Here is a 60,948-nt window from a genome sequence, read left to right as displayed (position 1 = left end):
TTTTTTTTCCTCGATTTCTAAGTCGTTTCCCCACTGCTTAAAATTCAAGTGTCTTTTCAGGCATATATGGGAAAGGTCCTTCCAGCAGAGCACAGTCCTATCTAATCAGGACAGGACAAACAAATGTAATGAAAAAAGTCTCTCCACTCAGAAGGTGGCAATGTTTTTAGTCTTTTGATTTTGTAGCAGAGAAAGAATTGATTTTTTGGGGGGGAAACACCTTGTATTCATGCCTTAAAATCTTCAAAGTATCTCTCATGTTTGGTCTTTATACTTCATAGCAAGACTTCCGATGTTTCTTCATCTTCAGATAATAAGCTCGGTTGGCTTCTGGATAGGTGACTTTGGAGAGCGGTAGCTTGTAGATGGCAGAGTTATTCGTGGTTATTAACAGAAAGGTCAGCGCAGACAAGCAAAAAGACCATGTTCCTGATGGCACCCCAAACTGCAAGTGAAAACATAAACCACTTATTTAATGTGTATCTTTCTTTCATTCATTTGACCCTTTAACCCTTAAACAAAACTTAGAGCCAGGCGACTTGGAATAAGCTTTGTCAAGGAAGTCTTGACTACATTTTGCATGGAGTGTCTCTTTGGGGAGGCAGTATTTATGTGATCTTGACATTGTGCATTAACCTGCAACATTTACCATCTGTGGTGAGAAGGCTGCCTTCTCTTTGTGCATCTGCAGTAGTCTTGGATGGAGATGAGACAGGAGTGGATGCCAAAAACATTCGGTTTTATCCTAGGCTGCTGTACTGATTGTCTTTTGGCACTTGGGGAAAGCAGCTAAAGCAAATTTGAGGTTTCTTTACACACGTGGAGGGTCCTTAAATCAATTGCTTCTAGCACTAAGTATAGAGATATAATTCTCTCAGACGTGATGAGGGCTTAACCATGGAAATTGAGGCAAGCTCTGAGTGTGAAAAGTGGGTGTGACCGAAAGTGGCCTGTTTCAGTGAGAACCACACCAAACCCCATGGCAGATAGTGTCCTCTCTCCTGGATCAGCTCTGCCTTTGGCTGAATTGTTCTCCAAGTCTTGCTGTGTTGCCTGACAAGCCAGGAAAACACAGGGTGTGCAAATCTGCTGCTGGAAACAAGACCTCAGCTGATAAGGTACTTACCACGGACAACATGTTGCTCACTGTTGCTCCCAGGTAGGCACTGAAGAGGGCTGTGAAAAGAAAGGTAGTTGCTGGTGAGTTCAGTTGCTCGTGGAGGAGAACGGCAAGGATAAACATCTCATATTGCCTTGGGTATTTCAGCCAATGTTTATGACCACACCTGGACAGCCCCTCTGAAAGCTTTTTCCTTTGCACTGTGTCCCCTCCAACCTGGAACTCATGGAAAGGTCAAAACAAAAAAGAACTGGAGTGATGAAAAATGTGACTGTGGAAAGGGGTTTTGAAAAATGGACTGATGTGGAAAGTATGTAGCATGATGGATGGGGTTAAAGAGGAAAATAACCCTTCCACCCCCATCTTTCATGCCTCTAAGGCTAGAAGGTGGGTCAATGAGATACAAAGTTAAATCTTTTTTATATGAGCACTGAATGAGCAATAGTCTCACTCCCAGCTCGCAGTGATATTGAAATTTCATATGGAATTGCCTTATAAATAATTCTTCAATCATTTTGTGTTGCCTAGCTCCTGCCTTTGGTTTCCATTTCAACAAACTGGAGAAATTCTATTGTCTAACTGCAGGTATGGACTGATCTGGACCTCCAGTTTTCTCAAAGTTTAGATATGTGCTTCTCCAAAAAAAGGCATTTGAGATTCTATCTATGACTGGAAAAAAAACAACACGATGCATCTAGCAACACTGAACGAACACAATTAATGACTCAGAATTAAGTATCTAATTTCAAAGACCTCAGTTAATCAGCACCCACTGATCACACCTTTTGTTTTGAAAGCAGCCTTGGCTGAAAACAAAAGCGCTGCTTTTATTTTGTCAGGGTACATTAGAGTGATGGCTCCAACATCCAGCTCCATCATTCTTCAATCTCACTTAAGTCCATCTGTTCTGTTTAGAGGTGGCCGTCTGGATTCAGCCCACCCCCAGGACAAATACGTCTTATCTCACTTCAGAAGGAAACATGGCAGTAGTGAAAAACCCATAGGGTACGTACCACAGGCAATTGCCAGCAAATGTGTCTGCCAGGTGAACGCGTAGAACATGCCTCCAATCGCCACACATGAGAGGGAACTGTTGTAGCCCCACAACCCAGAGTAGATTTTGCTGAAAGGTGTTGCTAAGCTCAGGGCTGCAAAATAAATCAAAGATTTGTCATTCCTTTGCCAAAGGGATCAGAGGATCTAGAAATGGCATGAATTCAACCTTCTTAGGGCTCCAGCCTGCATATGTACGCTGACTTCCTATCTGTAGTTGTGTTGCTAAGGTTTAAGACTAAAGGCACTTTAATCTAATGCAGTCATGGCAGAATTTCCCTGGTGCTGCTGAGCTGAATTTGTCCATATTATTTCAGCAGAAGATATATAAGTGAAAGAGCATACATGTGAGCTCTAAATGCATCCCTGAGGCCTGTGCATTCAGACTGATGGCTGCGGTTTTTATTAAGCTGCTCCTAAAACCATCAGAAGGTATTCAGAAATGAAGTATTTCATGATAAAAATTCATTTCAGCCAAAAATAGTCTTATTTCTTCTGAAGATTTCCACCATCATAAAATGAGGTAAGAGAATAGGGAAGTCAATCAAAAGAATTCTTAAAACAGAAGTATATACATCATTTTTTTTTTCAAGCAGTCATTCTCCAATGGGAGAAACATTTGTGACTGTAAATGTTCCACTCATTGTGGTTCCTCTTTTATTCTCCTTGCTTTTATATAGATATGTGACAAAAGTCAAATCCATACCTGCCAGCATCCCCACTGCTGATCCAATTGCTGCATGCAGACAAACGAGCGGAGAAGAGATGAATAAAGCAATTAGGAAGATTCCCCCAGTCCAAGGGTTATCACAGCCATAAACCTGACCCACCCCAACTGGAATGGATTGTAGGAGCTGCAGAAATTTAAAAGAAAAAAAAAAGGGCAAAAAAGAAAGTAATTTTGTTATCAGCTCTGTAATTTTTTTTTATTTTTATTTTTTTATTTTTATTTTATTTTTTATTTATTTTTATTTTTCTTCTTAACCAGGTTCATCTTTGGCATTTGTTGTGTGCAGTCTCTCTTTCTAGACTGTAACTGGAAAGTTTGAATACATCAGGACATTTCCACAGGGTTTTTCCTTTGATGAAAATTAGTCCTGCCTAGTTCCCTAGCCATGAGCTCCTCTGCCAGATTTTTGCTCTAATATCAAAGGTAAATGCCTTTTGTGAAAAGGCACGTGCTGCTGGCTTGGCCATTTTTGCATTCTGTTATGATACATGACTGTGAATCTAGGGAATGGAAGTAGATGATGCCTTTGAGAAGGTATTCAGCTCTGAGTGGGCCTATATGAGGATGATGTGGCCAATAATATAATATAATATAATTACAAGACTTCACTCAGGTAAGTCTGTATCTCTGGTGTGTTTGTACACCTAAAACTCCCTTGGGATTCACCAGGAATATCAATGAGATATCAAAGAGATGGTTGGTAGAACAGAGCCCAAAGCGGTTACAGCTTAGAGATGGTTTTAGGACACTGTTGTGGTTTAACACAGGCAGCAAAACATCATGCACAGCCGTCTGCTCATTCCACCCCCCTCTATTGGGATGGAGGAGAGCATCAGAAAAAAAAGGTAAACCTTATGGGTTAAGAAGAAGAGAGTTTAATAGGACAGAAGGGAAAGAATAATAACAATAATAACAATAGTAAAAAATGAGTGATGCACAATGCAATTGCTCACCACCCAGTGACTGATGTTCAACCTGTCCCTGAGCAGCAGTTCCACCAGCCGGCTTCCTCCGGTATATACACAGACCATGACATTATATGGTATGGAATATCCCTTTCACCAGTTTGCGTCAGCTGTCCTGGCTATGCCCCCTCCCAGCTTTTTGTACTCCTGGTACAATGTGGGAAGCTGAGAAGTAATTGACTAAGCAACAACTAAAACATCAGTGTATTATCAACATTATTCTCATTTTAAATCCAAAACGCAGCACTATACCAGGTACTAGGAAGAAAATTAACTCTTTCCCAGATGAAACCAGGACAGACACTTTTTGTCAAAATGTTGTGCTCCTCCACATGGAACAGTCCATTTATGGTCCTCATAAAATTATGCACATTGGTAATCATTACTTTAGAAATGTCACTTGTGTGGATTGCCATTCAGTGTCAATTAACTTCCTTAATCACTCCCTGGGAACCCCTCAAAATAGTCCACTGAACCTTAGGGGAAAGCTATTACTCTAGTATCTATGTTGTTTACCACACTATGCAGGAGAATAATTTTCTTCTTTGAAAGGTGCCCCTTGGATATTAACTAAAAATATGTGAATATGTGCCTGCAACCAAGTTTGTAAGCATTCTTCCATAGTAATACCTGCTTGCTCCTTTCTAATCAGAAGGATGCAATTTTATAAGCACAGCACACTCTACATGGAAAATGAAAATTAACCTGTGAGTTAACTGGTAGTCTCAGCATAGCCTCACCTACGGGGCGCTGATCAGTACTTGTATGGTAATGGGTATTTAGATTCTAAAGGCTCTTCGGGGATTATAATTTAGATCCAACTGTAAATGGAACATACCAGATACCAAAAAGATTCTTATTTTCAAGCTATCAAAAATGTCAATTTCTAGAGTAAACCTTTACATTTTGGATAATGGAGATCTTATAAATAGAATTTTGTATTGACAGGCCATAATGCAGAAACATAAAGGAAGAAAATATGATTCTATAGTGGTTTTACTTGTAAAATCCTACCATTGGCATTTCAGCATCTGTCCAGGTGATGTTTGGTGTTACTGTTGCAGGCTGGATGATGGTTGTAGGGAAGAAGAGGTTATGTGGTCCTGATGCAGCCAGGTAGAGGGTCAAGGCCAAGTTGAAAGGCAAAGTGAAAACAGGTAGATCCCACTTACAGAAGACTGAGCCTAGAGCGCTGGTGAAAACAGGGCTGCAAGAAGAACAAAATTGTGTCAGCAAAAGCTTGTCAGCTAGGAAAAAAAACCAAACCAAACCAAACCAAACCAAACCAAACCAAACCAAACCAAACCAAACCAAACCAAACCAAAGCACCAACCCCAGGATGATGATGATTAATATTATTATTATTTTATTTTTTTTTAAAGCTGTTTAATTTCCTCAGTCTTTCTGATAAAATCAGAGGTATGCTAGGGTCATTTGGTAACACTTGGTAAATTTCCTACTCTTCCCTGGGCAGTTAGCAATGTATAGGTTCCTGTCACATTATGCAATATATGGGGTGAGTTTGATGGCCGTGAATGAGCAAAGATCCCTGACTTGTGTGGAGGATCCAGCGATTTAACAGAGTTTTCCTCACAGATCAGTCTCAGTATTTCATCTTTTTTTTTAACAGTTGAAGTGGACTGAATTTAGGACACCCGTGCCAGGTCTGCATGAACTGTGAAGTTGGCTCTGTGTCCTTTTTCAAGCTTATGGATCAGAAGTAAAGGCTGACATCAAAGCTGTGTTTATTAAAGAGAGTGTAACACTACATGAGCTTCAGGTAGATGGATGATATGCGTGGTTTAGCAACCTCCAACTAGACATTTGGGGGCAAAAGACCAGCTTTCAAAATTTTTGCTGTCCAAGTACCTTGCAGGTTATGGTGTCATAAATATGAATAAAATATATTAGTTTGTTTTCATTAGCCATCATGTCTTGAGACCACTGATCAGCTTCCATGCCTGAAGAGGTAAATTTTCATGACATTTTTATGTGGTGGCTTAAATAGATTAAATGCTTGTGGTTGATGGTGGCAGGGAATAGTTAAAATAATGTTCCACTTGAGAGAAAGATGCGTTGACGTATAGCAGCAATATGGCTAATATTGAGGGCACTGAATTAGATCTGATCAGCTATTGATTTTTCTTTTGCCCATTTGGTTTATTTGTGATTATGTGGGTATTTTATTTGTTTCATGATTACACTTGAGTTTAAAAGTGCAAATAATGACACAGATGTAGGAGCACATATGTGCCAGTTGTATTTATTTTTCATTGTAGTCTGCATAAAAATACAAAAACTGAGTCTCAGTGTGGGGGCAGTGGGGCTGGAATAAGAAGCAGAGGAGCCATCCAACTTACCATGTCATGGACACCAGTGCTACTGGCAGGAGAAGCCACCAATGGTAGTCTCCCTTAGCAGAGAAGACGGCCATAAGCAATCCCACCAAGACGCCGTTATAGCCATACAGACCTGCTGCAATGGCTGATCTGTGTGAGAGAAACAACTGTAGAATCAGAGAATCGTTGAATACCAGGCTGGATGGGAGTGCAAAGATCATCTGGTCCAACCTTTCTTGGCAAAAACTGGGTCTAGACAAGATGGCCCAGCACGGTATCCAGCTCATTCTTAAAAGTGTCCATTGTTAGGTGATCCACGACTTCCCTGGGTAGATTATTCCAATGGCTCATCTCATGGTGAAAAATTTCCCTCTTGTCTCCAATCTGAATCTTCCCAGAAGTAAATTGTACCCATGGCCCCTCATCTTTTCCATGTCACTCCTTGTAAAAAGGGAGTCTTCACCCTCCTTGTAGCCACCTTTAAGTAGTGGAACATGGAGATGACAACAATTGACAACGGGTAATGGGTTCAAACTGGAACACAAGATGTTCCACTTAAATTTGAGAAGAAACTTCTTCCTAGTGAGGGTGTTAGAGCCTGGCCCAGGCTGCCCAGGAAGGTTGTGGAGTCTCCTTCTCTGCAGACATTCCAACCCGCCTGGACACCTTCCTGTGTGACCTCATCTGGGTGTTCCTGCTCCATGGGGGGATTGCACTGGATGAGCTTTCCAGGTCCCTTCCAACCCCTGACATTCTGGGATTCTGTGATGAGATCTGCCCTGAGCCTTCTTTTCTCAAGGCTGAATAAGCCTAGTTCTCTCAGGCTTTCCTCATATGGTGGTTGCCCAGTCCTTTCTTGAAATCTTCTCCCTTGCAGGTGCTTTGCTCAAATCACCCCCTCCCCATGCAGCCATGACTCTGTGATGATGACCTGCCAAGACTTTGGCACCGACCTTCAGTTTCCCAAGTCCTATGTCCTCTCAGCCCCAGCTGTCCCTTCCACAGTTATGTTCAGTGTCCCTTTGCATCAGATGCAGCTGGTGGGAAGATCTGTCTGGTCCTGCCAGACCAGATACATAGCCAGTGAAGGTTAAATGCATGTTTTTCACCTGTGTTTCTTCTTTAACACATTAAGTCAGCATTGAGCTATAGTCTAGGTTTGAAGGGGAAAAGGATGAACTCACCTGTCCTGACCCAGAATAAGTGCTGTTAATGTTGAGACAACTGTTCCTAAGCAACCTGTGAGCGTCCACCACGAGTTCTGCACCAGGAAGCCAACAACCATGATAATCCCACTGAGGGGATTGTTGACAAACATCACCTGGGATATCCCACGCAGCACCCAGTCAATGAACTGGATCGCGAGAGGTTTATCTGGAAGAGATAAAATTAAATAACTATTAAAAAAATATATGTAGATGATACTGGTTTGGGATGTTTGTTTTCAAACTCAGAAAGAGTTTTGGCAGTGGGACTTGGCAGCATGACTGAAGTGATGGATCAACAAGACTGTAAAACCTGACTGGGATTTAATATGGTCTATAGTGAAGTCTCGCAGCTGGAAAGCTGAGATGAACAGTATATTTGCCAGAGTCCCCTGTTATAAAGTACCTTGGCCTGATTTCATACGAACAGGCTAATTTATGATGTCTGTGCCTCAGATGGCAAATTGTGTGTGTATCCCGCTACTGATTTATTACAGGGACAAAACACACCTACCTATGAGTAATTTAACTTCACAATGGTAGTGGGCTTGACAGAAACTGTTCTGCTGATAGGACAGGGAGCATTATGAAGAATGGCAGAGCACAAAATAACCATCCTGGGCTATGTTCTGTGGGACTAAATTCGCTTTGTACATGGCATGTTGGGAGGTAAATGCCATCTCAGTCATCCTCAAGATTTAAGCAGTATGTGGATCTCTGCACAAAGCTGGTTTTTTCCCCTCCAAAATGGAAATAAATCACGGCAGGGAGAATTTCTGTACTATTCCGACTTGAATCATGTTACCAAGAAGTTAGTTATTACTCCTTTGATGTAATTTTTCTTTGGAATCCCCTTATTAGTCATGATGAAGTAGATTTACCTTTTAGCCAGGCTCCAAATTCCTTCATGTCTCCAGTGATGTACCCAACAGCTCTGCAAACTCTCTTCCCAGCTTTGCTTAGTGGATTCTGCTTTATTGGATTTCTTTCCCCCTTGGTTTCTATCTTGACATCAACACTGTTTTCCATGGTCCCTTTGGTAAAATTCAAGGGAAAAAAAAAACCCCACAGTTCATTTAAATGCCTCTTACGGATCCGTGTTTATTGGCTCTACCACATACTGTTGCTCACTATGTGTTATTTTGGAGCCAGAAAGAGGAAAATCCTTACTCTGAACACCTGATTCTCATATTTGCATGAGCACATTTTCTCTTCTTGTGCTCTTGGGACCCGGTGCTGTCCTTCCAGACTTTCATACAATCATAGATGTGAACACCAAAAAGAACCAATGAGGCTCGTGTCATAGTGGTATTTCACCTTTTTTCGACATCCTGCTTAGTGACACCATATTTTCTAGAAATCAAGCAGCTCTTGATGCAAAGGGTGACATTAGGTGACTTTAGGAGACACTGGCCTCACAGAAGTTAAAGCTTAACTCAGTATTCAACTTGGAAGAAGCTGAATGCAGAAGCTGGTAGAAGTTGAACCAGAATCCAGAAAGATGATTCAATAACTAAATTTTTCCTGCTGCTCACCCTTTATTTCCAGTTTGAATTAATCCACCAGCCATCAATAATAGGCACCTAAAGTTAGGTTTATAGGTCTCTGTACTGTCACTTGTTGGGATCAGTTCAACCTTTCTCATGAGCATGTGCTTAGCTTGAGGGTTGTTTATGGTGCCTTACTCCATTACTCACGTGAATACATACACTATTTTTTTCTTTATTGTACTTTCAGCTGTCCCACCTTCAGAAGTACCCAGCACTGATTTGAGAGATTAAAGTTCAAATTCAGATGATTGCTTTCCCTTCTGCCTTAGTCACGTTGCCTTCTTCTCTCAGTAGGGTATTAGATGGTCTGCACTTGTCTTTGCTCTTTAGCATAAGACAAGATAGGTGACCACCTTTTAGGACCCGTAGTGTGAAACCCTCAGGGACTAATGAGAAGACTCAACTTTAGCAGGCAGTATATCAAGATGTATAAGATAGGGTAACATTATAGGCCAAACAGAAATGTTTAGGCCTAAATTAAGGTGTTTGGAGCATCCATGCAGGACTGACAGAGATGGGTTCCATACAGTAGGCATGCCAGGAGCTGCTGGAACACCCTTTAGCGCCTCACATGGCTTTAGACAGCTTCACTCAGGCATATGGATCAGAGACCTACATCTAACTGCAAACACCGGATTTTAAAAATGATGTCTTATATGGAATTCATTTTTTGTTTAAGGGCCAATTCTTAGTATTAAGTCAACAAATTAAAAAACAGCCAAACATTTCTCTGGAGTGTACTCAGTTTCCTGAAGAGCAGGACTAATTCCTGGTAATTGTCAGGACAAAGAAAATGCAAGGTACATTGTTGAATGAATACAGACCCAGAGGTGCTTCAGATCTCACTGGTCAGTAACAGCTTGTGCAAGAAGTGAAGTATTTAAGTCATGACTTAATAGTCTAAATAAGATGTTACAAGCAATAGTTTGAGCTAGCTCTTGACTCGCTTGCAACTTCAGTAAAAGCCTTCTTGGCATCTGGGGAAGAGAATTCATAGTTCAGAAATACACGTGCTGAGTACTTGAGCTGAGGCAGCCTCCCCCTGGGCATTACACTTAAACATATGGTCAAGCAGCTCCGAGTCTGTGCAGAGAAATGGCTGGGTAATGTACATCCTGGCCAGTTTCTTACTGTATGTCATTGGAAGGCTGATGGTGTCATTTCAGGGAGTAGTAAATACTTGCAGAAATAACAAATAGGTATTTTCTGCATTCTGGCATGGCCCAGTGAAGGCAGGAATAGGTGTCATATGAAAGAGGCTGAAGACAGGACCAGTAAGTAGAAGGATGTTGGATTTGACTTTGTGTAGAACACAAAGGCAAGGAGCTTAACTAGGAGGAAGAAAAGAAAAGGATGAGACTGTTGCTAGGGATGGTGTCTCAGTGCTGGAAGGCTTTTTCTTGGCTCAGTTATAATTCATTACCTTGATTCATTAACCTTCGCTTTTCTCATATTTTATTCTGAAATAATAGAATAAGTGAATTGGCTGCACTTTCAGTTAAATCAAAATTTCCAGCCAAGATAAATGTTCTTCATTTGGTGAAAGTGCATTTACATTTTCAATTTAAAGAATCTTCCTCTTTGTGTGGATTAGGCTCTCTCTGTTGCTAATCCATAAAGTCAAGGGCTGTTGCATTTGCATTTGCAGAGTGATGTTGTGTGTCCCATGCTAGCATGCCCAGCATGTTTCCATGCATGCTGAGTGAGGAGCTGTCGGCACCGCAGAAGTTTGCAGTGTGGGGTGTAATGTGCATGTGAAGAGGTGTTGGAGTCACTGTCTGTTCTCCTTACACAGTGGAGGATAAAAGGGGTCAAGTTGCAGGCCCTAATTCATCAAAACCTGATTAATTTCTTTGCCACAGGAAGGCACTTAATCACAGACTTAAGGCGGTCCTGCACGGTGCAAGCCTGAGACTGCAGAATTCCTCTGCTCTGGGTTTCTATGGGCAGAAATAAAGTCAGGTCAATGCACCTGGCACAGCAAAAAGACGAGGTGACCAGGTGAGTCATTTCCACTGACCTGACTTGAATTTCACCCCAACAAAGCCTGAGTCAAAGCTCTATGTACTTGTTCTTCCAGAGTATTCAAAATAGTAGATTTGGGGGTGTGATCATAGGTACCCTCTGGCCATCAGTGCTGGTCAAACTTATGTTCATTCTATCCCTGGCTATCAATGATATGTCTGTCTAGAGAAGGATCACATGAACTTTGGTTCCTCTTTTCCATAAGTTTGTATATACTAAAGGGGGGGAAATAATCACGAAACACCCTCATCACTTGCAGAGCACCCTGGTCTCTAATAGGCAGGATAAGAGCACTCTTGGTTTCAGGTGGGGTCTTTGTGAACCTGTAAAGACCAAGATTCAGTCCCACTAACTTCACCATCACCCCAAATCACATCCCAGGTGCCATGAGGAAGCTGCCTCCTGTATGTGTTGGTTTGGCCGTCACCACAGCTGTGAGGTTCACCCCACCTGTCAAGAAGGAGAACTTGCACTACTTCTACTTAGTTGTCCAAAGAAAGTACAAAGGAGTCACCAACCTACTTAAAAATGGCATCAGCATAGAATATTTGGGGCAATTTTAATAATTTATGATGTTATAAGTAGCAGTAGCTGCCATAGATGCTCTGATTAAGGATCTGCCAAAACATCACCTTGTTTTAGGGAGCAGGCAATAGCAGCTATTTGAGAAAGGGCAGAAGAGAAATAGTGCCTCATTACACAATAATGGAGATGCTCAGAGAGTTCTAAGACAGTGATGTCTGAATTTTAATTCAACCTGACGTGGGTGTGTGTTCTGATGGTGATTCCATGAAGGTCAGTTACATTAACATGTGGTTTCCAGTCAAGTTTTGTGTATTTTTGTTTAATTTTGTTTTGTTTTGTTTTGTTTGTTTGTTTGTTTGTTTTTGTTTTGTTTCCTAGTGCGTGGAGGAAGGAAATGGAAATATATTGTGAAAGGGCCATTCTGCTGGAAACTACTGTTTGGCTTCTGCAGGGGGCAGGTGGGTTTTTTATTTCTTACTTCTCTCAGTCTGGAAAAATGTTTTTTGATCTCATATTCTTAACTAAGGCTTGTATAAGCCCACTCTTGGATGCAGAGGTTGAAGTGCACTGCCTGGTCTCACGTGTGCTCTGGAGAGGTGCTCCAGACACACATTTGGTAGCAAATGCAATGTGGGGTCCTGATGCTGGTGTGTAAGAGCAGCAACAGCACCAAGGCAGAGCAAGTCTAAATGTGATTTTCATCTCTTATGGGCTGTGCTCTGCTTGTGCTCCGACTTGTGCTCTGCTGTGCATTCAGAGGAACTGTTTGAAACTATTTTACCATGGAAAGTGAGAGCTACATTTGGGGCACTGGTGGTTTTTCCCAGTGATTCCAGATGTTTGTTGCTCATTCTTGCCTAGATATCTCCATGCTGCTGTATAATGTCTCACTGCCACCCTCATTAGGGGCTGCTCATGTAAGTGAGAGGGAAAGTTTTGCAGCTAAAAGTATCTAAATACCTTTTGTATCAGCTATGAAATGGAACCCTTGAGAATAGAAAACAAATCCAAACCAAACTAACAGATGTTTCTCTTGCATGAAAATCAAATCATCACAGGGTCCAGAAGCTAATCTATTTTTTTTAATTATCTTTTCAGAGTTAATAAATGTCTCATAACAAACCACCGATGTTACGCAATTTCTTGTCTCTCTAAATCAATTTCTCTTCCACTTGTATACACTTTCTGCACGTCACACCGTACCCACGGCATCTCAGCAGTGACTCCTTATAGCTGCAGCAAAGCAGACTCCGTGCTGCTGCTGCACTCCTGCAACATCTGGCCTGCAAACACTTTGTTGTTCGCATGCTGAAGATGAGACAAACCCTGTCACACATGCATTGTGTGTTATGCCTGTTAAGAGCGGTGCTGTGTTGCAGCTGGGAGAGAAGCAGAGGCTTTTATTTGGCCAATTTTTTAATACTACCAGGCAGTGGTTATTTCCAGGCTGGTGCCTGTATTGCTAGGCATTGGGCTTTTACCTCTGAAAATGCAGCAAAGTTACCTAACACTTTCTTTTCTTCCTGGAATTTTCCTTTCTCCCTGATGAAATTCAAGTAGCTCTGTAAATCTGAAAGATTTGAATTACTGTACGGTATTTGTTTGTCCAAGGAACTGCTGCCACACAATGACAGTCATTGTATCTTGCATTCTCCGAATTGTTGTTGTGAAGTGTGCGGGCAGCCAGCTCTGTGTGCAGCATGTTTTTAGAGGAATTCCTGCATCCAAGTACAATAGTAGGAAAGGGCCAGATTCTCAGCAACTCTGATTCCAGCACAGCCTGTGTAATGCCACCAGTTTAGTAAAGCTGGAGAAGTATAGTGCTGTGTTATGTATAGGAACACACGTGTACACAAGCACACTTCCCAAAACAATGAGATTATAATGCACTTGACCCTCACTGAAGAAAATAGCCCAGGTTTTCCCATAGAAGATATATTTCCAAAGCATTAGTTCAAAGGAAAGCTTATCTCTCAGATTCAAATATTCATTAAGCTCATTCGCAATTCAATTTTCAGAGATCTGTCTCTCAGGGTCAGAGAAATCCAGAGATGCTATCACATTAACTGTATATTACTACTGTCTCGGCATTTTTCATTTTGCAGAATGGAAAGGCAGTAAAAAGGACATGATAAAGAGTTTCAGCTTTTATTTTTTTTTTCTTTTTATCAAAGGTTCAGCCAACTGGGCTAAGCAGTACTAGTAAATCCTCACCCTGCTAGAAAATCCTCAATAACTGAACTTCTTATGACATTCCCCAAGCCCCCTGCTCCTCTTGAGCCTTAGCTGCTCTCACTCAGGAGCACTGTTCAAATGCTGCTTCTCAGGCATTTTGGGGGAGAAGAAAGCTCCAGGTAAGTCAGTAATTCAGCAAAAAGTTGTATGTTTATTGCTGTGCATTAAAAGAAACAAACAGAGAGCTCTTACCTCTCTGAAGAGTTCAGGGGCAGATGTTGCTTTGCTGGCTGGGATGGAAAGAAAGCAGGGCTAAGAAAGTGGGAAAAAGAAAATGCCCCACCAGTTTATATAGGCTATCATGGCTCCTGGCCTGATATTACTAATTAGTTTGTTTCTCCTCCCACTTGGTGAGCTCCAAGCAAATGTTAAGAAGTTCTCTCTTGAATTCTCCACCTTTCCTCTTGCTCTGTCCTTGGTCTCTTGCCAAAAGCCTCTCCAAATGTCCTCTTCCCTGCTGCTTGTTTTATTTAACTCTGTCTTTTCTCCTCCTCCACCACTTAAAAGGACTAAAGGCTTCAAAGTAGACTCTTGGTACACCTGAGCTTGACCTCAGCGTTATCCTCCTTATCCAAGGCAGCTCAGAAGCCTTCCCTCTCAGAACACTGACCCACCTGGGAATGTGCATCACAATGTGTCACATTCTGCAGACTGTCGAGTTTTCCCATTTCTGGGTAGTTTTCAGAGGCACTATCTGCTAACACTCCAAAGTGGAGGACCTGATGGCCTTTTGTTGTTCAGTTTATTTCCATAATTCATTTGGGAAATTCAGGGGGTATTTTTTTTTCAACCTGGTCTCCCTGGATCACTGGAGGATTCTGAAATATCAGAATTGTGGCATATTTGAGAGCTTTATAAGGCTGTGAAATTGCTGTGACAGGCAGAGAAGAGGCTGGAGAAAGAATTCTCAAGAGAGTGAATTATAGAAGAAAGGCCAGAGAAGAAGTCAGTGAACTTAAGGAACCTGTTAGGCTGATGTAAATCACAGTTTCATTCACTTTTGGACTCTTTTACAGTGCTGGAGTGAATGGTTTGCTGTTGAACCAGAACCCACCAAGCTTTATGACTTTGCTCCCTCCAGCGCTGTGGAAACTACCTCAGCATCTACAAGAGCTGGAGCAATGTAATTCTGTGTTCATTCCCAGGGTGTATGTCTGATGCTGTTTGGTGCTGGGCTGACAGAACTCATCTTTCCTTCTCTAGAAAGAAGGAAAGAGGAGTAAAGAATCATGAGATGAAATAGAATTGTAGAATCATTTTGATCGGAAGAGATCCTTAAGATCATTGAGTCCAGCCATAAACTAAACCTAGCACTAACCCATGAACCTAAGGGCCTCGTCCATGCATCTTTTAAACCCCTCCAGAGATGGCGACTCCACCATTGCCCTGGGCAGCCTGTCCCAGTGCTTCACAACCCTTTCCATGAAGAAATGTTCCCTCATATCCAATCTGAACCTTTCCTGCTGCAACTTGAGGCCATTTCCTCTCATCCTAAATGATAAATAATAATAAATAAATACAGTAATAGTAAAAGAAAAATGATACAATGCAAGTATGTAACCACTAGAATGTGTGGTCCCAGCAGTGAATGTCAGAAGACGGACACCACAAGCACAGTGTGTTCAGTAAAGAAGCAGAGATAACAGGCGGGCACAGGAAAGGTTCTGGAAACAGGCCCTGGGAGAAGGAACAGGAGCAGGACCCCCTCAGGGATGCTGACCATTGAGGAAAGAGAGACATTCCCAGCAGCTTCCAACTTAAATATGGAATGTGATACTCATTGTATTGAACATTTTTGTTGGCCAGTTTGCATCAGCTGTCCTGGATCTGCTCGTCTCTGCATTATACACCTGCTTCCTTGCAAAACATGAGAAACTGAGGGACAACCTTGACTTCCCTACCAACAAGCATCAATATCAGTGAATTCTTGCATTCTTTCATACCAAGTCCCAAACACAGGAGAGTTACTAGAAGAAAACAATCACTCTGTCCCAGGGTGCTCTCTTGTTATTCTTGAACTATATTCAAAAACAACGGGACCACGCTAACTAGCAGTAAGAAAATTAACTAATCTCTTGGAAAATTACCTGGCTTCAGCCAAAACAGCACACTGCCCTTTGATGGAGATGTTTCTAACAGGAGATTGCATTTGTTTTTTCTCTCCAAGAGTAGAATTTCTAATAACATTTGTCAACTTAGTATTGCTGCATGAACAAACCTTCATAAAAAACACACCAGTGTCATTGAAACCAGCACCTTTTCTGCTCTCTGTGAAAGGGATGCAGTGCACGGAGCAGGCAGGATTTGCTGTTGGGCTACCCTGTTCCCATCTCCGGAGTGATGTGTTGGCTCTGCAGGCTCAGCAGCTGCCTTCCCCTTCCAGAAAACCAGGTTCAGGTCTGCTCTGTCCGATTCTGGCACTGTAATGAGGTCGTTGACATGTTGGAGGAGATTAATAAAAAAGTCACTGGCTTGTAGGTCTTTGATGGATGTCTTGGAGAGATGCCTTGTTTAGATTATCAGAGAGCTGGTTAATAAGTAACAAGATCAGACTCTGCTGGTGCCTGCATGGGAATGAGGTCCCTGGCAGCAGCTTGCTCTGTCATCTAGAGGCAGAGGAGTGATGTTCTCCATTGCCATGTGATAGGCTCATTGGACCATAGGTGCATCCAGCTATGGGGAAGGTTTAATTACTGTGGCGATTACCTTAGGAAATCCCTAGATTTCTAACAATTACTTTCTAAAAAGGACTGGGCCAGATCCCAGATTGGATGCTGGAATCAGCTCCAGGAGCACCTGTGTGCCTTAGCCAGCCAAAGCAGTGCTGAGGACGGAGATTCACTATAAGACTGGTGCAGAAGAGAGGGCATGGTAGAAAACCTCCTAGGTGTAATTCAGTCCATGTCAAGCCAGGTGCTCCCTGCTAAACTTCCAGTGCTGAGCATTCTAAGGTGTAGGTATCTACTCCTGTCTTTTGGGATTCCAGGTGAGAGGAGCACAGAAGCAGAGGCCATTCCTTGTCCAAAGGATCAAGACGTGCCATGTGTCTGTTATTTACTGAGTCCAGCTCTGGGGTCCTCTGCATAGGGCAGATATGGACCTGCTGGAGAGGGGCCAGAGGAGCCACAGAAATGATCTGAGGCTGGAACAGCTCTGCTGGGGGACAGGCTGAGAGAGTTGGGGTGTTCAGCTGGAGAAGAGAAGCTCTGGGGAGACTTTATTTTGACCTTTCCATACTTCAAAGGGGCCTGTGAGAAAGATGGGGACAGACTTTTGAGCAGGGCCTGTTGTGATAGGACAAGGGGTGATGGTTTTAAACTAAAGGAGGGAGATTCGGGCTGGACATGAGGAAGAAATTGTTGTCCCTGAGGGTGGTGAGAGTCTGTCCCAGTTTGGCCAGAAAGGTGGTGGATGAACCATCCCTGGAGACATCCCAGGCCAGGCTGGATGGGGCTGAGCAACCTGAGCTGGTGAAGATGTCCCTGCTCATGGCAGGGGGGGCACTGGGGGAGCTTTGAAGGTCCCTTCCAACCCAAAATATTCTATGATTCCATAACTCTCTGATGTGCAGACTGATCACGCAGGTAACATAGGTGACTAGCTACTTGCCTCTTCATTTTAGACACATGTGAAGACCACTTGGTGCTGAGCGGAAGGCAACTGGGGTTGGTGTCTAGCACATAAGTCCCACATCATGAAAGAGAACTGAATCCATGGCTTAACTCATCAGCTCTCTGCTGATGGAGCTGGTTGATGTGTTTCTTTTGCCTACTGTACTCTGTAGGAAAGTGGCTCTTTGATCTAGCCCAGTGGTTGACATGAGCAGAATAGGCATTTGTAGCTGGTGGTTAGTACCTGAGCTGTCCCGGAGAAATGCCTGAGTGATCCATGACTATGTCAGCTTGCCAAGCAGGAGCCATCTAGTTGTGTTAACTGGGTATAGTGCTTGAACTCATCAGATCTGCCAGAAAAGACTCTTAGGGCCCTAATTCAGCTTCACACACTGTATCTCCACACCCCTCTCATGGCTCAGAAAACCAGTTGGTAGCAGATTACCATTACGCTGCTGGTATTGCCTGTTCTCCTCAGCTCAGGTTGCACTGCAAGAATTAGGTCTGCACAAGGAGTGGCATCAGTGCTTGGACTCCAATAGGAGCTTTAAAGTTAAGTAAATCCACGTATGGACCTCTGCGGATCGCTTAAACTCGAGTTCTGGTCTACAGGTTGCAGATGTGTGAAACACAGCCAATGTTTGTAGGCTCCTTGTCATTCCTCATTGGCAGGGAAATCACTCCCTGGAGCTGAGCTCCTGTCTCTGGGTGCTGCTGAGAAGAATGTGGCTTTACCTTCTTACTCGCCACATCAGATGTTTGTACAAATGGATAAGATCCCCGAGCCTTCACTTCTCCAGGCTGAACAGTCCCACCTCTCTTGGCCTCTGCTTTCACAACAGGTGATGCAACTCCTTAACCATCTTAGTGGAGCTTTTCTGGACTTGCTCATTATGTCCCCAGCCTCCTGTTCCAGGGAGCCCCAAACTGGTCACTGTACCCCAGGTACGTCTCACCAGTGCTGAGTAAAGGGGAAGAATCACCTCTCTCGATGTGATGACAAAGCTCCTCTTAATGCAGTCCAGGAGGCTATTTGACATCTGTGCTGTAAAGACACATCGCTGCGTCATGGTCCACCTGGTGTCCACCAGAACCCCCATGGCCTTTTTTATTAATACTAGGTTGTCTTCCAGTTTGGTGGCTCCCAGCATTTGCTGGTGCATGGATTTTTTACTCCCCAAATGTAGAACTTTGCAACTCTCCTTGTTCAACTTCATGAAGTTCGTGTCAGCCCATTTTTCCAGCCAATTGAGGACCTTCTGGATGGCAGCACATACCCTCTGGTGTACCAGAAACTACTCCTGGTTTTGTACCTTCCACAAATTTGCTGAGAGTGTACTCTACCCCATCACCTCAGTCATTAATTAAGATGTCAGACAGTTTTGGCCTCAGTATAACCCCTGGGCTATACCACTAATGACTGGCCTCTAATTGGAATTCAGGCCACTGACTACAACCCTGTAAGCCCAACCATTCAGTCAGTTCTCAGTCCACTTCACTGTTCATTCATCTAGCCCATACTTCATTAGCTTGTCTATGAGGAAGTTACGGCAGAGAGTGTCAAAACCAAATGATGCTTCAAAACTGCACCAATTACTTAGGACCATAGGATAAGACATGCTGGATGGGACCTTTGCATTTCATCTGGTCTAGACTGATGGTCTGTAAGGCTGACTTTGACAAAAAAAATTATAAAATAATTAACTTGCAGAATTTTTTGCAATCTATGGTTTGTCTGGAGCGTTAGCAATGGAAATGAAGGAATGGCTGGAGGGGGAGACAACCACATGGTGTGTTGAGGGACCATGATGTTCAGCCCCAAGCCAGCTGAGGAGGCAGCTCCTTTGGGCAGGTATTGGCTGAGCCATACTGGAGGCAGTAACATCTTCAAAACTGTGTCTGTTGGCATCTGTGGCCATGTTTCTTTTCATCATCTTGTTTTTCTGAGCTGAATGGAAAAATCTGTTTAAGCACATAGCACCAAGGGGTCTCTCACAATCTTGCCCTTGTTTGCTGAGGGAAGAAGTTTTGGGTTCATACAGGGTGGACCAAAAGCCAGGCTGGTGTGCGCAGCTTCTACTCCTTCATTTTGGCCTGTAAAAATTCTCTAGAGAAATCTGAGATTTGACATTCCTCTGTGTGACAACTGGATGGTGTTTGGCAAGTGGCTGTGGGGATGGCTGGAGAGCAGAGCCATCTGGCTCCAGTGTCCAGCTCCCTCTCGTGGTGTGTCTCCAGCACAGTCACATGCACAGTTATGGAAATCGGAGCAAATATTCAGATGTTCCATTTTTAGAGGCCTCATAAACACCAGTTCCCTGGTCCTTGTACAATCAAAACTCAACATGTTCTGAGCTCATGCGAGGATACTGCTGCTGCTGTACGCTCCCAAGATACACAGTTCTCCTAATGCACAGACATCACTTCCGTCAACATGATCTAGTTGAAGATGTCCTTGCTCATGGCAGGGGGGTTGAACTAGATGACCTTTGAAGGTCCCTTTCAACTCAAACTATTCTATGATTATATGATCCCTTGCCTTCTGCTCTGGAGCCCCACTGTCCTTCCTGTCCAGCCTGACCTGCTCTCAGGACTCACCTTCTCAGTCCATGAGACTGCTTAACTAGTATCTGGAAACTCACTGATGAAGAGCCACAGTCTCTCTCCCCTGAGACAGGAGTGGGGCAGGAATTTGTGAAGAGTGGGTTGTAGGTGTTTTATGGTGAGAGTAACAAGTAAAAAGCTCTACGCTGTCATGGAAATGAGGTGCCAACCTTAGGCAGAGGTTCAGGCTCTCTTCCTGTAGGCTGATGCTCTGAATACTGGAGAGCTGGATTAGTGAACAACCCATCTGTTTTAGTTGTAGAGTTTTCAAGATATTTGTTTAAAATATTACTGCCAGTGGGAGTGAAAAATTGCTTGGAAGTGAGTTGTTAGTAGTTGGCCAAAGCCAACATGTGCCAAGGACCAGGCTGGTGGTTCAGTACATAGGTAATGATGAACTGCCACCTGGCATCATTCTGTTCACTAGTGTAGAGGTGGCCGTGGTGTCCACCACAAGAAATGTCTCCGACACCCCCAAGAAGGACCAGATAGTTGTATATCTCATGAAACTCAATGAAATACAGGTTAAAGAATAGCCAAGCACATTCATCTGGCTGGATGTCCTTGTTTAGATTTGTGTTCCCTGCGCTTTTTCCAAGCTGCACTGACACTTTTATAAGTCATGGGAATTTCTCTAGGCTCGCCTGGATGCCCGCATAAAAGAGCACACATAGGACCTCTACTGGAAATTATTCTCTTGGCCATCCCGATCTTACATTCAATTACTTACCAGGACCAACTGGCTCCCAAGAGAAGGTGGACTTTGGCTGGAAGGCACCGGCCTCTGGTATGGTTGTCTTCAGCTTCAGCGACCTTCATATCCTGTCCTCTCTCCCTGCTGTATGTGTCTGTTCTAGAAGCAGGAGCATCCATTCTGCCCAGCACCTGGCTTGATCTTGTTCTTTTCTTTGCAAAACTCTCCATTTCACACCATGAGTCTGACCCCTGAGGCTGCTTGTTTTTCTGGTTGCCTGTAGCACTGTAGACTGCAACACCCATATTGAAACATCCCGAAATGCTAGATGGTTTCGGAATCCCATAGTTGACCGTATCACTGTATTTTGGAACTAGAGAGGAAATTGCAACTCAAACAATTCTGAAATCCAGCATCAAACTCCTGTTCTTCTGACTTCAGGGAAAAGCCCAAACCCAAAGAGGTTCGCATTCCAGACCTACCTCAAGACAGCAGAAGCTCTACAAGAATGACAAAACTGGCCAGATTCACCTCATTTTTGTGGCACAAAACCACGATGTTCTCACGCTGCTTCATCCACTTTTGCAATTTCAGACTCAGTTCACTTTTAACATCCCGGCATCTCAGGTTTGTAGAGTTTCATGCCCTTTATCTTTCCTATGCACTGATGGTGGGAATGTAAGTTTCTACCAAGGCATACCTGCTTTCAAGGAAATAATCCATTATACATTGTAGGAGATGCATGTGTTGAGCCTTAACAAAGAGCAGGATACTATAATATTTCCAAAAAGAAACTTTTCCAGCATCTAAATACCAATGTTTACTATATTTTCTTGTGAAGTAGTTCTTAAAAGAAGTGGAAGGTGCTGTACAAAGCATGGGTTTGCAGCTCTGATCAATGAGAGAAAGAGGACTGGCAGCATCCAGAATGAATCATCAGCAGTAGGATCAGACAGCAACCAGGGCAATGGACAGATGCAGAGTTGCACTGGCTGTGGAAGGTCATGGAGTTTTGTAAGCAAAACTATACAGCAGCATTTTTATGCACACGCACCAGCAGACACAAATCCATTTACAGTAAAGATGCACATTTTGTAGCAGACAAAAGAAAAAAAGCAGTTATATCTGTTGGATAACTCAGTTTCTTGGAACGGAAAATGGCCTAAACAGGATTCAATCAACAAAAGTGAAATAAACTCACTCAGCTGCAGTAAGAAACATTGCTGGCTGATGGTTTGTCATCATCTTTGACTCTCTGCTTTTCTCTGCAACCAGGAGTCACTGCTTGGTTTCTGGCTGAGTGGTTTTGGAGAGCAGAGATCTGCAGATGACAGTGCAGCAGGGCTGTCAGCACTTGGCTGAAGTGAGGGGAATGTGGAGAAGCAGGATCAGGTACAGTCTGGGGTGCCCTGGAGTGAGGGGATGAAAAACACCACATTATCCCAAGTTGCACAGGTCAAGGATGTCTCTGTCTCAGTCTTTGCCTTTTGCAGTTCAGTGCATAGCACAATGTGATGTGCAGCTGCAGAGTTGTGCAAAGCAACCTTCACCCCCGTGGTTTTCGGGTGGGTTAAGTAGCTGGATGTTTTTGGAATGGCTCCTACATGTAGTCAGCACTGGTGAGACCGCACCTTGAATCCTGGGGTCAGTTTTGGGCCCCTCATGCCAAGAAAACTCTTGAGGTGCTGGAGCGAGTTGAGAGAAGGGAATGGAGCTGGTGAGGGGCTGGAGCACAAGTGTGATGGGAGCGGCTGAGGGACCTGTGGGGTTCAGCTGGAGAACAGGAGCTGAGGGGAGACCTTCTGATCTCTGAATTGCCTGAAAGGAGGTTGTAGCCAGGGGGATCGGGCTCTGCTCCCCAGGAACAAGCGCCAGGAGCAGAGAAAACGGCCTCAAGTTGCGCCAGGGGAGGTTGAGGTTGGATCTGGGGGACGATTTCTTCCCCAAAGCGCTGTCGGGCATTGGAATAGGCTGCCCAGGGCAGTGCTGGAGTCACCATCCCTGGAGGGGTTGAAAATACATGGACATGAGGTTCTCAAAGACATGGGGTAGTGCCAGGGGTGGGTTAATGATTGGACTCAATGATCGTAAAGGTCTTTTCCAACAAAAATGATTCTATGATTCTATGTATTTGGTGCTTCAACACTGCTGTGCTAAGTGAAGCTGCACATTTTGCGAGCATGGATTTGGATGTGTCTGAGTTATCTGTGCAAAGGGCTGTCCCTGGAGAAGAACGTGAGGATGCATCTCCATGACAGCTTATGGTGCTGAATGCACTGAGGTAACTGAAAGTGCTCAGGAGGTGCTGAGCAGTAGCTGGAGGTCCCCAAACTCTCTGCTTATTCCCAGGGAAAGTGTGGTGGAAGAAACCTTGGCTTCCCACAGAGCTATCCCTCGTCTTCTCATCCCATCACTTGGATGTGTGAATTCCAGCTGTGGTAACAGCTGCAGGAGTTTCTAAAAGACCCCCTGAGAACTGTAAAATCAACTGCGACTAAGGGTTTGTTTCCTGTTTGAACTCCTTCCATCTCCCAAGTCAAAACACGCCCTTCTGTTGAAGGGGGAGTGAGGGGACAGTGTTTGTCAAACAGATCTCACGCTCAGAGTGGTGATATTTCTGTAACCCTGGCAAATGTGATCTACATAAAAAAATGAGTCAGCCTGCAGTGCTGGGGAATATGTCTGTCATTGTAGACTGGAGATATCTGGCATGGACAAAGCACAGAGCAACTTCCCAGCAGCTGGAAATTTTAGAGGCTTATTTTATTTGGACATGTTGTAAAGCTCTGGGTTTTTCAGCTTGTGGTGAGGCCCTCTGTTGCTGGAGTACCCTTTTGGAGCATAAAGCCCCTCCTGATGTGTTCTGGTGGCTGCCAGGGTGCTGGCTGGCTCCACGCACAGGCTGCCTAGGAGCTGGGAGGGGGATGTTTGTCCTCCCTGTCCAACAATTTCACCTTCCTATTTGCATCGATCTGTAGCTGCAGGTATGAGAAGAAGGGGTGTTTACATTGCTGGGGGGCTGAAAACATGGCAATACTGTATTGAACAGAGCTGGGAAGGAATGACTGGGGCTCTTGCTCCCTATAGAATGCTGCAGCCGCTTCACCTTGTCACTGTTTGAAAGCATAGCATCAGGTTTTCCATCCCTTTGGCCTTGAATATCCTTCCTGGGCTAAGAGGTATCATCGTCTCCTATGGTAGTCTCCCTCTGTTTCTGTCTGCTCTGGACCCCAGTAGTACATGACCTCTACTACAAATAATGTCCACTGAGAAGTCAAATCTCTTCCACACTCCCTCAGTGCAGCTTGGCTAATTGTTCATGAAGAGTAATTAACAGGTAAGTCATTCTGGAGTCATCAATAGATAAGCCAGGACGTGTAAAGCACTTGTCTCAGCTTTTTCCGCAAGTGCTATTCACTTGTGTCTATGTGAGAAGAGCTGGGAATGTCCTCTCTGAGTCTTTTTTAAAAATTTATTTTTATTGTTTTAAAGGAGTAAGGAGCAAATAGAAGAGTAAGAAAAACAACATTTGGAGCAATAAAGTAAATGTCTTTCTTAGAGCCACATGGTATATATAGTATTTTCACACTGGACTCCACATATGGTAGACCAGACAATCTTTTCTGTTGGCCGAGGGGGCCTCTTGCAATTTCTTTGTGTTGCTTTATCTAATCCCATTTATTGCTGCTGTTCAAACTTCTGAAGGAAAATTTGCAGGAGGTTGTTTCTATATATGCAACTGCAAGACCAGGCATCAATTTATATAAGAATATTTATTTCACCTTATTTGGAGGTGAGGTGGGTGGAGTCACTGCTCTAGCTACAGAAAAAGCTTTAGTTTTTAAGCTTTTTCTTTTGCTTGTTTTGGTTTGTTTGGTTTTTTTCTTTGTTTAATGGGCACATTTATTTTATGTGAAATCTCTGGGAACTGGCTAAAATTATTAATCCCACTGAAAGCTGTACATTTTCTTTTCTTGATGAATATTTTCTATAAAGCATGATAGACAGCGGGCTGCTGGGGCTACCACTGGTAACTTCAGTTAGTGCCTTTATTGCCTACTGCTCCCTTCCAGGAGACAATTGATTTGTTTTGGCTGTTTTCAAGAATTATTAGTGCTGGCTATAGCTACTCAAGTCTTTTGATTAGCTAGAGACTTAATAAAGATGTTTATACCCTATTTTTATGGAAGACTTCAACTCTAGAAATTACTTTACTAATTGATTTCAGAATGGATATACTTGTGGCTGAGGAATGAATGTCTGCAATAGCTCTTGCAGGACAAATTCTTTCCCATAGCCATATTGTGCTTGGACTTCACTCTTATTTTTAAGAAAACAAATAATGTGCTTGACATAACTAATCGCAGTTGAGGTTTTTCTTCAAAAATATCGCTCTAGCATTATTACATAGTATTTCTGTAACTTTGTGTTGCCGTTATTCAGATCTTTAATGCTGGATTATGTGTGAGCTAAATTAAACTGTGCGGAGCAGATGACTGGATATGAGGAAGGAATTGTTGTCCCTGAGGGTGGTGAGAGCCTGTCCTAGGTTGGGCAGAGAGGTGGTGGCTGAACCATCCCTGGAGACATCCCAGGCCAGGCTGGACGGGGCTCTGAGCAACCTGAGCTGGTGAAGATGTCCCTGCTCATGGCAGGGGGGGCACTGGGGGACCTTTGAGGATCCCTTCCAACCCAAACCATTCTATGATTCTGTGTACAATTCCTGCTAGTTTCATGTCCTTTATTTTTTTCTGGCTGCTACAGAAAGAAGGTGTTCAGACTGCTGTGTGTCACCTCGTGTGTTATTCTGTCTGTCTTTGTTTCTCTACAGCAGCAGTAGCATTGGGATGTCCCTGATCATGCAGTCTATAGCGACCATACACGACCTCTATTTCAGTAGCACTGGTTTGCTGCCATAACGGTGCCAAAGGCAGCTTGGCAGCAAGTTCTCCTGCAGCTCTCTGCTTTCTTCCCTGCCTGCTGACACCTTGTCTGGTGGAATCTTTGCTTTTTTTCTGGGGTCGCCATGCAGGAACAAGCAGTTGCACATGCAGCCTACAAATGCCCTTTAAGACCGGCTGAGATCATTTGCAGCAGTCCTCTGTGGCAGCTTAAGGGCTTAACTGCCTGTGTCCAGCACCTCGGTCATGGGCTGTTTTTTTTTTGCAAACAACCTGTTTCTCCTAGATTAGCAGTTTCTATCCCTTGCTTTTGTGTTACAGAAACACACTTGGTGTTGCTGAACCCCTTCTGCTGTTCAGACCCCATTTCTCCATGAGTCTGCTGGGATTTGCATGGGAGGTTTTGATCACTATAGCGTGTTTGCTTTTCTGCTTGCTGCCATAGTAAATCTCTCAGGTCTTCCTCCCTCTAACAGACGCAGGTCGGGTGTTGAGTTGTGGTCAGTCTCATCCCTCTTATTTTTCCCTGGGCCAACAAAAATCTCACAGCTATCATATCAGGAACACTGCTGGGATTCTTGGTCTTCTGTTAATCTCCAAGAAGACCTGTGGCATGTGGGAATGTCAGCTCGCTCCCTTGATGCCTTTCTGGATGCCATGTGTAAGCTCAGGTTCAGAGGTTAAACTGAGATCTAAAATGTGACAGAGGTGTAACACGGGTGCTCAGGTCTGAGGGTGCAACAGGTTATAATGGCTGCAACGCTCCTCTATCCCTAAACATTCAATGATAGGGTTACCTTGGCTACTGAAATTTGGACTTCATGTTGGAGTCTGTTCTCTCAAGTGGAGTCTCAATCTGTCATCAACCAGATAGGAGAGGAAATAGGACCTAAATTTCACTAAAGTCCCCAGAATGGCCTAATCTGATTAAAAAAAACATCTCAAATACTTGTATAACACTGTATTCTTGTCTCCCAGACTGACTTTCATCGTGGATGGTCCTTCTAGGAGACATTCAGAGAAGCTGACAGGTGCTGGTGCAGCTGGTCTTTTGCTTGTAAAGGCACAAATGGTCCCACAAGCAGCACCCAGGCTCACCTTTTTTAAAAAGGCTCACGTACTGGGTGAGAGCGGAGCTCCCCTCGGCTCAAAGACCCTTAAATGAATTCACAAAACAGCCCTATGCCAAGAGGCAGAAAGGACAGCGCCTGACCTGAATGCTTGTGGTTGCACAGGCTCCTTGCACTTCAAATCTTCAAGACCTTTGGGTCTGTGGTTTTAAACTGAACACATGGAATTACTTTGGAACAAGGAAGCCTTTCTGTCAAGCTTGTTTTGAGAAGGTTTTGGACAAGAAAAGTCCTCGTTGGGGAAATTGTCTCTTCCCTGTTGTAAGGAGGTGGAGAAGGAATAAAGTGGCAGTGTCCCCCTTGCACTTGATGCCTGTTAGAAACCAGCCCCTGGGGAGAATATTGGCAGGACTGTCCTCAGCTTCCCCTGATTAACTCTGATCATGCCTTGTGAGGTTCCTCTGGGGTGAGTCAGACACTGGAACCCACGAGAAGATCACACAGAATCACAGAATCCCAGAATGTCAGGGGTTGAAGGGACCTGGAAAGCTCATCCAGTGCAATCCCCCCATGGAGCAGGAACACCCAGATGAGGTTACACAGGAAGGTGTCCAGGCGGGTTGGAATGTCTGCAGAGAAGGAGACTCCACAACCCCCCTGGGCAGCCTGGGCCAGGCTCTGCCACTCTCACTACCAACAAGTTTCTTCTTAAATTTAAGTGGAACCTCTTGTGTTCCAGTTTGAGCCCATTACCACTTGTCCTATCATTGGTTGTCACCGAGAAGAGCCTCCTAGTCTGTTACCCAGCAAACAACAAGGCGAGCCTTTGACTTGTTCGTTACTGGTGGCTTAATGCAAGAGAACTGCTCCCCTAGGAAAAGGAGGGAAAGAACCACAGTATCTGACACTAGCAGTAAATGTTTATCTCATTCTTTACATTTTTCCCATTTCACACTGGGTGTGTGTAGGGATTCAGTCCCGCTATCCTGCATTCAGCAGGAGGGAGATCTTCAATATCTAAGACAGAAAATGACACAAAGAAAAGAAAAATGTTTGACCATTGTTAGCTAGTCACTTTTATAGTCTGATTAAAGCATATATATTCACACCTTCGTTATCTTGGTGCTTAACGGGGACTCAGGAGATGGCACCAAATATTGCATGTACTCTGTAAGAATATTTATCCGTGTATGTTGTAGCTGTTGGGAATGATTAAGAGGGGTAGACATTGATGGGACACAAAAAAGGAAGAGATCACTCTGTTTATTCCACTTTCAAACATATATATTCCTAATTTGAAGTGTAGTTCTTACATTATTTGCTATTATTAGACACCAAATCCTTATCATATTTATTTTGTTAAAATACATGTCTGAAATTAAATACAGCCTCTTGTCAGCATTAATGTTCTTCTGCCTATTCTTATACTTATTATTGGTAAGAAGTGACTTTCAAGTGAACAGCACGTGTATTGATAAGGCAGCCATTATTATGCTACCTTGATGCTACTTGGAAAGTTTTGCTCAAGGACAAATTGTGTTTTTCCCAGAGCATGTGATACTGAATCCCCAGCCTGCAGGCTGCTGCTGAAGGTGATGTTTATGGTTGTGGTGTCCTTGATTAGAATGTGAAAAACTTCCCCAAAATCATACAGTCATGGACATTTGAAATCAGTGAGCGTGACGGTTTTTCGGGGTGCACAGGGGGGTGCCTCCTGTGCTTATTTTTGAGTCACTGGAGGGTTTCTGCTCCTTTTGTTTCTGCTCTTCTCTCCTGCTCTCTGACGCTCTTCTCTTCATTCTCAGGTAGTAGATCCGATTGGCTTCTGGGTAGGTGACTTTGCAGAGCGGGATTTTGTAGATGGCTGGGTTGTCTGAATTTATCAGTAAAAAGAGGAGTGTGGAGAAGCAGAAGGGCCAGGTGCACAGCGGCAGCCCAACCTGGGAAGAGAAAGGACAGACAGGCAGGTATATTTTGATACCACTTTGAGCATGTTCCCTTTGCTAACTTCTGCCTGTGGCTAAATTCATGCATTTGAGAGCCTAGGAGAGCCCTGTGCTTTCCCTGGGGATAACCTCACATATAGGATCGCCCATTCAGATCCACAGGAGGATGCCCAGATGTAGGAGCTGGTTGCGAAGGACCTACATCTGAGCTGGATTTCTGCTGGTCCCTGGAGGACTGGGAAGCTCCTCTGATACCAAATGTCGATTCAGCTGCTCACACAGAGGTATCTGGTTTATCAGAAATGTGTGGGGATACATAAGGTGTTGTACATTGGAGACCTCAGTCCTTTTGGAGATGCAGCTGCTGGCCAGAATGGCACTTGGCACCAATTTTTAATCGGGGCCCAGAGCTCTGCTGACTGTAGTGAAGGTGAAGACATCCAGCTCACATGTAGCTGCTTAAATTCTGTAATGAATGAGCTGAATCCTACCCTCACTGTCCTGTAAAATGTTGTATAATGAGAGTAGTATCCACACATATTCACCATCCTCAACACCTACGTGTTGCTGGCATTGCATCCAACCCTCAGTCCTGCTCTGTAACACCCACTCTTGACCTGACTTGAGGTCTGCCAGAAAACAAGATCACAAGGAGAAGTTAATGTTCTTTTTTTCTGATGTGCCCCAAAACCAGGTGTGCTTAACAAAGCAACCCATCTGCAGGAACCTGCATGGTATGGAGTGCATGCCAGATGAATATATTCAATGCAGAAAGCTGCTAGTTATAAGTATTTTTTCTTTTAAGTTACTAAATCAATTTTATTAAAATATGGTTTTGCTTTAATCTCTCAGATCTTAAAGAAGAAAAAAAGATTGGCATTCCTGACTTCACCTGATTCTTGATCTGTCCAAATATGTTGATTTTGTATTTAAGAGAACAGCCTCACCCTCATTTTAGTTCTCATATGCACATCAAATAATGTCTGTAGGCAGGGTGGGAGGAAGACCTCAGAAACAGCAAATATTCAAAATATTAAAAAATATTGCCTGCAAATGAGTGGTTCATCTCAAACCACTTGCTGTTGCTGGAATTCACATATATGTGCACAATCCTGCTGTGGATGACGTGCTGCAAAGCCTTTGAAATCGCATTATCAGCTACAGAGTCTGCAAGTTAATGGTTCAAATGGCAGAGAATCTGTACAAGACCTGCCATTGGCTGTAACATTCTCATTTCATTGCTGTCAAATCTGACACAGAAAATTTTGGGGCACTTCCTCAGCATCATATCATAACAAATCAAACTACAGCTAAAACAAACAAAACAAACCCACTTAAACTTACCACAGAGAGAGTATTAGCAAGAGCTGCTCCGGAATAGGCACAAAATAATGCTAAGAAAAGAAGATCAAAGATAGATCAAGATGAGGAAAATCTTGCTTGTCTCTCCAAAGAAATTATTAGAAATAGAAATATTGTCCAAATGCACAGTAAAGTATCCTGCCAGCTACCTGATGAGAGGATTGATATTATAATTCAACAATTAATTCTTATTCCCCAATGATGCATCTGGCCATTTGGACGACATTTGGTCCTATTGCTCTGTAGAGATGGTGAATGAGGAATGTGGTTTTTTATCAACAGCAAGTGATGGTGGTATATCTTTTTTCTTTAATTTCTTTTTAGTTGGCACCACCTAAGCTGTGTACAGTGGGGGATTACATAGTTAACCTTGTCCTGGGAACTGGGTCGGCCAAACCTCAATTCTTGGGGTCAGTTTTGAGCCCCTCACGCCAAGAAAGGCCTTGAGGTCCTGGAGCGAGTGGAGAGAAGGGAACGGAGCTGGTGAGGGGCTGGAGCACAAGTGTGATGGGAGCGGCTGAGGGACCTGGGGTGTTCAGCTGGAGAACAGGAGCTGAGGGGACACAGGGACACACAGAAACGGCCTCAAGTTGCACCAGGGAAGGCTGAGGTTGGATCCTGGAACAATTTCTTCCTGGAAAGGGTTGTCAGGCATTGGAACAGGCTGCCCAGAGCAGTGCTGGAGTCACCACCCCGGAGGGGTTGAACAGACACGGAGATGAGTTTCTGAGGACCACAGTTTAGTGGTGGACTTGGCCATGCTAGGTTAATGGTTGGACTTGGTGATCATAAGGGTCTTTTCCAACCTAAATTATTGTATGATTCTACATTTCTGTGAAATTCTCCACCAGTATTCGTCCAGTAGCTTAAAACCACAAGCAGTTAGCAGTGGGCTTCCTTCCCTCTGAGGTGGCAAAGAAAAGGAACCCAAGGACAAAGTAAAGAAGGGAAAGCTGTGGAGCACTCCAGAAACTGTGATCAGGACAGAAACCCACTGAAATACAATTGTTTGAAGGATGGGTGAATCTTCATGAGAATTTCAAATACATTACACTGTTCTTAAACTCCTTCCATAGGGTCAGTTTTTGGCTGCTTTTGGAGACAAGGTCTTTGGGTAGATGGATTTTAAACTGACCTTGTGCAACAGCTCTCTTCTTATGACACACTTCCTCTAATGATACATATTGTTATGAAAAGGCTGCTTCTATGTATCTGTTGATTTGCTAATTTGTTGAAGTTCTGCTCAATGCAAAGCTTGTGCTCCTTTCACAAACAGTACTGACACCCTCTCTAGATGTTTGTAGGCTATCAGGGCCTAAAGGCCCTTCTCTCTGTGCTTGCATCTTGCACATCCAAGCCAGCACAGAAATAGCTCTTGAATATTACCTAGTGTTGCAGCTGTCATAGCCCCATGTTGACTCTAAAACTGTTCTACTGACAGATTGCCTGGCTGCGTACATTTTTTCTCCCCTTTATGAAAAAGATACGTACCACAGGCAAGTGCCAGCAAATGAGTCTGCCAGGTCAAGGCATAGAACATGCCCCCAATCGCAATGCATGCGAGTGCACAGTTGTAATTGTGTAAGCCAAGGTAGACACTATTGAATGGTGATGCGATGCTCAGGGCTGCAAGACAAAAGGCAGGGCTGTGTGGTCAGGTATGAGAGGTAACTGCAGGAGGAGTCATCATTTTCTAGGAATGCATCATCTCTTCTTTATGACATCTAGACAAATTCAACCATGCTCACACATGTGTAACACACACATGAAGACAAGGGGTGAAATCAAATGAAGCTCCTAGTTTTGGAGCTCTAATGATGTCCGTAAGGTTGGAATTTGACCCAGTTTCAAAGGTTTATTTCAGGCAAAACTTTCTGCACATGTGCTCAGTGTGTTGTAGTTAGTCCTCCAGATGGAAAATCCAGCCAAAGTTCTTACCTGGGTGTCCTTCTTTCAGAAAACCGTGCTCACATATACTATTTAAACCTCATACATACCCTGATCTTGAAAATCAGAGGCACAGCTGAGTGTCTTTTGTGAGCATGAGCACGGTTTTCCATCTCTTTCTAGTGGCCTTTGCTAGATGTGGTCTAGATATTTAGATGTGGTCTAGATATTTAGATGTGGTCTAGATAACTAGATGTGGTCTAGGTAACTAGATGTGGTCTAGATACTAAGTGTCGTCACTGCTGTGGAAATTCTCCACTGGGTTGGGAGCTGAAGGTCTGCTCCAAACCACACAGGTACTTCTGCAGGATTTCTCAGAGGCTTCAGAAGTAACACTAAAAAGAAGAGCACAATATGTAGTGCACAGGCCACCTTCGTGCTGCTCTTAAGATTAATACATTTCCTGCTATAATGTCCTCATTTGTCTTCCATTTCATCGTTATGCTTATCCCCAGATACTTTCCTCTGACATTTCTTTTCTAGATTAAATGTCAGACTTGTAGAAGACTTGCCAAATGGTCTTAACTGTACAAATAATAGATAATTTTTTTTAAACCAAACCAAGAGCAACAAAAAAACAACAAACCAAACCCCACAAATGTAAGGAGGCACCTCACATCTTCTACAAGTGCTTGAGAGCACAGAGAACTTAATGTTGGGTGACTGTGTCTTTTCCAAAGTTGTTTTCTCAGACTACACTTATTCCATCATATTTTTAAATTACAATTGGTCACATAAGTGGCATTAATCTTTTCTAACTACAAGGGTCAGATACATCTCTCTTAGCTTAAGATTGTTGCTCTGGTTAGTGGAGAGAGACCATTCTGAGTGGCATTCATACAAATCTGCAGCAGGACAGAATGAGCTGCATCCTAGAAAAGCGTTTCTTTCCATTGATTGATCAGCTCCTGAGGTACACATCTGCATGTAGTGATGATTAATAATAAAATGCTTGTAGTGGCAAGAGGTCAGTTCTGACACTATTTTGCTAGGTTTCCTTATCATCTCTGTGGGATTTGTCACATCCAATGGCAGGATGGTCAAGCGAGGTGTAACCAACAACCTGCCTTACAAAACTTACAAATCTAATAACAAATTCGAAGCTCAAAGAAAATCTTCTTCTGTTCTTGCTTTCACCATGTTGTATGACCTTCAGTAAGACCTTCCAAATCTACAGACAGTTTCAAAAATTGAGTGTTGTCCCAGGTATGTCCAAGCCCATGCAACTCCAAAGTCCGTACAGTCATATAATGGCCAGCAGAAGGATATCCTAGTCAAAAAATGACTTTGGTAAATATTTCTTACCTGCAAACATTCCCACTGCTGATCCAATTGCAGCATGTAAACAAATAAGTGGGGACGAGACAAGTAAAGCAACAAGGAAGATGCCTCCAGTCCAGGGGTTTTCACAACCATATACTTGACCAACACCAACTGGGATGGATTGCAAGAGCTGCAGCAACCAGTAGAAAAGGTCTTGTTATTGCATCTCTTTACTCAGAGGTACACAGCACTTATTTTGTCTAAGCTATTGGTTAGAAAGGAAGGAAGCAACCCTGGGACTGATGAGTATATGATGGCTCTCATGCCCTTCAAACCAGAGTTAGTTCACTGTTTGATTTGAACTTCATCAGTCAAGATGGACTTTCATATCTTTTGGGATGGTAGTATGGTGGATAGGGGAATAGGGTGTTTTTATTTTTTTATGTGACTTTAGTGAGGGATAAAAATTGTAACCTTCCTAGGCAATAACAGTCTGGTAGGACTGTTTGATTTGAGTTTATGATACATTTTATGAAGCACATCAGTTATCCTTATGCTACTTTGGGAAGGTGATCATCCAGATCTAGAGTTTGACCTGAGGGGACTGGGTAGAAATGAGTTTCTGTCCCTTCAGAATCCTGATGTTCTGTATTTTCACATTGTCACTGACTGTCTTGCTGATGTTCTTTAACCACATCTGGACAGTGTGGGTGTACATCCAGATGAGCTTCTGCACTGAGAGCACTCAATACTTGTTTTGGTGCAGTCCAATAGTCTAATTTTAGGTGAAGTGAAAGGGTTAGCAGCTCTTTTCCCTCTGGCTCATTAAGCCTTTCTGCTGGATCAGCCAGCAATTTTCTAGGGCAAAAGCCATAAAAATGGCACTGTCCTCTATGGGCTGAACTGAGCCATGTATTTCTGTGAATTGCTGCTGGCTGTATGTATCATATAGCCATTCTGACCCATGTAAAATTGTTACCCCAAGCTGAACGCCTTCACGCTTACTTTTTTAATGGAATAGCATTGATTTGTAGGAGTGAAGCTTACCAGTGGCACATTGATTGTAGACCAGGTGATGTTGGGCACTGATGCTATGGGCTTGATGAGCGTTGTAGGGAAGAAGGGGTTGTAGTGTCCTGTGGCTGCCAAGTACAAAGTCACAGCAATGTTGAAGGGCAGAGTGAATACAGGAAGGTCCCATTTACTGAAGATGGATCCCAAAGCGCTGGACAGGATTGGACTGAGAGAGAGAAGGAGAGGAGAAATGAGCATAACTTGTTCATGACATTGGCAGTTGTGAAACATTCGACCACTTTGGTCATAAGCTCTGGTAAATTATTTAATATTTCTATATATCTATATCTGTATCTATATAGTGTATATATATCTGTATCTATATGTATATATATCTGTATACATATATATACTTTTAATAGTCTGAAGGATGTCAGAAGATGGTCCTGGAATAGAAATAAAGCAGAAGAGTTGATCAAAGAAGGTGGAAAATCTGTTAAGAAAGATGGAAAATATTTACTATTTTAACCGCTACTTGGAGGGAATGGGGCGTCCTTAGGACATATGGAGCCTAACAGAGCTATGAAAGGTGTGCCACGCATGACCCTTGATGCTCCTGATCCTGTCAATGGGACTGATGATACTGTGTGCTGCCTGGGTACCACCCAAAATTATATGCCATTTTCTGACAACTAAGATTCCTTCTTACGATACATAATTGAGTATATTTAACACGTAAAGTATTTGGGGTCACCCTCAGAATATTTACAGAACGAACAGTTAAAAGCATGCAAATCTCGAGACACCACGACTGTTCCCAAAGTTCCTGGCTGTAGAATCCAGGATGTAAACTTCACCAGATCTGTTTTCCTCAGGAGATTTCCAGACTGTAAAGTGGGTGTACTGCATTAATGGCTTTGTGGCAGCATATTGGCAAGATGATTTTTTTTTATGAGGCCCAGAAAAGATGTGGAGCAGAAAGGACAGGTCCCATCCTTTATGGCAATAGACTATGCTTTGCTTCTTCCAGCCAAGCAGCCAAGGTTTCCTGAGTGAGCTGAGCAGCTCTTACGGTCAACGTTCAAGAAACAGTGGACATTGCACAGTTTACAAAAATTCACTTTAAAGACTTGAATTTCAAAAGAAGCAGCCTTTCAGTCCTAGAAAGTCGTTAAGCTGTTTCTAATAAAAAAACCCACCCAAATTATTCGGCATTTCAAAAGCAACATCTTGTGTCCTGTTGTGTAGATACTATCAATGGAAAAAAATGCTTTATTCTCCTTGTATAATCTCAAATGAAGCCTATTCTTTTATGAAATATTTGGTTCCCAGAGTAGTTTACAGATTTCCTTGCTTGTAGCTGTAGGAGAAAAATCAGCACTTCAGTGAAAATAGTGTTCTGATTTCTGTGCTGAAATACAAAGCTTCTGTCAGTTATATATCTTGTCAGGAAAAGAGGAAACAATTAAAGAAATGCTGACTTCTAAGGCTGAAATTCAAAGTAACAATTGAAAAAATCACTGAAATGTCTAATTTCAAAATGTTTCAGCTCCACTCTCAAGTCTTGTGAACTGAAAGAATGAAGAGAAGTTTGAATAAAAAGCCTCAAGGAATTCTGGCAGACAAGTCAAACTGAACATTCCTCCAACATGTCCTGGGTTTTGTGAGGTTGTTACAAAATGACCTTTGCTGAGAGTGACTAAAGAAATAAAATACATTAAAAAAATCTGATTTTAAAAGCAGTGAAATGCAATAACGACCTGTACCTCATCTCTAACTGATTAAAGTGTGACTCTTGAATTAATTTCAGTTAAGGCTGTTAAACAGATTCTGCAGTGCTGTTAGAGTCCACATTTAGGAATAGTAAATTTAATCCTGACAGGACACTGTCTGGCATTCAGGGTTACTTGAGGGAATTAATTTTACTCATGTCTGGTTGTGTGTCTGAGAGAGAAAAGATTTAATTTAGCCCAAGGCGGAGTGTAACTTTGGTTCAGCGCCTGGGTGAGGAAGAACCACTGTGGTGCTGGGCATCATGACGTCCACCCTGAATGTCTCCCGCTGATGAGGGACATTTGCAGAGCACTGAAGTGGGTTGCTTTGCCCATGTGCTATAATCAGCATTTTCTGTGCACTTGTCCTCCCACCAATGTGCCTTACAAGCCCTGTGCATCAATGAATACCACTTTCCAATGTCACCATGGCTGGAGGTGCTGGTGTAGAGGACTGCAATGTGGGCAGCAGGCTGAGGGAGGTGACTCTGTCCTTCTGCTCTGGTGTGACCTCCCTGCAGTGCTGGTCCAGCTCTGAGTGCTCAGCACAGGACACACATGGACCTGCTGGAGAGGGGCCAGAGGAGCCACAGAAATGATCCAAGGCTGGAACAGCTCTGCTGGGAGGACAGGCTGAGAGAGCTGGGGTGTTCAGCTGGAGAAGAGAAGTTTGGGGAGACCTTATTGTGACCTTCCCATACTTCAAAGGGGCCTGTGAGAAAGATGGGGACAGACTTTTGAGCAGGGCCTGTTGTGATAGGACAAGGAGCGATGGTTTTAAACTGAAGGAGGGAGATTCGGGCTGGACATGAGGAAGAAATTGTTGTCCCTGAGGGTGGTGAGAGCCTGTCCCAGGTTGGGCAGAGAGGTGGTGGCTGAACCATCCCTGGAGACATCCCAGGCCAGGCTGGACGGGGCTCTGAGCAACCTGAGCTGGTGCAGATGTCCCTGCTCATGGCAGGGGGGGCACTGGGGGGCTGGGAAGGTCCCTTCCAACCCAAACCATTCTGTGATTCTATGATTCTACTCCTCGCACCATGGAACTTCCAATGTGTTTAAGTTGTATATAGCAGAACTCCTCTTTCTCTGAGAATTGTCCCTAGGAAGAGAAGTGACACTTACCAGGACATCGATATAATTGCCACAGGAGGAAGAAGCCACCAGTAGTAATCCCCTTTGTCAGAGTAAACAGCCATGAGCAGTCCCACCAAGATTCCGTTATAGCCGTGCAGCCCAGCTGCAATGGCTGATCTGTGATGGAAAGGAAAGATTGCAAGGTAGCAAGATGTGCTGTAGTTGGCCTGTCAAAGTGACCCACCAAAATGCAATTTATAGGTGCTCTTGTGGTGAAGGGAGTGTAGAGGAGGGACAAAAAAGCAATTAAGTTGCTTCCATATTGCATTGCATTGCTTGTATGGAGGGGAAGAGTTTGGAGGCTGTTGAGTGGTGATAGTCCAGGGGGCTCCTTGTGACCCGAAGGACCTACATAGCTGTGACAATGGTTATAAGAGAGAGGCAACTGCTCTCACAAAGACAGTCAACCATGGGGACAAGCCAGTTCTTCCTGGACCACAGCTCTGTCTTCACCTTACTTCTTATAAACCATCCTTAAGGAAAGCAGTCTGCTGTTTCTATCATACACAAATGTGGGGCTGTCACCCGTAAGCAGGTTCCTGATACCATAATGATCTGTTTCCATTAAGTTCCCAAACCCGAGGTACCACCTACCTGTCCTGACTGAGGGCCAATGCAGTTAATGTTGACACAGTTGTTCCAGTACAGCCCGTGAGCATCCACCAAGGGTTCTGGATGAAAAGCCCCACTAAAATGATCAGCCCACTGAGAGGGTTGTTGACAAACAGCACCTGAGAGGTCCCTCGCAAGATCCAGTCCACCAGCTGAAACATTAGGGGCTTATCTGTAGGACATGAAATAAAAATGCTGGTGATCAGGCATCATTTCAGCAGGAATCCCTCAAAGCACACTCATCTCTACAGTTATTTTCAGGACATGGAATAGAAATGATGTGTCAATGGGACAGTAAAACCACTCTCTGATTTATTGCTGTCTGAGCATATTTTGCACCTGGCACTTGAAAATCTAATAGGGACGGATGGGACACTGCTATAAAGTTCATGGAGGGATTAATAAGAAAAGTGGTTTATTTATGGTGGTCAAAGAGTAGTCTTTCTTGCATGGCAAGTTGCTTAATATTCCAGTATGAATTTAGTGAGAAGGTGGTCCATTTTTGATGTACAATTCAGATGCACAGAGGGACTTATGCAGAAACTGAAACTAGTTTGTATGTGGATAGAAAGCTATGAAAAGGAAATTCTTTTGCCATTTTAAGGACCCAGAACATGAAGGTATACTGTGGATAGGAGATGAGGTCAGACTGTCACAGGTGTCTAGAAACGTACTTTAGGAACTGAATAACCTAAATTAAAAGAATGGTTATTACAGCTTGGACTTTAAGAGGTATTTCCAAAGGAGAAAGAGCCTTTGCTGTTTATAGAAGACTATTGAACCCAGATAGAGCAAAGGGGCACCAATCTTGGCTGAGTGGAGGGATGTGCACGGGGCTGAGGGCAGCCTGTCTAAGGGCATCCATGTAAAGTGCTCCTGATGGTCTCCATGGGCAGAGAATGGTCTTGTAGCACTGCAATAACACTTGCTGCTGACTCTTCTACTGCAAATTGAATTAAGGTTAAGTTTTGCTTTGTGATGAGAGTAGCTTAAATAAAGGATCTCTGAAGAGACAGGTACCAATCTTCATCTCTTCAACATCCCTGGGAGGCCCCTCCCAAGAGGCTGGAGCACAAGCTGAGGGATGGCTTCACAAGCATCCCTCAGGCTGTGCGTTGTTGGGGAGCCAAGCAGTTACAACCAGGGAGGAGTGAACTTCTCAGAGGAAAGCACACTTTTCTGGAATAATAATTACTAATGTTTGGTGTTGAACTATGAAACATATCAGCAATACTCTTGGTTTTAGACACAAGTATTGACTGTAAGTATTAAAATATAACTGATGGGCAGTGGTCAGAGCTTTTCAGGACATTGAGTAAGAAAAGCTGTCTACCAAGCATGGACCAAAAAAGTAAAGAGAAAGCAGGAGGAGATGATCCCCTGTGTCTGGGGACCACACTACCATCCTGCTGACCTCCCTGCCTGGAGGCATCTCAGCCCACGTCCTCCACCAACAATAGGCACTGCACAAACTGGCTGTACATGGCTGGCTCTTATTTCTCTCCTGTGCCTGGAGTTGTACTGCTAATGAATGTAGCCTTGACAGAGGACCCATAGTCTTACAGAGCCTTGCAAAGCCCCAAATCACTAATAATTCTGAGTAACACGGACCATCTGCTCATGCATTGTTCCTGTCTGGACAGTAAAACTTTGAGATCAGTGCTTGCTTTGTATTTTATAACAACATGACAGCCACAGTGCTTGTTGCTCCCCCAAGGCTGGTAATACAAGAGCCTTTGCCCACACAATCAGGAGTCAAGTCCCCTTCATCAGCCCACACACACAGACAAGGAGATGGTTGCTGATCCAAAGCACTTAAAAACAAGACCAAATCCCCAGCCCTTATGCACGATTCTGGGCACCACTATAAGGAATGTGATGCTAATGTCACATAACTGATTAAGTGTAAAAGCCGTCTTCTGCCTGTGCTAAATTGTGCCCGCAGCTATGGTAATGGCAAGAGGATGCAGTGAGATCACCTTCCTGAAAAGAAAATGATTTGAGTTCAGAGGCCAGAAGTTTGCAGTGAGCTTGGACCCCACCGCTCCTGTTCTGCCTCCAGGGGTGAAATGGCCTCTCTACTCCTTCCCCAGCACTGGAAGTTCTGTTGACAAAATAGACATTCCCAGCTAGCTCTTCCTGGACAGAGAGCCCCAAATACGTCCCTCTGCTTACTTTTCATCCACTCTCCATATTCTTTCATTTCTCCTGCGAGGTACCCGAAGACCCGGTGGATCTGATTTCCACTTCTCCCCAGCAGGTCCTGGGCTCTTGGCTGCTGCTCCGTGTACAACTCCCTCTCTCCGGGACGTTCAGCCACAATGACCTCTCCAAGATCCATCTCTTTTGGGTGGTGAAGAGGGGTATCTGTAAATCAAAAAGCCCATGTGTTAGAAAATCTCTTGGGTCATGCCATGGCAACATTCTGCTGTACTTTAGAGCCCTATGGTGATATCCTTTTTCAAATATGGGGTGTTTAATGGAGAAGGGACCTGCCCGAACCACTGCTGAGTGTGGTGTGTGCTGGTGGCTGAGGCAGTGGTGTCTCCTCTGGGAAACGAAGAGCAGATGACCCACTGCTGTCATGGAAGCTGTTGCATTGAGCTTCAGGGACAAAGAGGGACCTGATATAGGTGCCCTGCAACATGCCCCCCTTACTCTGTCTCCTGATGTGACAAGCTGCTGGTTGGACAAGGGACATAACCTTTGCCAGGTAATGGAGTGGTAGCCACATGTACTTGCAACTACCAAGGAAGAAACCTGCTGATGTTTGGCCAGCAGCAAACTGAAGCGAAGTAATTCAAATTGCAAGTACAGTAGCAAACAGCATGAGACAAGAAAATACCAGAGCAGAGGCTGAAGCCTGTATCCTTTTTGATGTTTTGAGCTTGTGCATTCACATAACACAGCAAATCTATGGCCTTTCTATGCTTCTGATTCCACATCCACCTTTGATAGACCACCAAGAACAGACTGGGGTAGCATCAAAGTATTGCACAGAAATTAGCATCTATGTGTGGCTTTAGAAAAAGATAAGCACCTTGGTTCAGGACTGTGTGCTCTTTAGTTAATAAATTAATATCCAGGGAGGATATGGACTTAATGAACTCCTTATTGCAGTTGTAGGACTCTGTTCATTAAAATGTCCATTAAGATGTAAACCCCAGTGAGTTACACTGCTGGTTACACCTGCAAAAGTTCCACTCTGCTTTTTCGGGGAGTTTGGCATTCGTTGGTCTGTGGTTTTGCTGTAACGATTTTGGAGAAGTGTGGCCGGGCTTCTAGGTGTTGCCCAAACGCGGACCGTGCTGTCGAGGGCTTGCCCCCTGTTTCGTGGAACATGGGCACCACCTTCTGGTAGGAGCCTGTTTTTTAGTAGCTCAAACAATCTGGCTGTCAGTGTTAAAGCCTTCACCAGCAGGACAGGCAGTGAAGGGATGCCTGGCTGGAGTGAAGGCTGTTTTGCAAAGTGGAACACTGACAGGTGGGTCTGTAGCTCTGAATACCACAATAAGAGGGTCCTTGAGTGTTTAAGAATGTTTTCCACTCAGCCCTGGCAGCACAATGTTAAGTGCAGCCCTGCAATTGTGTTGTGCATCGCTCATGGTCCAGCGCTTTGGATCTCTCTGCCGGCAGCTCTTCCCTGCCGCAGCACCAGTTTGTGGTGACCTTCACCTGCCAGCGTCTGTCTGGGGCTGGATGTACGGGCAAGTGATGCTGTTAGGTATCACACTAAAAACTAAAGCTAAACAACACCCATGAGCACTGAGGAGTGGCTGGGGGGCCTGTGGGGGGTCCGCCTGGAGAACAGGAGGCTGAAGAGAGATCTTCTTGCTCTCTGAACTGCCTGAAAGGAGGTTGGAGCCAGGGGGGGTTGGGCTCTGCTCCCAAGGAACAAGTGGCAGGACGAGAGGAGACAGCCTCAAGTTGCACCAGGGGAGGCCGAGGTTGGATCTTGGGAACAATTTTTTCCCAGAAAGGGTTGTCAGGAATTGGAACAGGCTGCCCAGGGCAGTGCTGGAGTCACCATCTCTGGAGGGGTTGAACGGATGAGTTGACTTGGTGCTTAGAGACAGAGCTTAGTGGTGGGCTTGGCAGTGCGAGGTAATGAATTTGATGACTATAATGGTCTTTTCAAGCCTAAATAATTCTATGATTCAGTTTGATTCTATTAAGGGGGAGAAGGGGTACAGAAGGTATTGAACAGTCTGGAAGACTGTATGTGGTTGTGCAAGGAGTAGGTACCCATAAAACATTACTCACAAGTGTCTTATGGGGTTGTGTGCAAAGAGGTTTCAAGGTTGTGCCCAGCTGCACTTGGTGCAAGAACAAGCAAGGAGCAAAAGAAGAGAGCAGGCTTATTGTCCCTATTTTTTTTTTTTTTAATCTATTTGTAATCTGATTCTGGCCAGAAGCTGGGTCCAGTCCCTGGTTTCAGCTAGAGGCAGCCATGGTGACTGTCATTTTTGACTAGTTTCTTGTGGCTAGCCAGTGGGACATTGATGTAGAGAACAGTGGGCAGGAGTCTCCTTTCTTCTCCTGTGTGTGCTCTAAGCTGATGGAATTTGAAACTGCCATATATTGTGAATTTTTACTGTGAGTGAGGAAAAGGCCAAGTCCTACTGGAAAGAATAGGTATTTGTGCCTGAATTAATCCCATAGACCCAGGCTGTGTAAGATGCATCATTGCCCTGGGCTTCCTGGTAGTCAGTGTAGCTTTGAGCATCTTCAAACAGAAATCAACCCATCTCAGCTCAGAACTGCTCTCTGAAAGTTCCTGTTCTTCCCATTAACAGCTCAGCCTTGTTCCAGTCAAACACCTCATGTTTTTGGGGAAGGACACAGGGTCTGCAGTCAACAGCATGAGCAGAGAAGAGACTCCAGAGCTAAGCCAGGCTAGCACTTGGCTGTCATAGAGGATGCTTTCCCTTCAGGGCTTAACAGTCACGTTTAGGAAGTGCGGCTGGTATCAGAGAATGAAATTCAGTGTTTCCTATTTTTTTTTGTTCGGTCATGGTCTTTCCAGAAGAAGTCTCCAGAGAGTTTCATGAGTTGAGTTTGCCTCAGGCAACTGTAGTGGATCCACATAAAGGAGACTGGAGCATCTCTTAGGATCATGAAGTCTTGGGGAAACATCAGTAAAGAAAGGTTACTGGCCCCTTTGCTGTGAGCAATTTTCTCCACCAGCAACAGAGTGCAGGTGTTGCCAGGAGGGAGAATAAATACCGAGTGGTTGTGTCTATGTCTTCATAGCACCTGAAAATCTCATGCTCATTTTAAACCTCGCCAGGAAAAATTACTTTCGGGATTTACAAAGCAGAAACATTCATTGCAGAGCTTCTAAAGCCTGTATTTACAAGACTGCTCAATTCCCTCTGAAATTCAGATGTGGGAGCTGTATAGTTTTTAAAATTCTTGTCCTTGCTCACATCATTTAACTGTTAGGGGTTAAGTGCAAAGAAGTAACGTGAGAGCCCTTTGCAGTCAATACAGAGAGAGGCTTGTGTCTCCAGAGGATGATTCATGTCCCTTTTTTTACATATCTGGCTAAGATGTGAAAAAAAGGGTGTCTCTCTTTCTCTTTTCACCAGCTGCAGAGGGAGCCTGGTCGCTGAGCTTCTAAAGGGCTATTTTCAGGCAAGAGAAATTCCAGCCTAAGAGGGTTTTGCCAAGGTCAACCTTGAAGTTTATGGAAGTGGGATCTGGGGTCCCAGGCTAGTGCTTTAAATCCCTGAACCATCTGTAACAGGCCTGTAATCTGCATCAAGAAGGGCATCAAAGCTCTGGGGCTAAGAGAAAAAGAAATTACAGTCTCTTCCTAGGATTCCTGTTTGCTGTCTCAGAAGCAAACTAAATCTCTGCTTGGAAGGGAGCACACTCACTGACTTCAGATGGGAAGGCAACCTGGGACATGACTAGAGGAGATGACTGAAGAACTACCGATATTTTGGGGGAAAGAGTAGTGCAAAAAAGAGATATGGGGATGCTGAAATTATCTATACTGCCACAGTGATTAATTATGCGGGTTTACAGCAGAGGAGCTCAAGTCGCTGCAACATCTAGAGGAGGGGTCTGTGATGGGTACAGTGATCCCTGCAGGAATGTCAGCCTGGAAAAACACTACTTCTTTGCAGTGAGCACCTGCCAGTCAATAAGCTTTCGATCAGTGGTACAGGCTCTGTGAATAACATAGAAATCATTTGAACAGTTAGCTAATTAGGGCTAATGAGTGCCTGAATCACTTATGGCACAACTAGGGTTGATGCGGAATTCCTCGAGAAAAGGGCCTTTTTGTCAGTAAACACTGCTTCATCTGTGGTGATGAGCTGTCCTGCTTCTTATGAAAATTTTTCAGACTGCAGTCTGTTGGTTAGGGCTCATCTCTGGGCCTACATGTGTTTGCTTATAGAATCATAGAATGTCCTGAGTTGGAAGGGACCCACGAGGATCATTAAGTCTAGCACCTGTCCCTGCACAGGACACCCCACAGTTCACACCATGTGTCTGAGGACGTTGCCCAGTCTCTTCTTGAACACTGTTGGTCTTGGGGCTGTGACACCTCCCTGGGGAGCCTGTTTGGTGTCCAGCACCTCTGGGTGAAGAACCTTTTCCTAATGTCCAACCTGACCCTCTCCTGGCACATCTTCCTGCCGTTCCCTCGTGTTCTGTCATTGGTCACTAAAGAGAAGAGTTCGATTCCTGCCCCTCCTCCTCCTCCTTGTGATGAAGCTGTAACCGTGATGAGCTCTCCTCTCAGTCTCCTCTTCTCCAGGCTGAACAAACCAAGTGACTTTAGCTGCTCCTCATACAGCTTCCCTCCAAACCCTTTACCAACTTTGAGGCCTCCTCTGGACACTCTCCAGTAACTTAATATATTCTCCTTTGTACTGTGGTGCCCAAATAATAAAAAAAGAACAGAGCCTTGTATTTTTAAGCCTCCCAGAGTAAGCACTAAGATTTTCTTTGGTGTGTGTTGCTGGAAAAGATATTCCCAGTGTAGCACCTTCACACAGCCTGCAGTGCTCTGGTGGCCTCATGAAGAAAAAGACAAAACAAAAACCACAAGGCAATACAGGTTCCCCCTTTCCTCCACTGTCATTTCAGATGGAAGTCAACCTGTCTCAGCTCAGAAATGGCCTCTGCAATTTCCTGTTCTTCGGCATAGGAGTGATCGGAAAACAACTGACCTCAAGGGATGTGGTCTCACAAGGCCCTTCAAAAGAGAAGCACGTTGGCCTCATAAGAAACCAAAAAGAAATAGAAAAGAAATATAGTGAGCAGCTAGAGGGCAAAACTTTGGGATGGTGACAGAGTACTTGGCTGAGTTTGTAATGACTTTGCCAAGCAAAGCTCTACCAGGGATCAACCTGTGACACAAAAAAACAAATGAACAGAACAGGGCATTTCAGAATAGCCATTGAGGTTGTATGCAGTCCAACTGTATGAAACACTTTACCACAGATCTTTAAAGTAGAAAAAAGCCCAAAAACAACCAACAAAACAATCCACACAAAAAGGAAAAAATGCTCAAGTAAACTTGTTTCCTATCACAGGCATCAAATGAAGCCATGTTCCAGAGCAGCTCTGTCATATCTGTGCAAACACAATCACCACACAATAGTTAGTAATCAGGATAGTTTAACTTATGGGGCAAAATATGACTCTTATGTGCTTATTTAGATACTTGTATTTTATGATGTGATCTTGGATTCTTTCTGTGTCTTCCTTTCCCAGTCTGTATATAATGCAATAGTTTGCTTTTCTCCAAAGTGACACTTTAATGCTTCGCAGTATCTCCCAGTCTGCCAAATGGAGGCACCTAGTTTATTTAATGGATTCTCCCAGTGTTTTGCATAGAAGCTGTGCTGATACCATTTGTATGTGGAATGTATGCCTGTGCGTATATGACCATGAAGGAGGGTTTGCCTTGGATCTCCTCAATGATGTTTGTGGAGAAGGGTTCCTTTCGACTCCCTTTAGCCACTGAAAAACTTATAGTTTTGGCAGTCTCTATGGTCAACATAGACTCATCATTATAATCTATTGGCAATTCACCCAGTTGGTCATACATCATTCTTGGGATGGTTTTCCTTCCCGAGGGGTCTGTCTCATCCCGTTAGTGGTACAGAGAGGTTAAAATGAGGCTTAGGTAGCTAACTGTGGGTTTCTCCAGTTTAAATGCCTATATCTGAGCAGTTTGCCTTGACTTCCACTGAAGAGCTGGTCAATATATGGATCCAAAGCATGATTCATCCCCTCCCATCCTACACAGATGAATCATGTCCTAAACTCTGTTGCATTTTCTGTCTATAATAGGAAATACAGACAGCTCAGATGCACACAGCTGCACCACATATACGTAGGGAAAAGGGTGATGAATCTCAAAGAGGTGACTCTAGCAAGGTCATTTGGGAAATCTGTAGCTGACTGCAGTATCAAACAAAGACATGCTAATGTTCGAACCAAATGCCTAATAGATGAAGAATTTTCAAATGCTAACCGTTTTATTGTTTTTTAAATAATAAAAGTAGTCCGACCAGGTAGATATTTTAAGACACAAAAGTCCTGTTTTTCTGCATATGGTTTCAGTTATAAAACCAGAGAGGAAAACAAATAGAGAAAATATGAAATATAAAAACTGTCGCTTCTAAACAGAATGTTTTTCAAAGGTTTCCATGAGGTGTTGGCTGCTCAGCAAAGCAGACTGTAAAACAACTTTACAAGCCACATTTATTCTAAGAGTCCCACTTATTGAAGTACAATTCAAACTCTTGTTCTGCCGGCCAAGTTCCATAAATTAAACACTTGTTCAATAACACATACCTCTCCACTTGGATTCTCTGTTTCTTTTTGGCTTTGTGTGTCTGTGTCTCTCTCTCTCAGTATTTTTTTTTTAACCTTTTGCAAATGGAAACAAAAAAATGGTTTACTTGTTTTAGGAATAGATTTTAGAAATATTTCAGTAAAATAAGAATAAAGAGAAGAAAAATAAAACAGGTCAGCTTTTTGATCCAGCTAACTAAATGAAACTTTCATTCCATTATTTTACATCTTGGTGATGCAGATTTAAAAACAAGGCTAAAGGTCTTATTGCCGTCTTCCTGACTTTCACTTTGACACCACCTTCTGTCTTTCTCCTTCATGTTGACCATGAGCTACATGTCCTCAATCTTAGAACAGGTCATTGCTCTGTCTCATCAAGAAGGAAAATTTAATTTCTACATTCAGCTGACCTACAACACTGCCTCCATATGCCAGAAATATATCCAAAGATCCCCTCCTGTGGCACAAATCTAAGATGTCCTAACATGAGCTCCAATGAAATTAATGCCTTCTTTAATACAGAGAGTAGCAAGGTGGCAATAATACAGCAAGAAATGAGAGAAAATCTCTGCTTTCTTGTTAATTCATAGTGGAAACTTGGAGAAGTCATGTATTGAGTGTCTCTCATCAATTCAGAGGTGACCTACTAATGAGGAAAATCCTTTTTACCCACCATGGTTATTCAAGGACTTACTCTATAAGGTTTGAGTGTGACGGACATGGGCAGTCAAATGTGAATCAGGTTGGAGCAACCAGAGAAATTACTGTTCTTTGTTGGAAGTTACTTTCTGCCTGGCTGACATACTGTAACTGATGGGTGTGAAACAGATGACAGGGAAGGAAATATGCTTTTAGGACATTTTAGTGTGGAAAAAACCAGATTTAATTTAGCTTCTGCTGAAGGTACTTTAGACCATGTATTCCAGTATAAGTTGGGGAATGACCTATTAGAGAGCAGTGTAGGGGAAAGGGACCTGGGGGTCCTGGGGACAGCAGGGTGATCATGAGCCAGCACTGGGCCCTTGGGGCCAGGAAGCCAATGGTACCTGAGGTGGGTTAGAAGGGGGTGGTCAGTAGGTCAGAGAGGTTCTCCTGCCCCTCTGCTCTGCCCTGGGGAGACCACACCTGGAATCTTGTGTCCAGTTGTGGCCCCTCAGTTCCAGCAGGACAGGGAACTGCTGCAGAGAGTCCAGCGCAGCCACCAAGATGCTGAAGGGAGTGGAGCATCTCCCGGGTGAGGAAAGGCTGAGGGAGCTGGGGCTCTGGAGAAAAGGAGACTGAGGGGTGACCTCATTCATGTTTACAGATATATAAAGGGTGAGTGTCAGGAGGATGGAGCCAGGCTCTTCTTGGTGACAACCAATGGTAGGACAAGGCGTGATGGGTACAAACTGGAACACAAAAGGTTCCACTTAAATTTGAGAATAAATTTCTTCATGGTGAGGGTGGCAGAGCCTGGCCCAGGCTGCCCAGGGGGGTTGTGGAGTCTCCTTCTGTGCAGACATTCCAACCCGCCTGGACACCTTCGTGTGTAACCTCATCTGGGTGTTCCTGCTCCGGCGGGGGGATTGGACTGGATGAGCTTTTAAAGTCCCTTCCAGTCCCTGGCATTCTGTGATTCTGTGCTTCACATTGCAGTAAGGTTGGAACAGTTCTTGTTTTCAGTCCCAAAGGCTGGAAACTGACCAAGAGACAGTGAGGACAACAACTCCTCCTGAGAGGTGGTGGCTGAGGGTGATGATTACTTCTTAAACTGCCCACCTGATCTGCAACAGTTCGAAGAGCGTTTTGAACAAGGAAGTTTTCTAGTTTCTCCATGTGGCTGTCTAGGTGATGCCATGTCCAAAAAATTAATGTAGACATACACCCAGAAATCTGGTCTGTACCATATATTTTTGTTTCCTCAGTCTGTATACTCTTCCTCTGGGGTTGGATGCTTTGTACTATCCATGTGGGGTTGACAAAAAACCTACATTTTGGTGTGAAATACACCACCAGTCTTAGTATGAAAGAATCAAACCCCTCTCAAACAAAGCTTTGCCAGTAAATGTTATAACTGCAGTAACAATCACATGGTGTCTGCTTTTCCTAGGCTGATCTATCAGAATACTGGACTGTCTTTAACAATGCACGATAAAACACAGACTATAAAGGGCTAGGTGCTGTTCACAATGAATAAAAATGTCAGAGCTTGGCTAATATTTGGTTAAATCTTGAAACAAAACATACAGCATTTTTATAGGGTAACTGTAAAGGCATTTCTCCATATATTTCACATCGCTTGCTCTTTAAGAGAAAGTTAATGGGGATTTTCTTTTTTAGATAGCAACAATTTATCGTGTGTTTCCCTGGTAACTACAACACCGTGAACCTTCCTTGAAAACTCTGTTGGGATTCCTGTAATGTTAGTTAGCATAATGAATGCTAAATGTAAAGTAAACCCATTGAATCACTTTACTTTAAATTCTGGCAGACACATAATTTCCCACAGTTCATAAACATTTACAAAAAAGGAGTTTACATGTAGAAAAACAGTTGTTTTTATCACTCAGATCAAAGAACACGTTTATCTGGATGTACAGATGCATTTTCAGCCAGCTTTTGAGAAGCTCAGGTGACAATCTTTAAGAAGCTTCACAGACTAATACCGAACCTTTGAAGTCTGTGGCTTTGCTCACCTGAAAATACAGACATCACTTCTCCTCTCTGTTCTGCATGAGCCTGAAGTTTGAACTTCAAAGATTATAGACGACAGGCCCAATTTCCCTAGTTGCTAACAGCACTGGGACTTGCTGAGTAGAATAAAGTGAAAAAATAGGGCACGTTGCAGGATTCGAGGGTTTTGTATCCGTACCCACGTAGCAATCTCATTGCTCGTGTGCCAAATAGATGCCATTTGTGCACCGGAGAAATGCAGCGGAGGGATTCGCCTGATGTTAATGACTTTTTCATCCTACCTAAAGACAGAAGAAGCAGAGAAGAGGCAGAGCTGCAGGTAACAACTTTGCAGCTGCTGAGACCCCTGGCAGCCCCTGGCTCTGCTCCACAACCCAGACTTGACTTCTCTTGCAGCAGAGCTTACTTGATGGAGTCTGGTTTTCATCCCAGGTTTTATTTCTCTGTAGTTAATAGAATAACACTAATATAAGTGAGAGAAGGGTCACGTCCACCAGCCTCAGCAGAGCTGCTCTGTATTTGTGCTGTCGTACATAAAAGCGGTTTCTGGTGCTGTTTGCAAGTGGGGGCTTGTTTGCTAGAGGAGTGAGCACAGTTTCTGTGTGCTACTGCATCGGGGTGCAGGTCTGCACCCCCTTCCACTGTGACTGCAGCTATATGCTGCATCTGCATTGCAAAGCGTGTCTATTTATAGCCTGAGAGCTTAATGAGAGGCTGGAATACTATTTTGTTGGAGACTTAGGAATTTTGAGAGGGTGCACAGAAGACCCTTTCTCCTTTACAAAAATCTCTAGCAAGAAAAATTGAAAACAGCTATTATTTTTTAAGTGTACATCTTCAAATATATTTGTTTTTGCTTTAATCTTTAAAAATAGCAATGAAGTGTATCTGCAATGTAAGTTACAGATGAAACAAAGTGTCATTTCAAAACAGAAAACTGGGACACTTGATGTCAAGCAGCAGAAGAGATTTTCAGGAGAAATTCTGAGATTTCTGTGAAGTTCTTTGTTTTGTGTTCACATTTTTTTTTCCCCTGGTGCTTTGTTACTGTGCCGTGAGAACTATAATATCATGTAACTGAAACATTAAATACCTCCTACTATCAGAAGACATCTTTGGTATATGTCGGTGGCCAACATATTTGTGTTCAAGTGGGATGCTCAAAGCATACACAAGATTTCAAAAGAATCTAATAAGGTTGAAAGAACATGAAACTTGATTACATAATGTTTATAATTAGAAGAGGGTGTTATTTATCAGAAATTCAAAAAGTTTTTAAATTAAATTTAAGTACTAAGATGGTCAGATTACATGCACAAATTAGTGAAATCCTGCTTCTAATATGAATGGGGGCACGTGGTCCAAGGACTCTGCTGTGGCAACGCTATTAAATGTGGAACATGCAGAGAGGGCAAAGGGAATTTTCAGTCTCCCAGCAGAAATGTCAGAAAAATTGTTCCCGAGGCAGGTCAGAAGATATTTTACTACACTTGATCTTAGCCAAAAGGCCGAGAAGTGAGTGGCTGGAGAGCAGTCAGGCAGAAAGGGACCTGGGGGGACTAATTGACAGGAAACTCAACATGAGCCGACGGTGTGCCCAGGTGGCCAAGAAGGCCGATGGTATCCTGTCCTGTATCCAAACTAGCGTGGTCAGCAGGACAAGGGCAGTGATCCTTCCCCTGTACTCTGCATTGGTGAGGCCACACCTGGAGTATTATGGCCAGGTCTGGGCCCCTCAGGTCAGGAAAGAGATTGAAGTGCTGGAGCGGGTCCAGAGAAGAGCAACAAGACTGGGGAAGGGACTTGAGCACAAGCCCTATGGGGAGAGGCTGAGGGAGCTGGGCTTGGTTAGTCTGGAGAAGAGGAGGCTTAGAGGTGAGCTCAGCACTCTCTAGAACTACCTGAAGGGAAGTTCTAGCCAGGTGGGGATTGGTCTCTTCTCCCAGGCAGTCAGCAATAGGGCAAGGGGCCATGGGCTTAAACTCTGCCAGGGGAAATTTAGGCTGGATATTAGAAAGAAATTCTTTGCAGAGAGAGCGGTCAGGCATTGGAACGGCTGCCCAGGGAGGTGCTGAACTCGCCGTCCCTGGAGGTTTTTAAACTGAGATTGGACATGGCACTTAGTGCCATGATCTAGTAAATGGACTGGAGTTGGACCAAGGGTTGGACTTGATGATCTCTGAGGTCGTTTCCAACCCAGTCGATTCTGTGATTCTGTGATTTTTTGAGAGCCTTCTCCAAAAGGCCCTGTGAGGTACTCAGATAACCTCCTACCCCTAATACTGAGATGTGAAATCACAAGAGTGCAGCTGCATCTTTCCTGACATTCTTATAGGCTGGGTCAGGATTCTTTCTGTCCACAGGACACTTGCTCATTGGAGACTGTGTTGCATAGCTCAGCAGAGCTCCTGTGTCTTCAGGAAGAGCCCAACACTGAGCTTGCCCTAACACAAGATGGAGATGTGGTAGACCTGTCCACACTGGGACTTGTTTCCTTTCCTATAACTTTCATCTCCATTTCTCTGACAGCTTCATCCCAGCCTGATTTCTTGGCTCTTGTACCTTCTCACACTGCTCAGACTTGAATAGACATTACTAAGTGTCTGTCATATCTACATATCTACAGTCTTAGGTATTAATGATGAGCTTTCCCAGGTGACCTACTTTGGGCACCTTGATGTACATGTGCCCTGTGTGCTGGGTGGAAAATGGGGACACTGCTGGCTCACGCTGAGGTCCCTGCAGGTTGTGACAAGTATTGTGTGAGGTTCAGCCGCCACCATGGATGCAGGTGATGTTATCTTTGGATGCCAAATAGGCTCTTGGTAGAGGACTTTAACCAACACCAGAGTCTGTCTTTTGTTTTCCACAGACTGCGTTGTGGACTTAAAAATAGGCCCAGTGTAAAGATTCGTGAAATTCAACATGGCACATCCCAGATTATTGATCTATTTTCTTCAAGCAAAGGGCATTTTTTACCAGTTTGTCTTGACCATAGTGGGAGCTGAGGCCACTGGATGCCTAGTCCATAGTAATATAGGGACTAAGCCTAGTGACTATGGTACAGGAGACAAATGAGACTAAGGTTTTGCAGGGGTATATTTTAGCTCAAACATTGATGCTTGTGAGGAAAGGGAAGGGAGAGAAAGAAGTAAGAACATTTTGCCAGACCTCCTTCTGTGTTTCATTTGCAAGTGTGAGTCTTGTAAATGGCCCAGCCAAGGGTTGGAGATGTGTTCGTGTTGGGTTTCCAGAAAAGAAAGGTTGGAGAGCCAGGATTAGGTCAATGTTCGACTAATCCAGAGGAAAGAGAAGCAGGGAGAGGGGAGTTTGGGACCAGATCAGAGTTAGGGTCTGTGAAACAGGAAAGTGGAGCCGAAGTCATAGCCAGTTTCTGCAATTCACACTTTGTTATTCAAGTGAAAGAGGTGGAAATATGGTATTGATGTCTCTGTGTGATCTATCCCCAACTTCACCCCCTGTTTGTGGATGATACCAGGTTCGCTCTCACAGCTGGGTGGGTTTGGGGCTCAAATTTAGGCTGGGCAGTGTGCATTGCAGGAGGTTTTTAGTTGCAGGTGCAGAAGTGACTTGGAAGAATATAAAGGAAAGTCTTGGGAATTTAATTTTTTTTTTTTTTAAGATTTATTTTTAATTTAAAAATATTGGAATTTTAGAATTTGTTCAGGCCAGATATGTTCATGACTCGTAGACTTTTTTTAAAAAAGTCATATCCATAATTTTTGGTTATCAGTATGGGCATGTAAGAAGCTAACGTTCAGGTGGGGTTAAGATCACAAAAAGTGTTGCTGCAGAATGAAAGTTAGGATTGGATTTTGTTGACATTGTGGAAGAAAGCTGTGTGCTCCTCTCTGTTGATCTGGTTGCCTGATTTTGCATTTTTGTTCGATACATGTTCCTGGCAGAGACTGGGTTTGGACTAGGGATAGCCTCTACGAAACTGGTGACTGCAGAGCTACCGTTATTTTCAAATTTGCAGTTTCTGTGGTGGAAAATATTGGCGTCATTTCACTTGAATAACTTAAGCTCAAGTTTCTTGTGGTGCTTTGTGCCTTTCTTGTTCCCTATATTATTGGTAAGGTTACTTTTACAGGATTTGAAAGATGCACTGCAGACCCAAGCTTATAGCTGAACTTTGGCACAGCGATGAAGGAAAACATAGAGTTTGCATCAGCTTGTTTTACTCACAGTGAAATTTCACACAGAAGCACATGGCTTACCTATAGCCAAGGTTAGATTCAGCCCTAGGTTCTATTGTAATGCTGAAAGTGCAACATTTTGTTTCAATGAAGGCTTCCACTTATGTGGAGGAAGCATCTAACTAGTGTCAGCTTATTTAAACACCATATTCTTAGGCTTACGGGGCCTTGAGTGCTGTCTGCACGGCCAGCACTCAGGTAATAGAGGGTTTATGAGACTAAAGGGTGCATAAAGAGGGTTATAATATAAATTTGCCAGTTGTACTGAAGCCAGTGTGAAGGTTGGAATTAGTTTAGAGGGTCAAAAGGAGTCAAACTGGAAAGCTAGGTATTTGGCTGATGTTTGCCAGGTGCAAAGAGAAGAGCCGAGGCTCGTTTTGAATCCCTCTTCTGAAAGCCTCATCTGGAGCCAAAATCAAAGTTAGACTTGGAGTCAAGATGCATCCAGGGGTCCTTGTTATGGAGCAAAAAAATCTCCATGAGGCTGCTCCCATGAGGGATTTCCTGTGTTTCCAGGAAGAGCTGAAATGCCATGGTGACACAGTCAGTGAAAGAAACACGCTGTAAATAATGTTGCACTTGACATCAGACATGTAATCTCTGGACCATAGTTTATGTTTTCCATTCCTACAGTATATGCAAAGTCAAGTGGCTGATCTCCATGCCCTATCATGAGTAAACACGGCTTTCTAGGCATGACACTGTGAGCTCCCCTCTCCACTTCTTCATCATTTGATGTTCAGGATGATAAACCATAAGCTACCTCAGAAGCTACCAGAGAGATTTTAGTCAATATTTCAGAGCATCTTGCCCCTCGCCAAATAATGAAAGAGTAGCGTATCACTTAGTTTTGTGGTGTAAGAGAGGAAAATGTTAGATATCTCTCTCTGGATATAGAAGAATAATTTTTGAGCGAAAGATACATTTTATTGCTAAAAAAGCAGTTTCAGGTCACTCTGTATCTAGTAATAACAGCTGTATTTAGCAGAGTACTTTGTCAGAAGAAAATAAAAAAGATCAAATGCAGGGAGGGAAAATCAAAGAGTTGCATTCTGGATGCTTTAAAGCCTAGTTTAGCTAAATTCAGTGATAATTTTTCAAAGGAGAAAAATACTACAATAAAACAGATGTGTTTTTGTGCTTGCTTTCATTCCTTTGAGAAAAATGAAACAGTTTAAGACTCTTCCAATAATGATTTTTTCCTTAGCTTTTCAGTTCAAGCATTAAAACAAAAAATCAGTTATTTACACAGTTTTCATTACAGATTATACTAGAGGAAAAGGTAAGGTAGCTTTCTGGATGCCTGAGCCAGTACTCTTCAAGAAGACAATTCAATTTACATTGGCAAGGTCCTTATTAAATATACGAATGATTAAAGAAAACCAGTTATTTTGAAATTAAAAGGAGAAAAACATTAAATCTGAGTGTGAAAAGCCCTAAAAGATGTTTGGAAACAAATGCATCTGTATGTCTTGTGCTCTGACCCATTTGGTGGACAATTATTGAGACCTGAGGCACAAAGAAAGATGTTTGGGCAGCAGAAGCCAACTTGGAGGCTGCGAAGTGATGTGTTTCTATTTCCTTGTATCAATTTGAACAGTCAGATCAGCTTTACAACCCTGAAATAAACACAGTCGGGAGTTTATGTGAGTTCAGGGTGTTGTAATCTGTATGTTTTGGACATGGGAGGGGAAGGAGAAGACACATTTGCAGCCAATTTGCCAACATGTTCCTCATTTGACATATCAACAAGTCGGTTGATGTAATTGGGAGAGATAAGTATTTTAAGTTGTAAATGCTTAAGAAGCTGACAATCTCTAAAAGGGAAATAGTTTTGAAGTTCAATAGTCATTTATAGCCAGATACGTGGGATAACATGAGGGAACCTTTGGCATTGCAATTCCTGCCTTGCAAGTACCTTGGGTCATGCTGGACCTTGGTGTCCTGAGACATGCACCCAGGTCATGACATGGGGCAAGAGACCTTTGACTTGTTGGAGATGGACATGCATGAGCAGAAGGCAAGCAAAGGTCTGTCTTGGCCAGAGATGTTAGTTCTGCGGGTTGTGTTCAGCCTGCCAAAATGTTAATCCAGTCTGGCAGCTACGTTTCCCCAACTCCCATCCTGAGGAGCAGACAACGAGCTGCAGCTGGATGAGCTGCTCCAGCTCTACTGGCAGCTGTTGTCCTGGGATGAGACCTGCTTAGGAAATAATTGTTCAATGTGGCTTTCCAGCCAAAGACAGAAGAATGCCTTGTTTGTTAACTGAGCTGAAAATGAGGGAGATGGAGGGAAGAATGATGTTATCACATCTACATTAAGTCCATGCTTTCCTGAAGAAATATGGTTGCTTGAGGACTCCGGCACCCACAGGGCTGGTCAAAGCTCAGGATCTGTCCAAAGCTGCTTATGATTTGAAGGCGTTCAGTGCCTTTTCAAAGCCTGGTGAAGCCAGAGGACACATGGATTGCTCTGTGTTCCTCTGTGGCCCTGCCACTGGAATAGGCCACCTACTGAGCTGAAGGTTTTGACTTTTCATCAGTTTTAAAAACTAATTGATATGAATCATGATAATGATTGGTTTGTAGGTCTTGCCTTTGGCAATCAAGAAAGCTGCTTACAGAACTGCAATCTTTATATGACTATGGATATCTCAGCGGTGTCACTGAACTCAAAGGCAGCAAAACCTCCAGGGATTTATTAGTACAGAGCAACTTTCTCTGCTTCTGAAAGCCTCTTAATAATATTTCCTGCAGCATATACTTTTATCTCTGGACTTTCTGATCACGCTTCTTCCTCTGCCTAAGGCATCAGTCTACTCTAGAAATAGACCTGTTCTGCCCTTGGAAAGGTGCGTGAAGTTCCCTGTTTTCTATTTTATAGGTGGGGAGCCTGAGACTAGGACCATTTTAAGGCTGTCATGTTTGCCTGTGACAATGGAAATATCAATAATCACACATCTTAACAGTCAGTGCGTCAATGTGCACCTGTGTTTGTGCAGTTTGAGGTCTGTCGAAAGCAGCAGGAGACAGGAAGGCTTTGCAACAGGGAAAAGCAAGACATACATCTCTGGGTGGACATAAGGACAAAATGCCTTGATCTCAACCTACCCACTCCAATATATCCATGATTCAGTGCTTCTCTCTGCAGTCAAGCAGCATTCCTGCTGCTGGGAGCTCAGGACAGGACCTCAGGGAGGAAGATGGGGGATTAAAGAGCTTTTCCTGGCAAACCCCTTGCCACCCTACAGGGGATGCCATTTGCATCACGCAGATGACATGGGGCCTGTTGGGCATCCCAACAGCAGCCCAGCTCTGATGCATCATCATATCGAGCTGTCAGGTTGAGCCACCATGTCTAAACCCTCTGCTGTGGATAGTCCCACCTGGGATGGGCTGATGAGGGTCAGTCCTTCTTCCCTCTCCCATATTTATACCTTATTTCTGAATCGTAGGGAAAGTACCTGATGAAAATTAAAGAGACCAGCATAGATGACTGTCCCACAAAAGCCCTGTATTAGAAGCTTAAGAGGGTTTAAGTACCCAAACAACCTCATGTAAAAAGCAGAGTTTCTGGGATTTCAGTATTGCTATTGGTAAAAGGGGTTTCAGGTCTTTATTATGCTATCAAAACACTTGAATCACCACTTGGACTAAATGAAAGCTTACTGTGTGTGCATATAACTGTTTTTCTTGCTACCTATTACTTGATTGAGGTTTGGTAAGGTTAGCAAAAGAATTAAATTAATTTTCTTTGAAAGTTATGCATTATGAAGTAAGAGGTATAAAAGTTACATTACACATGGCAAATGTCTTGAGGGTTTGGTTTATAGACTTGTTTATATTTTTATTTTAATGATTATTACTTTCTCCATGTCATTTCCACTTTTGCATCTCCATAGTCATTACACTTTTATTATCTCTTTTATAAAATCAATGGCTGCAAACCATTCCTGAAATAAATAGATCCAAATATATCTATCTATAAATTAAATGATGTGGCTGTGAAAAGGGTGTTTCTGTAGTCACTAAGCTTAAACTGAAGCCAATTAATAGCTGACCTTTCATTTTTATGGACCGTGGAACGCAGCACATCCATCTGATTTGGCAGATTTGAAATTATCCAAGCGGCATTGTAAAATACATTAGTAAAATTAGTGCTCATGAAAGGCAACAGATCAACAGCCCTAGAAATCCAGTCTTCGTGAGACAGGTGCAAACCCCACTGAAGTAAATTATAAGTCTTTCTCTTGCCTTCAGTGGATTCTGGATGAGGCTCTTTGTCACCGTAGAACACACAGTCTTTTCAGGGACCATGCAATTTTCAACCAGTGGTTATCACTGTGTACCTCAACTGATGCACATTCCCAAACTTGCTGTGACACCCATGGATAGAAAGTGCTGTCATGGAACATAAGAAATCTACAAAAAGACCAGCAAGTTGAAACAATGAGAGAACAAGAGAGAATAGCGGGGTAACCTGGGGGCCACAGCTTGTTAAATTGACAACGCTGCCTTAGCTGGATTGTGTCCAGTGATATGGAAATTTTGTGCTTGGTCAGACAGCTAGGGCTACTTCTTACTGTTCCTATCACGGCCCATAGAGGCAGATGGAATGAGGAAAAAGTGTTGATGAACAACTGTGTGACTGAGTAGCTGTTGCACCATAGTTAAAGGAGGCATCTATATTTTTTCAGTTGCCATAGAAAGTCCTGTTGTTGCCCAGATGAACTGAGCTTGAGCTGATCAAAGTAGGAAAAGCCCAAAACTTCTGTCTGAGTTGTAACATTGCACCAAGGCAGACAATTGATGTAAACATGAGGATTTGCAGTGATGCAGAGTCCACTGTATCCTGGATATCTACTGTATCTAAAGGGGGTTGTGATGGGACAAGAGAGGAACAGAGTACAAGCCCTGTGGGAACCCAATGCACAATGAAGATGGGAATGACTCAACTATAAGGGACAGACACTGGCTGTTCCTTCATCTGTCTCTGATGTCTCCACACTTTGGTATTCCTCTTTGCTCACAAGGACCTGCAGCTCCTGCCTGAACTAAACATTGCAATGAAACTTCTACCACTTCGAACCACTGGCAAAAATAAGATGGTGAGATTCCTTCTTCACACAAGAGGTGAGTTTGGGCTACGTGACTTAGCTTTACAGCTTCACTAGCGCCAGTGTTGACTGAGATCATGGGTATGTTCGTTTTGTTATTTTGATTTATTTGTACAGTCTGCTAAACGCTTTGGGTGGTGTGAGAGCTCTCACTACGAATAGATGACATTTCTGGTATGATTAAGAGACATTTGAGTCTGAGTTTCTTTTGAAAGGATGCCCGCCAGGGAAATGTGGTGGTCCTGCCCCTCTCCTTTCTGTCCTGGTCTTGGTTCTACAGCAGATTTCATTTTGAACATGGATCAACACCTATCTTTTGCACTTTGTAAGCAGTGTGAATATTATATGTAAGAGAGTCACTTCTGAATAGAAAGTGTAATCAATATTATTTTAGAATATGTTCAGCATATGCTATCTTACCTGAAGCTCTCTCTTTAAGCACAGGAAATATCTCTTTGGACAGGATGACAAGAAATATCTGGGCCAGAAGTGGCCTGACTACAAGAGTACAGAGTTCTGGAGGGTTTAAATTGCCCTTCTGAGAGATGGAAAAGGATTTGATAGCTTTTTCTTGTTTAGAATCTTTCAAAGAACCAAGTCAAGAGTTTGTCTATTTGAAGAAATAGGAGTTTAACTTGTATATCTGCAGAACAAGTGCTTTTATCGTTTATAATATTAACTAGTACTTTGCAGATACATGTGGCCTGTGTTCTCTGTAAAACCACTTTTGTAGTGCAAGTAGAATCTGTTTGTAATACCTTTTATTTTCTTGATATCATTTTGGTGTTCTGAAACATAGCTCTATGTACTTTTCCTTTGGGCCTAAAACTGAAAAAAACATTATATATACACCACTATCCCTGGGTCATCAAGTCCAGCCACCTGGTTGCCACCCATTTATAACCCTGTGCACAGACCCATCTTTGTGCATCTGAGAACCAGCCAGGTCTCTCCAGGGTGTTTTCACTGGAAAGATGTTCTAGAACTTTCTGAAATTTCATGATAATCTGTTTCCTCCTCTTTTCTCTTATTCTATCTACCATTCTTCTCCAGGCTCAACGGGAAAATGGGGTGGTGGTTGTGGGGAGACTAATTTTCTTGTTGGAAATAAAGGAACTGAATGGAATTATCCCAGCAGTCTGAATAGTGAAAATGCAACATTTGGTAATGATCAGGCTTTTGGTGTGTTGAGTTCTTGCCTATTCAGCTGACCAGTATTGCCTTGTATTGTGCTTGTGTTTTCCCATCTGTTTGTCTGTATCAACGCTTTCTTTTATTTCATGTTCTAGTCCAAAACTATTTTGGAGCAGGGCCATCTTTTTGGGCTGTGTACGTACAACATCTATCCCAGTGGGATTTATGATTAAGGCTGCCATAAGGAACACAATATGAATAATAATATGAATAACATTAGAGAATATAGTCAAGCTTGCTGTAGAACATCTAATGCAAATCTTCTATCTAAAAATAGAACACCACAAGCAAGAGAGATGTTAAAATTAATTTAAAGTGCCTTTTTTTTTTTTTTTTTTTTTTTTGGTCACTGGGATTTGCAAGTAGACAGGGAATTGTTTTGAAGCAAACCAGTATTTCGACTTATAAATTTTCTAAACAGGATTTTTAGGAAATAAACGTTGAACTATTGCCATCCTTGCTACTCCAGAATGAACCCCCCAACACATACTAAGCAGGATGGTAGTAACGATGTGGTCATTTTGAATTATCTTGCTGGAGTTTTGCCTGAGGAAGCAGGGACATCTTTAAGGTCTAACTCCTTTTGTGGTGGATGAACATTTCAGTACATTTAAGCAATGAGCACAATGTTCCTTTTTAACAATCCTATTGTTGCTGGAGAGTGAGAAGAGAGGTTGTGGTTCAATAGCCCCTTAAATGGGATTTGAAGTAATGAATAGCTGTGGTTATTGAAAATGAGAATTTATGGAGTCATTGGCTATTGCTGCCAATATTAATGATAAATGTTTCACCAGGTAGTGTTATTTGCATGGTGGAAGCACTTTATTTATCATGGAGCTGGATGCACCAGAAGATGTTGCATGGATTCAAAAACAAATGTCTTTCCTTCTCAAAGCATTTACAGTCCAAGTATATTAAGGTTAGTTACTACCTGTGGCTATCTAAGGCTAGAGAGGAAAACAAAAAGAAGGATGGTCTGTTGACTGTCCACATTAAATAAATGGAGTTCAACTGAGAAAAGTAGTTTGGTAGTTTTATTTTGGAATTACTAACTGTAGATTTTACTTGAGCTATGTTTTGAATGTAGGAGTGCTTTGTTCTTCCTTGTTTTTGAAATTTCTGAAATAAAAAAAAAAGAACACAGAGAAGACTGTAAACACCTGTTAAGCCTTCATGATCTGGTACTTACTTGGAAATACTGGTCAAGTATAGAGTAAGTTCTTCACAAGAAGAAATGTTCTG

At 43.3% G+C, this 60,948-nt stretch overlaps 1 protein-coding gene across 1 annotated transcript; it reads right to left on the bottom strand.

Moving 5' to 3' along the window:
* Positions 1–268: 268 nt before the first annotated feature.
* On the bottom strand, positions 269–45,748 carry LOC308051909 (urea transporter 2-like; the record flags this gene model as incomplete). Its single annotated transcript, XM_080362558.1, has 16 exons — positions 269–445; positions 1,127–1,176; positions 2,134–2,268; positions 2,880–3,027; positions 4,883–5,075; positions 6,229–6,357; positions 7,392–7,581; positions 28,363–28,567; positions 29,918–29,967; positions 31,427–31,561; positions 33,188–33,335; positions 34,193–34,385; positions 37,054–37,182; positions 37,660–37,849; positions 39,853–40,044; positions 45,604–45,748. The coding sequence occupies 16 exons, from the start codon at positions 45,746–45,748 to the stop codon at positions 269–271; spliced, it is 2,409 nt and encodes an 802-aa protein (XP_080218684.1).
* Positions 45,749–60,948: the final 15,200 nt, after the last annotated feature.

This window comes from Nesoenas mayeri, assembly GCF_963082525.1.
Source record: "Nesoenas mayeri genome assembly, chromosome: Z".
Taxonomy (NCBI): Eukaryota; Metazoa; Chordata; class Aves; order Columbiformes; family Columbidae; genus Nesoenas; species Nesoenas mayeri.
The sequence above is the reverse complement of the archived record's forward strand: the minus strand, read 5'-3'. Positions and strand labels throughout refer to the sequence as shown.